This window comes from Haliotis rubra, unplaced genomic scaffold (assembly GCF_003918875.1).
Source record: "Haliotis rubra isolate DU_JTF1 unplaced genomic scaffold, ASM391887v1 Scf14, whole genome shotgun sequence".
NCBI lineage: Eukaryota > Metazoa > Mollusca > Gastropoda > Lepetellida > Haliotidae > Haliotis > Haliotis rubra.
Window position 1 is genome coordinate 3921004 of NW_025765336.1, and position 72089 is coordinate 3993092.

The following is a 72089-nucleotide window of genomic DNA, read 5'->3' on the forward strand; positions in this document are numbered from 1 at the left end:
TGTAGTGACAACATTCAAGGGTAAGGTTACACGGACAGAATTGTAAAGGATAAGGTTTCATGCTATAGGATAAGGTTTCATGCTATAGGATAAGGTTTCATGCTATAGGATATGGTTTCATGCGGCAGTGTTAAATATCGTGTTTGTACGTGACTATTTCGAGGGTATGTTTGAAGTGACAATATTTATGGATAAGGTTAGCACGGACAGAATTGTAAAAGGATAAGGTTTCATTTTATAGGATAAGGTTCTATTCGGTATTAAATATCGTGTTTGTACGTGACCATTTCGTAGGATATGGTTGTAGGGGGCTCTACTGTGAGGAAATGGTTGTATGGAATATCATATCTTTGCAATTTATATCCACAATGGCATAACTGTAAATTGTTTAAGATATACCTGTGTGAAAGTAAAAGTTCCACTTTCTGAAAGGTGTGAGTGCTGTTTCAAGAAATAATTGGTTATAAATCACTACGACACGTAAACACGTTTGGTAACTTAAAGGCTGCTACAAGTAAACGGGTAGATAGTCACGTGGGCCACTGTCTAGGCAGATCCGGCTACTCACTCCCTAGAGGGTCAAGTCCGTTTTTCCAAACACGTCTGCCTATGTTGCTAGCATGGACTGAATCACCAATTAGCAGGACATTCACGCCGCATCTAAACAAATGAATTAGTCACGTTGACGTCGGTGGCCGCCGCTGTAGAGGGCGTTAAAAGGCGCGCCTTACACACTTACGTCATGACTCGTTTCCAAAGACGTGTTAAATTATTTGTATATGATTTATTTGCAAGGGGTTGTTGATGACACGAGCGAGTGGTAGATCACAGTATGCATGTAAAAACGCCGTATAATGAGCGATGTTCTTTGGATGCCATGAATATATTGTTTTATTGTTTATCGTGACATGATTCACCATGGAAACCATGTGCATGTGTCGTATAATGCTTTGTTCTAAATGACACGAGGGGCGGTTGGGTAGCCTCGTGGTTAAAGTGTTCGCTCGTCACACCGAACACTGGGGTTTGATTCCACGTGGGTACAATGTGCGAAGCTCATTTATATGTCCCCCGCCGTGATATTGCTAGAATATTGCTAAAACCGGCGTAACACTTCTCTCACTCACTTTAAATGACATGAAAATGGTTTCAACTGTAATGATATACAGTTGGATATTTAGTGGTATGACTTTTAAAAGGTTTGTATGGGCGAAATTTGACTGTCACTTGTAAGGAAGTCTATTCCCGAAGATGCTATGATTCGCTTTGGCTTTAACCATAAGACGCCATAAGAGTTGTAATCTTTCCCTGAAAGCAAATGACTTATAATACATTTGAAATACTAACGTTGCATTATAAGCGCCAAGAGAATGCATCCTTGCAATGTAATCTAAATTATAGCAAGGTGTGTGTGGCTTTTAACTGATTGCACTGCGACCGGAGTAAAACCCGCATTATACAGGCAGGTTTGTAAAACGAGGAGCGGTTAAGGCAAACAACTGACGTCACTATCACTGACCATTCCTTTATCTCATAGTAACCATGAATAATATCTCAGACATTTATCTGATCATATATATGATTATACTCATGCGTCCAAACGATCCGTGGGTTCACGACGTTTGAGGCATGAGTCAAAAACGTCAGAGCCAATTCCCCATTTGAACTGTACCTGATGTGTCCATGGTTTCCTCCACTGATACATTGACTTGCCTTTGAATGTGTTTTTGACGCTTGCCACCAGGATACGCTCGCCTTTTAGCAAACACCTGGTGTCATCACTGTTTGATCGTGATGAACCTAATCATTAAGTTAGATACAATCGATTTTTATTTTAGTAGGGTTATCTTTATGGATAGGTTAATTGAAGTTATGCTTGCAAAAACTGAACGAAGGTCGTTAACCAAATGTCATTAATCTGTTAATCATGGGGCGTAAGTAAAGATAGTACTATGGCTTTGTTGAAGCCCCTTAGGTTCAATTCCCTTTTAAGGTACCAAATACTGACTCTTCTTCAATATTACCTTAAGTACATTTCTTAATGTAAAACTACAATCAGGAGATACCATTGGTTGGACCAACAAGTCCGCAGCACATTTCACACTACTGATTTTGCACAATAACTAGATGTAGGAAGAAAGCAACTTGGACGTTTAGGTTCCTGAGAGGCATATAGAAGTTGGTATTCAAGTATAAGACAAAATATTATGGATGTCAGCTTCTGTATAGTATACAATAACGAAGAAGTTGACATCCATAATATTTTGTCATATATTTGTCCGTTTAGATTTTCACTGGTCGCGGTCCAACGGACTACTGGTAATATCGTGTTTCGCTATAGTCACACCCGCTTACTCGTTAATGATAATGCATGCTATATAATGTTTCTCTTATTGATAAATGTTGACACAATTAGAAACATAAACAATACAAGGGAACGGTAACAATGCACGCACCTTGGATGTCATGTTGACCGCCAGGTGTATCACATTAACGCCAAATTCCGTGTCCATAAACAAGCCTCTGTTGTCCTTAGGAGTACACACTGGATGCGGTTTGTGTAAACGTTGCCACGTGTCGGCGACGTCGTTGGCACACAGTGGCTCGGGGGGACAAGTGTTCCCCCACATGTTTGGAATATGGCCCCGACAGTGTTACAGAAACCGTTATACATCATTACAAAGATATGTCAGGAATATGAGCTTCAAGTTGTTGATGCCTGTGAATACCAAAACGCTCATCATTTTTGTCTGGTGACGTTTTTGCTAAACACTGAATTTGATTACAGAGGATTCTGTTAGTTCGGAAACTCCGTCTGTTGCGAAACCTGTAATTGTTGCGAGCTTCTTTCTAACGCAGGTGGACATCACTCTGTGCTCGAGTAATACTTTAAACTGTTCCCGTTTAGCTGCACTTGCTGGTGCTGCCGCTGCTACTACTACTACTTTTGCAACTACAACTGCTACTTCTACTACTACTACTACTACTACTACTACTACTACTACTACTACTACTACTACTACTACTACTACTACTACCCGTGAAGGTCTGGGTTAGAATTGGTCTTCAGTAACCCATGCTTGTCGTAAGAGGAGACTAACGGGATCGGGTGATCAGATTCGCAGACTTGGTTGACACATGTCATCGGTTCCAAACAGCATAGATCGATGCCCATGTTGTTGATCACTGGATTGTCTGGTGCAGACTCGGTTATTTACAGACCGACGCCATATAGCTGGAATATTGCTGAGTGCGGCGTAAAACTAAACTCACTTCACTACTGCTACTACTACTACTACTACTACTACTACTACAGCGGCTGCTTCTGCTAAAGCACTATATACTACTATATACTAAACTCACTCACTCGTTCACTATAATTATACTACCACTACTTCCACTATAGTACTCCAAAAGACTTATTTGGAACAGACCATGGCTTTATGCAAATTAGTGTGCGACGATATTGTATTACAAAGGACACTTTTTGAAATTAAACGTAGATTCATTATAAACGATAGCTGACGTAAAAAATAATAACTTTTATGCCGAAACTATTAAGGATGTAGCTACCATGCAGTCTCACTGTCACTATAAAAAGAAACAGATAGGAGGGGTCGCCTCAAAAGCAAAACCTGGGGTCAGGCTTTGGGATAGAGATATCAGCTAAGATAAGATAATCCTTTAGGGCAATTATACTGGGGAGGTACACGGCACGTCATAACAATTTACAAATAATATCCAGTCCTGTCGATCTTCGGGTGGTCATGCCACCTATATACTACGATGCGTTTCTATGGTTTTCGGGTATCATATTCTCTTACATATCTCAACATAAACTTTATGAAAGAAAGACACGTAAGATGTTAATCAGTAGATGAGGCATAGTCAACACACATGAAAAAGCACATCGCATTACGCAATACTACCGACTATATGCTATTTACTGTCAATTTTAGGGATACTAACAGCCTAAAACTACTACCACTACTACTACTACTACTACTACTACTACTACTACTACTACTACTACTTCTGCTACTAATTGTACTACTACTTCTACTGCTAATACTAAAACTACAAGTACTGCTACCTCTTCTACTATTACTACTACTACTACTACTACTACTACTACTACTACTACCACTACGTCTGCTGCTACTTCTACTTCTAAAACTGCCACTCCGACCACTACCACCTCCACAACTGCTGCTGCTAGTACTTGTGGATTAACTTAAAGTATGTGAGCGGTCGTCAGTGAATCTATAATTTATCCGGACACCCCCACCCCCACCCCTGTCACAGGAGGGACGTTATTCTTCGTTTCCAACCAAAGCGCCTTCATTTGAAACAAGCTAGTTAAGGATTTGTCAACGAGGTCAGTGGGTCGTGCAGGTGTGGATCTCACAGAACCTACAGTTTCTTCCAGCCTTAGAAGTTTAATGTCTCACAATGACTTTGTAGTTGAATTTCTTTGAAGTCAGCAACGTTTGGTTTATCTTCCCGCTATCCTGCCTCTAACTTAACTTAATTGGTTACTGCCTTGAAGTAGGTTCGATTCCGGAAATTAGAATCTAACATCGTTTAGGTTATATTTTCACTTTTCAGTTGACTGTTGCCATAATTACACTTTTTCCGTAACAAGTACGTCAATGATTTTTTATCATACGTTTTGAAAGAAACTTGAAGTAAAAAGTAAACATAATATCGTTAAAATAATAGAATTAACGAGACAAAAAGTTTAGAGTTTTGGAAATAAACTTGAAATAAGAAAAATAAATGAACTTATGAAAATATAATCAAACTAAGGAAAGAAAAATTCAAATTTCGAAATTTATAAGCAAATAATTGAAGTACAAGAAATTTTAGTAATAATTATTGATGCTTCAATTACGTAAGCAAGGGAGAGCAAGTGTATAAAATAGTATTAAAATTTAGGTATTCGTGTAATCGTGTTGGTGCTGTTGTCATGGAAACAGTCCTTTCGCAGCTGAGAGTGAAATTCTTACCATGAGCGTGACCGCATAAAATTTCATGAAACCTTTCTCTTGTAACAAACTATTTAACACTTTCGACAGTCTCACTTCATGTTGCACAACATCCCCCTTTCAATTCCCCACACATTCATTACCTCGTTTCCGCATTCTCCCTTACAATTACTGATGTCGTATTGGGATGCGGGGTAGAAATCTAACAACCTACGCCAGAATTTGTCATTAATTGCAAGTGGGGGTGTCGACAGTCTCTTGGGTCTGTTTACCTAGCTTTCAAAACGAGGCTTTGATATGCGCAGTTGGACCCCTCTCCAACACGCCCGCCATTGTTGGTGGAAGTAACCAAGTGGCGACCATCATTGGAGAGGGTTAGACATGAAGAGTTGAAAGAAGTGAGGAGTGTCATTTGTGTCGACCGGTCATCCCTATACTGGATCGTGACAGGCGTTGTTGGTCGCCTGGTCTAGCGGTCAATATTTAACTACAAGGGGCGACAACTTTTGATTACCGTGTTTATTTAGAATCCCTTTGGTAAATCTACTTTTTGAAGTATCGGCTTACATCTGTTGGTATATTTTTTTCTGGAAATTGTAATTTTACCTCCCATTTCACGATCGTGTTAATGTCACGTGGGTGCACGACGGAGCTGCTGTGTAGGGTGTATCCTAAAGGTTTATCCGAAAACGCGGGTTCGAATCCCAGAATTCGCCCTGATCATGTATCCATATTTGTCAGCACCATATTCGACTGGTTGGTTTGACCAAACTCGTGATTCACGCTTTGCATCTTATATTAATTCCTTCCATGAAAATATTGTTCAAAGCGGCTGTAAAACAAATCCTCACTACCGGGACAACACTTTGAGAGTGACATTCTCAGAAGTATGCGATTGATGGGCTCGCTCGAACACCTGGTGTTTCTGAGGATAGTCAAAACTGGTTATTATTTTGCACCGACCTTTCATACATATTTGTGCATTATAGGAAATTGATTTGTAATTCTTAATGATTAAATTCTCCTGTGAATCATCCGAGGGCACACCGTCGTAAGACAAAGATTAAATATTAGCATGTGCTATCTTGGATTATCAGTGTTCAGCGTTCTCATATGAGCATTTATCATTAATAATTTGTTCCTGGTACAACCATGTGTATACATATCACATATCATTAATATATTGTTCTTGGTGCTATCACATATATACATATCATTAATATAATGTTCCTGGTACAACCATGCATATACATATCAATATATTGTTCTTGGTGCTATCACATATATACATATCATTAATATATTGTTCCTGGTACTTAGCAGACATATCGTTAATATATCACATGCTCACATACATATCATTAATATATTGTTCCTGGTACAATCACATGTCTATCATTGATATAATGTTCTGTCACTGCTACAATCAAATGCATATCATTAATATATTGTTCCTGGTACATTTACATCATCATATATATTCCTGGTACTCACATAAATATCATTAATGTAATGTTCTGGTACAATTCATAACATCATTGATATAATATTTCTGGACTAAATTCTACACTTCTCACATATTCGTTTAATTTTTAGAATAAATATGAAAGGTGTTTCAATATAATATTCCTGGTACACTGAAAATACATATATCATTAATATAATGTTCCTGGTACATCTTTCACATACTATCATTAAGAGGATATACCAAGGTGAAAGTTGTTGCAAGTAATAGTGATAGGTTTATAAATCAAATGCATATCATTAATATATTGTTCCTTGGAAATACAGGGCGTTGTTTGAGTGTTGCTAGTTATTCATCAACATCTTTATACACCTGTTATGAGGGGAACTACCATCATAAATGTTTCAGTGATAGTTTTATATAATAGTGTTCAGGTGTGTAACATATAATGTTGTGATTGATATCTAAAACTTCACATAAACGCTTTGTGACAGTTCTATCATTGATATAATGTTCCTGCTACAATCAAATGCATATCATTAAAATATTGTTCCTGGTACAATTGCATATCATCAATATAATGTTCCTGGTACTATCACAAACATATCATTGATATAATGTTCCTGGTACAATTATATGCATATGATTCATTCACTGTTCCTGGTACTATCAAGTATTGCCGTGATCACGACATTAATATATAATCCGTTGAGTAAACAACACAGAAATCACAATGGAGTACAATGGTGAATCATTATGTAAACCTACTTATTACACAATACGACGACATAATCATTATTTTTACCTTCTACATTCAACATAACATACACCTCCTATGTAGGTATCAGATTCCAATATACACAACCGGTAACCACCCGTGATCCTTCATCTTCACGCACACCTCTCAGTGTTGACAGTGTCCGCTGTTTGCAAAGCCAGTCATGACAACGACATGCGTCTACATGAAGTACTTTACCCAAGATGGTGTCGTTGTGTGCCAAAGGCCCTATTAGTAATATGGTATACAGATTAGGACAGTTTTCAAAGTAGATCAAGCTTTAAGGACACTGTGAACGTAGACTGTAGTGTCATTGTGATAAGGTGTCTTGACCAAATCTCTTGCCCACACATCACTGACCCTCAGAGGGTGTACCTCAATGGCCTTTCGGTAGGTGTCCGATGTCGGCCATTTGTACCCAAAGTGACGACTTGAGCGCTAGCGGTCGATGTATCTCATTTTGTTTGTTTATTTGTTGTTTAACGCTGCACTCAGCAATATTCCAGCTATATGGCAGCGGTCTGTAAATAATCGAGTCTGTACCAGACAATCCAGTGATCAACAGCATGAGCATCGATCTAAATTGGGAACCGATGGCATGTGTCAACCATGTCTGCGAGCCTGACCACCCGATCCCGTTAGTCGCTTCTTACAGCAAGCATGGGTTACCGAAGATCAATTCCAACCCGGTTTTTCACGGGTATTTAATAGTAATGAAGAACGCATTGGAATCGATACAATAATCACCAAAGACAAGGTAGATAGATATCAGGCTTCTTGCCATGATTTGTGATTTTTCTTTAAACACAGCGGTACAATAAAAACTGTGCTGTACCTTGTGTATACCCAGTGGGGGGCGGTGGGGTAGCCTAGTGGTTAAAGCGTTGGCTCGTCACGCCGAGGATCCGGGTTCGATTCCCCACATGGGCACAATGTGTTAAGCCCATTTCTGGTGTCCCCCGCCGTGATATTGCTGGAATATTGCTAAAAGCGGCGTAAAATTAAACTCAGTCAGTCAGTATACCCAGTGTGTCTGGTTTGTGGAACATTTATTCTTGTGACTTTTTATAAACATCTATTTTCTCCACATGCCACATGTCCGAAAAGATCAGTTGCAAAACATAACTATTGGTCGGTTACCCCTTTCATAAAAAAAAATGTCTTCAAACAATTTTCAAATTATCTTCAAGATGGTGACTTTAAGGCGATTCAAGGGATTATGATATTGTACCTGCATCTCCACCGACCTTTACCACATTAGGTAGACACATCGTGATATGCCGTTCAAAGATGATATCACCCAACGTGCCGAAATTCAATATACAGAGTTACATCCCCCAGCCGTGCCAGGATCCGATGGTCCTGGGTTTGAATCCGTAATTATGATCCCTGGTTTGTCACAACCTACCCCAGCTCTTGTGTCTCACCAATCTGGTACACGGCTTACACCTCCGTGCTTTCTGCGAATTTTAGTTACTCGCCGTGATGTAACTGAAATTCTGTTTGGAGCGGAGTTCACCCGAACCCATCACTGTACCATGTAATTATATTGTCCTTGGTATTGTGTGCGTTCACGAAAACTTCGGTTTTGCAATAAAATATTTTCAGTTCGCATCCCACATTATGTTAACACACTGTGTTGGAAGTTTAGTGCCATTAAAAGTGACGTTAAATTCAACTCACTCTTTCACCTTGTCACGCTTTCACTCACTCACTCACTCACATTGTGCACGTGTTGGCAAAACTTTGTTGCTGTTTTTTAAAATAACATGTTGATACGTTCAAACAAACAAATATAACTTTGTTGTTTCTATGTTTGTTTAACGCCGCACCCAGCATCATTCCAGCTATATGACGGTGGTCTGTAAGCATTCGAGTCTGGACCAGACAATCCAGTGATAAACGGGATAAGCATCTATCTACGCAATTGGGATCCGATGACTGTGTCAACCAAGTCAGCGAGCCTGATCACCCGATACCGTTAATCGCCTCTTACAAGATTCAATAATTTACAGACCACCCATGGCCAGCTGGAATATTGCTGAGTGAGTGAGGCGTTAAACAACAGACAAACAACACAAACCGACACCTACGTGGTATAAAGTTTCCGTGTTGCTTGACAGTTTCGTTAAACATGACCAGTGGAGGGCTGTTTGGTTGAGGTTTAAAGTGTATTACAGGAGATCAGTATCCCAGGGTTCATGTGTGGAATGAATCTGATACACTAGTGAAGGTGATTATCGACACTAGATGATAGTAGTTCGCAAACATATACACGTGATATGTTTGGAACCGTACCCAACATTTTGCTTCAGCATTTTTTATGATTATGTAAAGACATTGATCAGCAAACCGTTAAAGATATGTAGAAATGAATTAAGGGCGATGGGGTAGCCTAGTGGTTAAAGCGTCCGCTCGCCACGCCGAAGATCCGGGTTCGATTCCCCACATGGGTACAATGTGTGAAGCCCATTTCTGGTGTCCCCGCCGTGATATTGCTGGAATATTGCTCAAAGGGCGTAAAACTAAATTCACTCACTCACCCACTCACTCACTCATTCACTTGTAATGCCACGACCCGGCTTCCCTGACTAACATGGCTGCAACGGATTTAACACCTTTCTGTTGTTGCATCCATGTTTTTGCTTGAATAATTCTCAAAGCGATGCAAAGCTCAAAGCGATGCTCACTCATTGAAAAGATTCCAACAATCGATTTTTCAAACGCCACGGAAAAACCTGAACATAACCTGGCTTCTGACTCAAGATGAACTTTTCGCCATATTTGCACCGACTTTATCTACATCCTGTACAAAACATGCTTTTCCGCACTTCGTTTACCTACACTTCTACACAGACAATATGTCATGTCCCATTGTAAATAAGAGCGTCAGAACCTTGTAAACAGAATTTAGATCATAAACACAAACCTGTGCGCACTGCATTTCTCAAATTTTGACGCGATAAACATGTTTAGGGATGTGTTTAACAGCTAAACGTGTTTAGGGTATAATGTGGGGAAGACCCGTGCCACTCTCTACCCAGATGTTGACGTCAGAAATGTCAATTGTTGAGACAAGATTATTGTAGCCTATTTCATTTGTATATAAGTATATTCCTACCAGATTCGTTGTAAGTGCTAAAGAGGCGGTGGGGTAGCCTAGTGGTTAAAGCGTTCGCTCGGGTTCGATTCCCCACATGGGTACAATGTGTGAAGCCCATTTCTGGTGTCCCCAGCCGTGACATTGTTGGAATATTGCTAAAAGCGGCGTGAAACCAAACTCACTCACTCACTATACAGAACTTATCCTTCCTGAACTGTGGTATCAGTCACAGACACACGCAAGGACAAGGCACTATTTTTTTCATTTGAAAGAAGACAGGAACATGTGATACAAGTCAAATTAGAAAATTGCATTGGACTACAACCATGCCCCCCCCCCACACACACACACACACACACCCCAAATCAGTCTGATGAGCATCTTTCAATTTGTGTTGGTATCAGTCGAACATGTGACTGTGTCGAACATAACAGTACCTAGTTCGCTTTCATATCAATTCGTATGCTAATTGATTTCTAAGCGCACTCTGGGAGTGGTAGCCTCGCGGTGAACGCGCTTGCTCATTAATCGAAAGGCCCTGGTTCGGTTCTCTCTTGGATACTAGGTGTGACGCCCATTTCTTGTGTCCCCCACCGTGATATTGATAAAATATCCCCAAAAGCGGGGCAAAACCCCACTCACATACTTTCTTAACACATTGTACTAACCGAGATCTAGCTATCCAAATAGAGCCTTTTCCGTTCCTTTTGAGCAGACAAGAGATGCATAGCGTAAATGTAGACGGTCCGGTAAGTAAGTGTCCGCTATGAGGGGGTTCCGGACACACGGGGGTCTTGATTAAAATATTTTTGTTCTTCTGACATGTAAATGATCTGGTACACATTACTCCACTTTTGATAGATATATATTAAACTTATTTTTATTGTAAATTGAAACAAAGTATGTAAAGTGAAAATTTAATTGAAATGCCATATCCGATCATGCCTATCAAACGTTGAGCATTATATACCACAGGCCGAAACAAACTCATGGCGCCGTTTACAGAGACAAGAAAAGCAAACCAAGTATTTATAGTTCCATCAAACTTCCTAACGCCTCTTAACGCATGCGTTCCAACTGCCGTCGTGCGCATATTGACACGCCGGCATTGTATGCGCAGTCGCTGTGACGTCTGCGCTTTAATCTCCATGTACACGTGCCGGGCAGTGGGACGCGAGGTGCGCGGTGATCCACGAGGTGATCCTCACGGCTCGCGGGGCAGATCCCGGTCCGCGGGGGGAAGGCAGAGCGGTGATCGGGGGAGGGGACACAACAGGTGCTCGGGGCATGTTTAAGACGACCTTTAGGGCAAGGGTAACGTCTGACGTCTGACGCCACACTGAGAATGCACAACTTATACGCTGCTCAAACTATTTTTCAAAACGAAAGGATACAGTTTTCTTGGATGACTTCTTTCAGTGGCGTCGTAGTCAATAAGGTTGAAGCATTTAAAAGAATATAAAGGATTAACAAGGCATTAATACAAAGGATTAACGGGGCATGACTATAAAGCATTAACACTGCAAGAATACAAAGGATTAATAGGCATTCATATAAGATTAACAGGGCATGACTATGAAGGATTAACATGGCATAATACAAAGGATTAATATGCATTAATATATAGATTAACAGGACATGAATATAAAGGATTAACACTGCAAGAAAACAAAGGATAAATAGGCATTAATATAAGATTAACAGGCATGACTATAAAGGATTAACATGGCATAAATACAAAGAATTAATAGGCATTAACATAAAGATTAACAGGGCATGAATATAGATCATTAACATTGCATGAATACAAATGATTAATAGGCATTAATGCAAATGATTAATAGGCATTAATATAAAGATTAATAGGCATTAATATAAAGATTAACAGGACATGAATAAAAACGATTAACAGACATGCATATTTATAAAGGATTAACGTTATGAATAGAAAAGAGTAACAGGAATGGATATAAAGGATTCACAGAGACGAATATAAAGGATTAACAGGGAATGATGATTAAAACAAAACAGTGATCGATAGGGACAAATCAAGTCAGTATTACAATATACATAAAAGAGTTCAAATATTATGATATATAGTACTGATTAAATGGCACATTAACGTTTAACGTTTCCAAAATATTTGTAAAGGTTTGTGATTCCTTTTTCGTGTTTTGACAAGCACGAAAATGTTAACTCCATTTTATATACAGGATGGGTGTGACTTTTCACCAATGTTTAACAGCAAAAATATTACACAAGGAAGGGAGACAATTCTTATTATCTCTGTTACAGGATTATTTCCCCTTATCATAACCGGACAACAGACAGCGCAGGAATGTGAACAAAATGTGAACGTTTGCACGGTGCAGTTTTCAGTCGAACAAGATGCACAGCTTCGTTCACGGCTTCAACTCCACAGCCATATGCAGGTACAGTACATTCATAGAAATCTGGGGCGGTGGGGTGGCCTAATGGTTAAAGCGTCCGCTCGTCACGCTGTAGACCCGGGTTCGATTCCCCAAATGGGTACAATGTGTGAAGCCCATTTCTGGTGTCCCCAACCGTGATATTGCTGGAATATTGCTAAAAGTGTCGTAAAACTAATCTCCCTCACTGACGTTGGTTTTAGTCACTCTTCATGTCAATCTGTAATGTAGGCCGAGTCGAACCAAGTATAACTCGACGTTTTCGATTCAATTTTTAACACAACGGTCACAGACATGTATGTGTGATTTTCTTTTCAACAGCATCGTTGACGACTTTATGGTATGCGTCAACACAGCCCTAGCCCCCTGCGACGTCGTAACAAAGAACACGCTAAGAAGCGCCATTGACCAGTTGATAGGAATCTACTCGGATTTTCCCTATAACTGCGTCCTAGGTAGGTACTACCCAAGCTTTGCCCACGATGGTACTACCAATACCAGAAAGTATCAAGACACCTTTAAATGTACAGTTACTCTGATTACTGTACCAGATAACTAACTGTCATTTATTTAACTTGCTTAGCTTTATGCAATATTATCGTATTCGTTTTATGGAAAAAATTGATTTATGGTTGTAACTTTCACTGAAAGTTTGACCCGTTAAGATCCGGGTTAGAATTGATCTTCAGTAACCCATGCTTGTTGTAAGAGCAGACTAACGGGATCGGGTGGTCAGGTCCGCTGACTGGGTTGACACATGTCATCGTATCCCAATTGCGTAGATCGATGCTCATGATGTTGATCACTGGACTGTCTAGTCCAGACTCGATTATTTACAGACCGCCGCCATATAGCTGGAATTGCTGAGTGCGGCGTAAAACTAAACTCACTCACTCACTTTCCATCTCAAACCGATAAAGATGCGTCAGAGACGTCATATCATCCCTACATACATATAGAATTATATATAATTATCAGGATTACTGCTATTGCCATAGCATCAAAAAGAAACAGTGCATGCTAGCTAGTGAAGTAATTTTCTTCAGTTCACTGTTTGGTGTGTTTACAGGACGCCATCGCATGGCAGGAGAACTGCTGTGTGGCGCAAAGCGAAGACAAATTCCAGTTAACTTGACATGCTGACCCTTTTCGCGAACACCTGGTGTCATCACTGATATTCAGTGATCCATCAATATCATTTTCCTAGCTGTTCTCCATTTATGTCAAAACAAATTTGCCTCTTAGGATCGTCAACACTTACTATTCTTTCAAACTGACGTTTTATATTTGAATAAGACCGCCTCCGTGGTGTAGTGGTTAGAGCGTCCGCCCTGAGAGCGGAAGGTCGCGGGTTCGATACCCGGCCGCGTCATACCAAAAGACGTTAAAATATGGCACTTGTTGGTCCCTGCCCGCGCTCGGCATTAATGGGTACAACAAGGACTGGTCGGCTCTGAGTCAGTATAATGTGTCTGAGTGGGGTATTCATGCTTCCATGCGGCATGGTATCTCAGTGGGCTAGCACTATAAAACCAGCTTCAGTCTGGGTTAGTACAAGCAGCCGCACATACACATAAACCCGCATGCACGTCGTCATATGAGCGAAATATTCTCAAGCACAACGTTAAACCCAATTTCACCTCACCTATATTTGAATATTCCTCATTTGCTTGATATTCTGTAATTTCAAAAACAAAAGATTTCTCTGATACCCAATTCCTGTTTAGTTGAGGATTTAGAACCAAACAACCATCGTTTATCTCAAGTTTAGTCATTGCATGAATAGTTATGCTTTCATGTAAATGATATTTTAGAAGGTTTCTTGGTTCACCTGTGGTTTGTGGTCTTGTATTGCTCAAAGAAGGCCAGTTTGAATTATGTTTTGCTAGATTTCGCCAAGGATTTCGAGTACGGGAACTGCAGTCAGCAGGTCACGCAATGTGCCTTCTTCAAATATGCAGCGGAGGATCTGAGAGACAACGCAACAGAGGCCTGCAAGTGAGCTCATAGTATAACTTGGACATTTTACAGACGCTTCCAGTTATTTCTGATTTGGCGCTTACACATTCGTGCACCATCATAGTCATTCGTGACCAACTCGGGTTATTCCGGAACTAGCTTAATTGCAATGTGTGCCCCTCTGCCATTCTTATGACTGGGTTCTGTCTACGCGCAAACTGGCAAATCTCAATGGATTGTCTAATCGTGATAGACATGAACATCTTAAATCCAAAATTACAGCTTGGTAATGGTGTCATTCGTCACCAATCGCCCTTTCTGTAACCTCAATGAAAAGGTCTTCGGCTTGTCCGAAATAACACGCGTGGGTCACGAATTAGCTTCGTGTGGAAATGGAAGATTGATTTGATTAATAATTTAAAGTTTTGTAAGTAATCGGGCAACTAGGCCCATTTACACCTTGTCCATCATTAAAGGTTTGCTAAGTTTCTAAAATTGTATAATGGAGCAACGCTTTAACATAAGCAAAAATTACATTCTGAACTTCATGGCGAGCAATATTGCATGAACATGGTTTGTTCTTAAACACCACACTCAGCAATATTCCAGCTGTATCGCGGACCAATATTAAGAGCTGTAAGAGAGTCCACTATCAAGAGCTGTGTGAGAGTCCAATAATTAAGAGCTGTAAAAGAGTCCACTATTAAGAGCTGTAAGAGAGTCCACTATCAAGAGCTGTGTGAGAGTCCAATAATTAAGAGCTGTAAAAGAGTCCACTATTAAGAGCTGTAAGAGAGTCCACTAATTAAGAGCTGTAAGTGAGTCCACTATTAAGAGCTGTAAGAGAGTCCACTATTAAGAGCTGTAAGAGAGTCCACTAATTAAGAGCTGTAAGAGAGTCCACTATTAAGAGCTGTAAGAGAGTCCACTAATTAAGAGCTGTAAGAGAGTCCAATAATTAAGAGCTGTAAGAGAGTCCACTATCAAGAGCTGTGTGAGAGTCCAATAATTAAGAGCTGTAAAAGAGTCCACTATTAAGAGCTGTAAGAGAGTCCACTAATTAAGAGCTGTAAGAGAGTCCACTATTAAGAGCTGTAAGAGAGTCCACTATTAAGAGCTGTAAGAGAGTCCACTAATTAAGAGCTGTAAGAGAGTCCACTATTAAGAGCTGTAAGAGAGTCCACTAATTAAGAGCTGTAAGAGAGTCCACTAATTAAGAGCTGTAAGAGAGTCCACTATTAAGAGCTGTAAGAGAGTCCACTAATTAAGAGCTGTAAGTGAGTCCACTGTTAAGAGCTGTAAGAGAGTCCACTAATTAAGAGCTGTAAAAGAGTCCACTATTAAGAGCTGTAAGAGAGTCCACTAATTAAGAGCTGTAAGTGAGTCCAATAATTTAGAGCTGTAAAAGAGTCCACTATTAAGAGCTGTGTGGGAGGCAACTATTAAGAGCTGTATGGGAGTCCACTATCAAGAGCTGTAACAGAGTTCACTATCAAGAGCTGTAAGAGAGTCCACTATTAAGAGCTGTAAGAGAGTCCACTATTAAGAGCCGTAAGAGAGTCCCCTAATTAAGAGCTGTAAGAGAGTCCAATATTAAGAGCTGTAGGAGAGTCCACTATTAAGAGCGGTAAAAGAGTCCACTAATTAAGAGCTGTATGGGAGTCCACTATCAATAGATGTAAGAGAGTCCAATATTAAAAGATGTAAGAGAGTCCACTACTAAGAGCTGTATTGGAGTCCACTCTTAAGAGCTGTAAGAGAGTCCACTATTAAGAGCTGTAAGAGAGTCCACTAATTAAGAGCTGTAAGAGTGTCCACTAATTAAGAGCTGTAAGAGAGTCCACTAATTAAGAGCTGTAAGAGAGTCCACTATTAAGAGCTGTAAGAGTGTCCCCTAATTAAGAGCTGTAAGAGAGTCCTCTATTAAGAGCTGTATGGGATTCCACCATTAATAGATGTAAGAGAGTCCACTAATAATAGATGTAAGATAGTCCACTATTAAGAGCTGTAAGAGAGTCAACTAGTAAGAGCTGTAAGAGAGTCCCCTAATTAAGAGCTGTAAGAGAGTCCACTATTAAGAGCTGTAAGAGAGTCCACTAATTAAGAGCTGTAAGAGAGTCCACTAATTAAGAGCTGTAAGAGAGTCCACTATTAAGAGCTGTAAGAGAGTCCACTAATTAAGAGCTGTAAGTGAGTCCACTGTTAAGAGCTGTAAGAGAGTCCACTAATTAAGAGCTGTAAAAGAGTCCACTATTAAGAGCTGTAAGAGAGTCCACTAATTAAGAGCTGTAAGTGAGTCCAATAATTAAGAGCTGTAAAAGAGTCCACTATTAAGAGCTGTGTGGGAGGCAACTATTAAGAGCTGTATGGGAGTCCACTATTAAGAGCTGTAACAGAGTTCACTATCAAGAGCTGTAAGAGAGTCCACTATTAAGAGCTGTAAGAGAGTCCACTATTAAGAGCCGTAAGAGAGTCCCCTAATTAAGAGCTGTAAGAGAGTCCAATATTAAGAGCTGTAAGAGAGTCCACTATTAAGAGCGGTAAAAAAGTCCACTAATTAAGAGCTGTATGGGAGTCCACTATCAATAGATGTAAGAGAGTCCAATATTAATAGATGTAAGAGAGTCCACTATTAAGAGCTGTATTGGAGTCCACTCTTAAGAGCTGTAAGAGAGTCCACTATTAAGAGCTGTAAGAGAGTCCACTAATTAAGAGCTGTAAGAGTGTCCACTAATTAAGAGCTGTAAGAGAGTCCACTAATTAAGAGCTGTAAGAGAGTCCACTATTAAGAGCTGTAAGAGTGTCCCCTAATTAAGAGCTGTAAGAGAGTCCTCTATTAAGAGCTGTATGGGATTCCACCATTAATAGATGTAAGAGAGTCCACTAATAATAGATGTAAGAGAGTCCACTATTAAGAGCTGTAAGAGAGTCAACTAGTAAGAGCTGTAAGAGAGTCCACTAATTAAGAGCTGTAAGAGAGTCCACTATTAAGAGCTGTATTGGAGTCCACTCTTAAGAGCTGTAAGAGAGTCCACTATTAAGAGCTGTAAGAGAGTCCACTAATTAAGAGCTGTAAGAGAGTCCACTAATTAAGAGCTGTAAGAGAGTCCACTATTAAGAGCTGTAAGAGAGTCCACTAATTAAGAGCTGTAAGTGAGTCCACTGTTAAGAGCTGTAAGAGAGTCCACTAATTAAGAGCTGTAAAAGAGTCCACTATTAAGAGCTGTAAGAGAGTCCACTAATTAAGAGCTGTAAGTGAGTCCAATAATTAAGAGCTGTAAAAGAGTCCACTATTAAGAGCTGTGTGGGAGGCAACTATTAAGAGCTGTATGGGAGTCCACTATTAAGAGCTGTAACAGAGTTCACTATTAAGAGCTGTAAGAGAGTCCACTATTAAGAGCTGTAAGAGAGTCCACTATTAAGAGCCGTAAGAGAGTCCCCTAATTAAGAGCTGTAAGAGTGTCCACTAATTAAGAGCTGTAAGAGAAACCACTAATTAAGAGCTGTATGAGAGTCCACTAATTAAGAGCTGTAAGAGAGTCCACTATTAAGAGCTGTAAGAGTGTCCCCTAATTAAGAGCTGTAAGAGAGTCCTCTATTAAGAGCTGTATGGGATTCCACCATTAATAGATGTAAGAGAGTCCACTAATAATAGATGTAAGAGAGTCCACTATTAAGAGCTGTAAGAGAGTCAACTAGTAAGAGCTGTATGAGAGTCCACTAATTAAGAGCTGTAAGAGAGTCCACTATTTAAGAGCTGTAAGAGAGTCAACTATTAAAAGCTGTATGGGATTCCACTATTAATAGATGTAAGAGAGTCCACTATTAAGAGCTGTAAGTGAGTCCACTATTAAGAGCTGTAAGAGAGTCCACCATTGCCTCACGCTGATTTTCATATTTTTTGGCAATGTAGTAACAAATGCGCATTATCTGGCTGATTACACACTGTACAATTCTCAGAAATATCTTTATTAATAGTGCTGTGACATGCAGCAAGACCATAATGCCTAAGACGAAGTCTGGTTAAAAAAACCTCTTCTCTACGATTGTTTCGAGATATGTGTAATTTAGTAACAAAAAGGCTCGATGCCATGGAAATGGCGCCCTTTTAAGGATGAGGCCCATCTCTGTTGCCATTTCGAGCATGGATCTTACAAACGGCGCACAATTCAGGGGAGGTAATCATGTCTCATCCTGTCCTGATTCATCAAAGTCTAATGCAGCTTTTGCCAATTTATCAGCTTTCTCATTTCCAAGTAGTCAAATAAGAGCACTAGAAACTGGTAGGTAGGTAGGTAGGTAAGGTTTTAGGGCGACCTTGGGCCTTAAAGGCCTATATGCGCCCAACACTTAACAAACTGTTATATTTGTTTTTTCAGTTACATTACGTCGTACTTACCCGTTTTAACGAGGAAGTCTAATACAGCTCTTTGTATGCAACCATACATTAAATTATCGCCAAGTTTTGCGTTCATTGTAAAAGTATTTTGGGTTTTGTTAAGCACAGTTTCTTTAAGAGCCTTACGTGGGTTTTCATGAGCTGGACGTTCAATGAGTTAGTGCTGAACTGTTTCTGGGCAGTGTAAGTTACAGCTTTCACACAGAGGAGATAGGTCTTTATCTAAAATACTTTATATGCCATTAATCCACAATGTCCCAGCCTGAGGCGAGTTAAAACAATTTCATCCATGCGACAACGCCGACGAATATTAAAATGTTTGTTTACTACAGGACAAGAAGAGTACATGTGTCTACCTGTAGTTTCATTATCCCATTATTTTGCCAAGATGCAGTTATTGAAGATGAAATGACAAACCAGTAATCTCTTGGAATGGGCTTAATTGAATGAATATCTGGCTGTGGTCTGTTGCAAGCCATCTTAGCAAGTGTGTCAACTACTTCGTTTCCAGCTACACCAACATGTGCAGGAATCCAAACAATATCACAGCTGATTTACATGGAGTTTAAAACAGTATCAAGATACAATATGTCGTATATTATGTCACTGCGTGGACCTTGTACACCTGATTGAATTGTTTGTACAGCTGACAACGAATCAGTAAAAACTATTGTTTCGTGGTATTATCTTTTACCCATTTTAAAGCTTGAAGTATGGCTGTCCACTAGAAACTGGGCTTATATAGTCAATTAACTCCCTTGTCCCGAAAAGACAACGAACAGTGGCCAAAGCACTTGGTTTGTGAGTTCACGTGTGTGATTTTACTGCTACTTCTAGAGAGTTTGACGGCTTCGTGGAGTGTATGCAGCAGAACACCACGGGGTGTGAGGGAACGGAACAGACCGAGATCCTCCAGTCCATCCAGAACACCACCAATACCTTCACCAAGTGCCCGTTTGCCTGTAACAGACGTGAGTAGTGGTGTAGCAGACGTGAGTAATGCTGTAACAGACGCGAGTAATGCTGTAACAGACGTGAGTAATGCTGTAACAGACGTGCGTAATGCTGTAACAGACGCGAGTGATGCTGTAACAGACGTGCGTAATGCTGTAACAGACGCGAGTGATGCTGTAGCAGACGTGCATAATGCTGTAACAGACGTCCGTAATGCTGTAACAGACGCGAGTAATGCTGTAACAGACGTGAGTAATGCTGTAACAGACGCGAGTGATGCTGTACCAGACGTCCGTAATGCTGTAACAGACGTGAGTAATGACCTACGTGCGTAATGCTGTAACAGACGCGAGTGATGTTGTAGCAGACGTGAGTAATGCTGTAACAGACGCGAGTGATGCTGTAGCAGACGTGAGTAATGCTGTAACAGACATGAGTGATGCTGTAGCAGACGCGAGTGATGCTGTAACAGACGTGAGTAATGCTGTAACAGACATGAGTAATGCTGTAGCAGACATGAGTAATGCTGTAACAGACGCGAGTGATTCTGTACCAGACGTCCGTAATGCTGTAACAGACGTGAGTAATGACAGACGTGCGTAATGCTGTAACAGACGTGCGTAATGCTGTAACAGACGCGAGTGATGTTGTAGCAGACGTGAGTAATGCTGTAACAGACGCGAGTGATGCTGTAGCAGACGTGAGTAATGCTGTAACAGACGCGAGTGATGCTGTAGCAGACGCGAGTGATGCTGTAACAGACGTGAGTAATGCTGTAACAGACATGAGTAATGCTGTAGCAGACATGAGTAATGCTGTAACAGACGCGAGTGATTCTGTACCAGACGTCCGTAATGCTGTAACAGACGTGAGTAATGACCTACGTGCGTAATGCTGTAACAGACGTGCGTAATGCTGTAACAGACGCGAGTGATGTTGTAGCAGACGTGAGTAATGCTGTAACAGACGTGCGTAATGCTGTAACAGACGCGAGTAATGCTGTAACAGACGTGCGTAATGCTGTAACAGACGCGAGTGATGCTGTAGCAGACGTGAGTAATGCTGTAACAGACGTGAGTAATACTGTAACCGATGTGCGTAATGCTGTAACAGACGCGAGTAATGCTGTTACAGACATGAATAATGCTGTAACAGACGTGCGTAATGCTGTAACAGACGCTAGTGATGCTGTAGCAGACGTGAGTAATGCTGTAATCGACGTGCGTAATGCTGTAGCAGACGTGAGTAATGCTGTAACAGACGTGCGTAATGCTGTAACAGACACGAGTGATGCTGTAACAGACGTGCGTAATGCTGTAACAGACGTGAGTAATGCTGTAACAGACACGAGTGATGCTGTAGCAGATGTGAGTAATGCTGTAACAGACGTGCGTAATGCTGTAACAGACGTGAGTAATGCTGTAACAGACGTAATTAATGCTGTAACAGGCACGAGTAATGCTGTTACAGACGTGAGTAATGCTGTAAGAGACGTGCGTGATGCTGTAACAGGTGCGAGTAATGCTGTAACAGACGCGAGTAATACTGTAACAGACGTGAGTAATGCTGTAACGGACGTAAGTAATGCTGTAACAGACGCGAGTAATGCTGTAACAGAAGCGAGTAATGCTGTAACAGACGCGAGTGATGTTTTAACAGACGTGAGTAATGCTGTAACAGACGCGAGTGATGCTGTAGCAGACGCGAGTGATGCTGTAACAGACGTGCGTAATGCTGTAACAGACGCGAGTGATGCTGTAACATACGTGAGTTATGCTGTAGCAGACGTGAGTAATGCTGTAGCAGAAGTGACTAATGCTGCAACAGACGCTAGTAATGCTGTAACAGACGCGAGTGATGCCGTAACAGACGCGAATAATACTGTAGCAGACGCAAGTAATGCTGTAACAGACGCGAGTGATGTTTTAACAGACGTGAGTAATGCTGTAGCAGACGTTAGTAATGCTGTAACTGACGTGAGTAATGCTGTAACTGACGTGAGTAATGCTGTAACAGGTGCGAGTATTGTATTATTAGAAACTAGTCATGTATAAAAGAAGCGGGGTATATTTGTAACAGATCGAGAAATGTATTAACAGAAGCTGGGTATATCTGTAACAGGTGTAAGTACTGTTGTAACAGATGCGAGTTAAATATTTTACAGAAGAGAGCTATATAACTCACACTGGTGATTAAAGTCTGTAACTAAAATGAGTAATGGGTGTACCTGTAGCCAGTAATGTCTGTAATAGATGAGTAATGTAGGCAACATGCAATTATACAACAAATACAACTAATATTACATTAGTTCTCTGAGTAATGTTAGTAACAGAAGCGAGTAATGTAACAGATGCAAGTTATGTAACAGATATGTTATATCTGCAACATATGAGAGTAATGGATGTGGCGGATGAGGGTAATCCGCTTTGTGAATAATAGCAGTTACAGTACGTGTTTTGTAGCTTGTGAATAACATCATACAGTATGTATACATGGTTAGCCAAATCTCGAGAACGCTAACTTTGTGTTAAACTTCTTCTTTCTGTATTACAGCTGACTTAGTATGCGTCACGGAACCAGCCACCACGACAAGTAAGCTGAGTTTTTAGAAAATATCATCTACTCTTTGAATGTGAAGTGATACACACAACAGATGTCAGTTTCTTTACCCGTGAAGGTCCGGGTTAGAACTGGTCTTCAGCAACCCATGCTTGTCGTAACAGGCGACTTACGGGATCGGGTGGTCAGACTCGCTGATTTGATTGACACATGTTATTGTATCCCAATTTCGTAGATCGATGCTCATGATGTTGATCAGTTATTTACAGACCGCGGCCATAAAGCTGAAATATTGCTGATTGCGGCGTAAAACAACAATATACTTGTTTCGTCATCAGGGGCATAGAGTCAAGGATGCAATGAGCATACATAGTTGATATGGACATACTACGCTCTCCGCAACTTCTTCTTTCACCCTCTGACTTAATAAGCATAGACTCCGAAATGTTGTATTCCCCAAAACAACCAGAAATTCCGTCCCTATTGATTAGTTTGATTATATGTATACGTTTTGATAAAAATATCATTTTAATCGATTTGTTTTAAAAAGAATAAACAAAAAAATTATAATAATTCAGGCTTTATATACCTAGAGTCACGATTACAACCATTCAATTATTAAAAGAATGTCATTATGGTTTTCTTTCATGCAATGTGTTGTTTGAAGTATTTTGAGCATCAGCTACGAAATGTAAACTATGTGAATTATATTAAATATTAAGAACCTATTTTTATTACAGCGACAACTGCAGGTATTGCGTTCACTCCGCACACTAGCATAGTGGCATGCCCTCTTAATGTTGTAGACACCTATTGTAGCATCTAGACTCTAGTCCTCTGAGTCTGAAGTAGCATAGCCTCTCTGCTTCAGCAGACACTATCGTGCATGATTGTTGTATTTCTGTCAACTAGAGCAACTTCTGTTTACACACATACACTCGAATGACACAAAACACAGAGAGCGTTCACTGAAAATACGTTTAGAATTTCGAAAATCCGATGCCACTAATTCAGAGGAAATAATGTCAGTATCGAAAGTGCGAACGGGGATTGGATGGTTATCGAATGAGGATTGGTTGGATATCGAATGTGGATTGGATGGATATGGAATGTTGGATATCGAATGAGGATTGGATGGTTATCGACGAGGATTGGATGGCTGAGGGCTCGACCAATGGGGTGCCATCGCACCATTTGTTTCTACGGTAGCTAGGCGACTTGGCTGCTTACATTTTTTGCCCGAATGCGGTGGCCCGTGCTCATGACATCAACCATTCGCTGACTCAGCCCAGGGCGGTTGTAATGATATAGCTGCGATAGTGCTAATAGTGTCGACGCCAAAGTGGAACATGTGGTTGACAAATTCTATAATCGATCACGAGGCACGATGTTTGAAAGAAATGTCGATTTTGTACCATAATGTTTTGTTTAAGACACTATTTCACACCACACTTCTCTAAAATTAAATAATGCATTTCTCTCAATAATACTAACTATCAGCCCTCAGGGAAGCTACCATATAATGGATTCCGACAAAATTACGTATTTAGATTCCATTATTAAATTAAAAAGTTCCAATGCAACGTTGCATTAAATCGGCCGAACATTTTTTCAAGTGGACACCATAGAGTTATGTCCCTTGGAATGCTCTTTACAAATAGCCTATAACTCCTTGGAGGACAGAACTCTGTCCTAGACAAAATAACGCTAATGTAAGGTGCAAAGACATACGCGCAACTTCTGACTGAAACCAGTTAGGCAAAAACCGCCAACACCGCGTGCGACAGTTTTTGATGTACGGGGCAATTGCTTCCATTCCATATATGGCAAGTGTTCTCTGTTTGGAAGCTGTTCGCCTCGAAGTTTCAGTTATCGATTTCAGGCAAGTCGTGTGGGATAATAAGTCTTTTATTGCATCAGTAGGAAGCTACAGTGAGTGCATTTGCCCCAATATATATGATATAGGCCAAAATATTGTCGAAAATGTGTGAAATTGTGCCTTTAAACTATGCAAAAATTGGTTGGGCCAGAAATTCCAGCACAGTGCGGCAAGGACGGGAACTGGGGGTTTATAGGTAGTATACTCTCTACTCTGAACAATGTTATGTTTGAAGATTTATACATGTACCTGGTTTAGAAATTATTTCAACATAATATTATCAAATTAGTGTGTATTATATATATTTAACCATTATAAGACTATACCGTACATACCATACCGTAAAACTTGTATTACAGGTGTTTAAAAAAGCATGTTTGTAATCATATATACAAAAATGTATCATGATTGAATATATCATCCGTCCAGTTTGGATATATTATTATTGATCTAACTCGGCATTTTAAGACAACACGAACTAACACACGGAACACTGTGATGAAATACTAACATCGGTATATCGTATTATAGCATTGTTTACAAAACTATTAACCCGAATAAGTTGCAGGATAATGATTTTGTCAAGACGCTCAATTTTAAATAAAACACCTAGGTAACACTGCATGACCCCTGGTCAAGCTGTATGACCCGTAGCAACTGTCTCGGGGTAGTCTGGTGGTTCAAGTGATGTCTAGACTCACTGGTGATCCGGGTTTGATTCCCGATAAGGTCACAATGTGTGGAAACCATTCCCTTGGCCCCCACACTGATTTTCCTGGGATGTGGTTAAAAGCGGCGTAAACTTATTCACTTACTCACTTTTCAGCTGTTTTCACAGTAAGCATCTTAGCAACTCCAGTTATGTCGAGTATGGCTCTTTCGGACATGGACTTGTCCGAGTATTACGAGTATACCATCACGCCATCTGAAGTCTTCTACGACCCTTCCGATGGCCTCTCAATGTACACGGCCGATTTGTCGGAGTTCTACAACCTTGACCCTTCTTCCGCCATCTTGGAATCCGAATTTCCATCCGAATCGGACTATGCAGGAACGTCTGATCCGGCAGTGGTTGCTACAGAAACACAAAATTCAGTGACGTCATCGCAACTCTCAACAGACGAGTCATCAACATCTTCTCAAACAACGTTAACATCTCGTACAACGCCACCGTCGACATCAAACAGTCCTGAGGGCACCACGACCACACCGCCACCCTCAACGTCTTCAACGACGGCTAAACCAACATCAGCAAAGGCAAATAATTCGGACAAAACATCTTCAGGTAAATGACCAGATCCCGTGTACCTGCAGAGGCCAAGATCAGGTTGTTGGGTATCCTCCCATTACCCCTACATCCCATTACCCCTATAGCTTATAACAACAAAGTTCACGGTTGTTGTTGAGGTGAAGCTAAGTGTGATGGGCCAGGTACTAAAACTCATCTCATACGGGATCTGGTTACCAGTTATTATATGGTGGAATATGGTATGGTGAAGATCTGAATCCGTGTTTATGTATTCCAACTGACAGACAAAGTGTTCAGTGTTCCATGAAGGTATGAATTTTAGAGCATTGTGTTTGGTGGTCCAATAATCAGAATCGCTGCTGGTGGGGTGGTAGCCTAGTGGTTAAAGCGTTCGCTGGTCACGTCGAAGACCCGGGTTCGATTCCCCACATGCGTACAATGGAAAGCCCATTTCTGGTATCCCCCGCCGTGATATTGCTGGAATATTGCTAAAAGCGGCGTAAAACTAAACTACAACTTGTGAAGAGGTGTTTCAGACGTATCTGGAGCCAATGGTCGTGGGTTCGAATCCCGATTCTCCCAGATTATGATCCATGGTCGACTTCAAAGTCGCTCTGACGCTTACTGAACATCAGAAATAATCTGACATAACTGAAATACTGTTCAAAGATACATGAACCTCACTCACTCATCCGGGGCGCCCAGTGGTTAAGGCTCTCGCTCGTCACGCCTAAGATCCGGGTTTGATTCCCCACATTGGCACAGTGTGTGAAACCAATTTCTGGTGTCACCCGCCTCGATATCGCGGGAGTATTGCTAAAAGCGGCGTAAAACCATACTCACTCACTCACTCATCCACTCAGATTGTGTTATGTCAGTAATATATTCCGAGTTGAACTAACCACTCTCCCAAACAGCGTCGGTATCAATGTGTCATATGTATGCGTTTATTTGTCTTCTTGTTTTAATGCCTATCTCAACACAATACACACAGGCGGTTTAAGGTTATACGCTTAGCATGAACATAGAAAAACAGTATATTTATGCATGAAGTAGATATTTCTGTATCTTTGGCATGATTCTATATTTCCTTCTATAGCCCTGGTTCTGTGTTAGTCTGGTGTTTGGTAATATGTGAGAAACATAAATAATGATGATAATAATAATAATAATCACCATCATCATGTAAGGATATATGTCCAGTAGTACTGCGTGCAATTCAACATCATTTGATATTATTCAGTGCTTATCTGAGGTTTGATTAAATGAAAGAAAATGTTTCTTTTCAACTGAGAAAAATGTACAATTGATAATGATTAATTCATAATAATCTATAACATATTTTCTAACGTTTCACAAATTCATGGCCTCGCCCTCGTTTATTCAGTGTGATATCTCAAAGCTATATTACATTAAAGTTTCAAACCAGTCCGTTTTCAGACAAGTCGAGTGACATAAATCTTAAATGAGGCATCCAATGAAATTGCACTACTGTGCGAAAGAAATTCTTTGTCAACTTACTTACGAAAGAGCTGGAGATTATATCACATTCCCATGGTGACGAATGGATCCGGTGTCTATATCATGATAGAATCGAGATATTATACCCTGGATACTCGAAGATGCACCGTTTTTATTATAAATGTATATTGCATACCCTCTGATAACACATCTTTTAGCAACGACCACAACATCTACCACGACGACAGTTAAACCGACAACATCGAAGACAACAAAGCAGCAAAAGACGTCGACAACGGAGGGTACTGTTGCCAAAACAACGACCGATTTCCCCGCCGAACTACGACAGTAAGGCCCGCTTCTTCACATCAGCATATCACACGTGAAGATCCGGGTTAGAACTGATCTTCAGCAAACCATGCTTGTCATAAGAGGCGACTAACGGGATCGGGTGGTTATGTTCGCTGACTTTGTTGACACATGTCATCCTATCTCAATTGCGTAGATCAAAGCTCATGCTGTTGATCACTGGATTGTCTCCAGAATCGATTATTTACAGACCGCTACCATGGATGGAATATTGCTGAGTGCGGCATATCTTTTGCTCACAAACAAATTTAAGCCAAAATCTATGCTTGTGTTCCGCCTCGGTCTCTTAGAACCCTCTCACCCTGAAAGCTAGACTAAACATGTTCCCTAGGGTGGGGCAGTGGGGTAGCCTAGTGGTTAAAGTGTTGGCTCGTCACGCCGAAGACCCTGGTTCGATGGGTACATTGTGTGAAGCCCATTTCTGGTGTCCCCCGCCGTGATGTTGCTGGAATATTGCTAAAAGCGGCGTAAAACTAAACTCAGTCAGTCAGTGTTCCCAAGGGTATAATAAATCATACAGAGTTTGATCTAAGTTTGAGCTAAGTTGTCATACCAATTGCAACCTCTTATATTTGAATATCGGACCCTGCTTAGTGGGTGTTCTGTTGTCATACAGTAGGATATACTGTAATAATTTAATATACAGCTTGAGGGGGTTTGTGTTTCATTATTAAAAATAGATTACTGAAAACAAACCCTCTGCGAACCTCAGACTACCACTGCATATGTACAGAGCATAGCTTATTATTATTATTATCTGTTTCACCAGACGCGGCTGTGGTTCAACAAATGTCTGCCATCACCATCCTGACGTCCCTGGTCCTTGCGATGATGTCATAAGCTGATGTAGAGGCAATCTGACGTCACTGACGTCCCATGTGACGTGACACCATTGTATTCTCCGATGACTGTTTGACGTCTTGTATTTTTGAGAGAGAAACATGTTATGATTACGTTTTGAACATTTGTACTTTATAACTGTGATATTTGTCATATATGTTATCTACTGACACAATAGTTTATCATGTTCAAGTTCGACTACGACGTCTCTCGAACAAATGTTATAGCGTTATAACCGTTATCAATAACATTGCATTTCCCAAAGTCATTACGATCTGCCTGTGTAGATTTGTTCGTAGTAAAATTCCTCATCATAAAAGTGGGATCTATTGAATATTATCATATCTTCGTTTGAATTCTGACAGTTTTCAGTTTTCTTATAATCGCCATACACAATACATCCCATCGAAACAAAGTTACTTGAAACTATAGTAACTGCACTCATTTTGGGTCGAGGCTTTGTTTTAATCAATGATTTGTTTAAAGGAACAACAGATAACACATTTAAATAAATATTTTAACTTAATGAATAAACAAAGTCACAAATTATATGTACGAATGATGATGGTATTAACAATTACGTATGCGTATTGTTGTAATAATATATATCATGCTGAAAATTCGCCTTAGGTATTCATGTTTATATCGACAGAGATATGATATAAGTAGGTTGAATACATGTTAGAAATGTTTAGTCAGTCCGTAACTGTGTCGATTCTTTTTACAAATAGATGAATTATATATATGAGGTAACTTAAATTTGACCTATTTGTATATCATACTATGTGTGTAACATAATTTTTATTTGAAATTACACAGCGCACGAGGAGTCAATATTGTTTTACGCCGTTTTGGCAGTATATCAACAATAATCGCCACAAATTATACCCTTGATGGGAATCGATCCCGAACCTTCGGCGCGATGAGCAAACGGTTTAACCACAGCCCCAAGCGGAACATAGAATACAGCACAGGTACAACAGGTACCAGTCCCAAGTGATAAGCCCTGGGCCCGGTTGTTCAAAGCACCGTTATTTTAACATACCGTTAAACACTAAAGACCCTTTAAATAGCTAACGAAAACTTAGTTAACAGTACGTTAAAATTTGGTTGCTGGAAGGGGTTTATAACAGGCCGTTAGCTAATGGTATGATTAGAGGTTAACAGCCTGTTAAGGACCTAACCATTACCCACAATTCCTTGCACACTGTCCCATGATTCCCTGTCAAAATGGGATCGCAAATGATCACCTCAGTAAAATCTGACTGTAAGAAAAGTAAAAGAAGAAAATATTTCAGCACCGATGAAGAAAATGTAATTCAGTCAATGTATCAAGAAAATGCTGAAATTTTAAGTCTGAATTCCTTAAGTTTTCTTTGTGGTCTAATGTTCATGAATGCTGCATTACGCTGAACAATAAACGCCATGTTGTCACCATGCAGCTAGGTCTAGAACTAATGCTAATGGTAACGTTAGTGAGCTAATGTACCCCCTCCCCTTACGTTAAGGTAACGTGGTCTTAACGGGCCGTTAAACGTTAACGGAGCTTTGAGCAACAGGCTTTCGCTCTCTAAACTTAACGGTCCGTTAAAGACTAGATAACGGGCCGTTAAAAGTTAACGGAGCTTTGAGCAACAGGCTTTCGCTCTCTAAACTTTAACGGTCCGTTAAAGACTAGCTAACGGTCCGTTAAATTTTAACAGGCTTTTGAACAACTGGGCCCTGGTCATCATCGTGTGAAGGATGGGTAGAGCTGGGGTTAGTCTAGTGGTTAAAGCGTTCGCTTAATACGCGGAAGGACGGGGGTCGATTCCCGTCATGAATACGATATGGGGCGACCTCGGGTTCGATTCCCCACATGGGCCCATTTCTGGTATGCCCCGCCTTGATATTGCTGTTATGTTGCTAAAAGCGACGTAAAACTAAATTCACTCACTCACTATTCCTAGAACATCGCTGAATCGGCGTTAAACAACAATCACTTATCCTACTTTAACCTAGCTTTAAATCGGCGGTGTTCTCTCACTGCACAATGGTAAGTCCAGGCGAGTATGGATATATAATACAATAATTGTAACGAACGAAATTCAAATTCCCGGGATTAGCTTAAGGTCACTATTATGGTGAATATCGAATATCGCATGTCTCGAACTGATCTGACAGGAGTTTGTAATATCCAGAGTGGTCTGTACTTGTTCAATTTGTGTCTCGAACAGTGGACAGGGCAATGACAAGTTCTACTGTACTCGAGTTTGCTGTCCGCTGGTCGATGACATACCAGAACAGAGCACTAAATATATTTCAATATTGCGCTAAATCTTCAATATTCGGCTCTGGCTTAAATTAAATAGTTTCCATGGTTATCACGCTACCGCTGAGCTTTTTAAAAATATTTCAATGCCTAGTACTTAACCTAATATTAGCGTATAGTGTATGCTATATGTGGTATCACACAAATTAACCAGTTGAATACGATGAACATCACAAAAACAGCTACGGATAACGCGAAGTCGAAAAACGTCGAGTACAGTGGATCCCAGCCTAATCCCTCGGGCGAGGCTATCTGTTTATCGTTCGTATGAATGGTGAAATATGGAATCTTACAGGGTCCCCAAGAGTTCGTAATGTCCCTATATGACAAGAATAACATATTTTCTCTTGAGAACTAACCCTAACCCTATTCCAATAATAAACCTTGTTTTGATCAATAAATGTTGAAGTTCCCCATAAATGTAAATACTCGTTTCCAGGTCTGTGGGGTGTTTGCAGGCAAACATACCTGTGAATCAGGCACTATATGTCAAGGTCTTTTCCTTTCGTTGAATTCTTAAGCATTTCCAAAACAATACATTGAGTCAAAATATATTTTAATCATGAACTATTGAGAATGACATTACGTCATGACAGAGATACGTCTCTCCGGTTTATAAATGTCAAATCTTACGAATAGTATACATTTTCAGTCTTAACATGTATTTCCATTACCCGCCACTAAGATCAATAACGTTTGAGGTCGATCCGATGTAACATGGGATTTGTCTAGGGAGTAGGGTAGCCTAATGGTTAAAGTGTTTGTTTGTGACGCACAAGAGCCAGGTTCGATTCCCCGTGAGACATGAGTGGGATGTAAAATCGCTGAAAGCGATCTAAATGCTCAGTCATTATATCATTTTTACAATATTCTTCGAACCCCGAACTAAATAAATCAAAAAGGTTTGTATAGCTTTGGTTGAAGGAAACCCGTTTTGTGTGTTTAATGTTGTTTATGTCTCAAGTATTGTGCATCTTCATCCCGAGCAAAAGCCTGCACCGTTACTTAACTATGTACATTTTATACATACGAGTGTATACAATCACCAATGTATATATAATCAGAAACTATAACTGTTTTGTATTTTGGGGTGTGGGAGTCATTTGCTTTTTAAAAAAATAAAGTTGCGGTTATGACAAGCTTGTATGTGTTTGTTTGTTTATTGTTTGGTATTTAAATTTATTTCAGCTTAATTATTTGGAATTAGTTTTTATCTGAGATTATGAGGGCTATGCTTTCATATATACTTTGGGTACTCAATAATCGCAATCTCTCTATTAATGCCCTTTTGAGTAGTGGGCGGTGGGGTAGCCTAGTGGTGAAAGCGTTCGCTCGTCACGCCGAAGACCCGGGTTCGAGTCCCCTCATGTCTCAACCATTTCTGGTGTTCCTTGTCGTAATCTTGCATGACAGACCGCCGCCACACAGCTGTAATAGTGCTGAGTGAGATGTGACACATACAACCATGTTTATCTGGGCGGTGGGGTAGCCAAGTGGTTAAAGCGTTCGCTCGTCACGCCCAAGACCCGGGTTCGATTCCCATCAAGGGTACAATGAGTGAAGCCCATTTCTGGTGTCCACGGCCTTGATATTGATGGAATATTGCTAAAAGCGGCGTAAAACTACACTCACTCCTGTGCATAGAGCTCAGGTTACAATCAGTTGAAGTTTAGCAACGTTGGGCAAGGAGAGTTCTTGGATGGCAGCTTGACTCCTGAGAGTTTCTAGGACGTCAGTCCTGCTCGACAACGAAGCACATGTGATACATGTGGTCTCACCTTAGGTAAGTGAGTTTGTTCAAAATTGTTCAAAATTGCTTCTGTTCACCCCACTAAAATCCGTACCTGGTGAAATAAGTCGTGAGACTATAACCTTGTAGCGCCTAACAGGCAGCTTGGGTTATTCGGGGTATTATTGATCAGATTGTGCGCTTTGAGCTGGATATCTAGCCTGGAAAAGGCGCGTTATAAATATACTCATGCCAATAATGGTTGTCACCCCCTTCAATTTTTTTAATTGGAGAGGTGGTGGGGATGGGATGTGTGTGGGGGTTGGGATGGGGAGGGGGGTGACAAACCATTATTGGCATGAGTATATTATCATTAGTATTGTTATAACCACACGCGTCACTTTAGATTTTGGAGGTGAGCTGAGATTAACTGGGATTTAAAATCGCGTGCAAGAGCGACGTGCATCAACACGTGATAGCTGCTAGTACTAGCCACACAACCACACGAACCCTCAAGCGCACGCACGCACGCACACACACATATGCGTTCACATCGACGGCGGTTACCGGTTTGATCTTAAGTTGATAGTTCGGCCTTTGTATGTGTGATTGCAAGAGGGTAGGCTTCAAGATTTCGTCAATATTTCGCAACTTCTCTGGTACAATCAAACACTCTCTACCAAATACTTCAAAGAGCGCCATACGACCCGTGTTCAATTGAGAAGTGATCAGTGTTTCGCTGAAGATTTTAAATTGCTTGTATGTGAATTATATATGCAAACTTGACACACCAGTGACAAACATTATGTTCGATGAGTGAGGGAGTTTAGTTTTACGCCGCACTCAGCAATACTCCAGCTATATGGTGGCGGTCGGTAAATAATCGAGTCTGGACCAGACAATCCAGTGATCAACAGCATGAGCATCGATCTACGCAATTGGGATACGATGACATGTGTCAACCCAGTCAGCGTACCTGACCACCCGATCCCGTTAGTCGGCTCTTACAACAAGCATGGATTGCTGAAGATCAATTCTAACCCGGATCTTCACGGGTTTATGTCCGATGACATTCAATATTTTGATTTATAGCTCATGTTCCCGTGTTTTCATTCAGGTGAACTATTGACTTGCCTTAGCATGTGTTTAGGACTAGGCGGGTTAGGCTCACATTTTTAACCTAGAATTATCTCTGCTTAAAAGTGATTAATAAACACATGATATGTGTATGATACAGTCATGGTCGACTCATCAATACTAATGAATGATTAATAGCACGAACATCGTTTTCTTCCGAAGAAACAGAGGTCTGTAAATAATCGAGTCTGGACCAGACAATCCAGTGACTGACATCATGAGCATCGATCTACGCAACTGGGATCCGATTAAATGCAGTAACCAAATCAGCGAGCCTAACCACCCGATCCCGTTAGCCGCCTCTTACGACAATCATGGGTTGCTGAAGATCAGTATTCTAACCCGGTTCTTCCACGGGTGGGGCGGTGGGGTAGCCTAATGGTTAAAGCGTTGGCTCGTCACGCCGAAGTCCTGGGTTCGAATCCCCACATGGGTTCAATGTGTGAAGCCCATTTCTGGTGTCCCCCGTCGTGATGTTGCTGGAATATTGCTAAAAGCGTCGTAAAACCAAACTCAGTCAGTCAGTCAGTCTTCCACGGGTACTTTTGGTGGTACTTCTGATATCTCAAATGGAAATTGTTGCTTATAAATTATTGAAATAAAAAATCGATGGATCTATGTTATTTATTTAAATTGGATGTCTCTGATCCGTATAAAGCAATACTTGTAAGTACCAATAGTAAGATACTTATATAACCCAGTTCATTAAATCGACAGGGTTACATGCACCTGAACAGGAACATAACAATAATATCACCAGGTCGTATATATAAGCATCAGAGTACATATGTTATAGGTCATAAACAGATCGATCAATATAATAATATCGATTATTTCAGAATCAATAATATTTCTTTACATCTACGTGTACATATTTACTCACACTTCGTAATGTTCGACAGAATGTTGATCTATGGCCTCTCGCAACACTTCGGGAACTTTTCAAAGCATCAAGAAAAGAAAAGACCAACCAAAAGAATCACATTTTGAAACTCATGGACTTTATACATACTATTAATGCAATAACGTCACCTAATGGTAATTAAGTTGAGAATATTTTAACGTACACGTGTGATCAGGGGAGAAGAGACTTTGGCCATTTCTCACGCTTTGGTTGAGGTAATGAATACGGTAATGTTGACACAGGTTGATGTCGTCGCTTTCTCGGCTGAATCAGCCTGTATCAACGCATTGCCACGCCGTGTTTGCTAGTATTTGCCAAACGTGGTGTTCCATTCTTTTACAATTATTTCAGTTAAAACGTCTTTGGAATCACAGCGCAAGCAAATACAAGGTCAAACAATAATGGAGTGCAAGGTCACGTCAACGCCGACGTCGGTGTCACTGGTTAACACATACTGCGGTGATGGCGATGATCTCATGTAACATATAGCGTTGGTGCATACGTATTCGAAACTTGCCTTTTATCCCACTTAAGCTTTGTATCTCAACCAAGCCTTGTATCTCACCCTTCCTGTGTATCTCAACAAAGCCTTGTTTCTCACCTCAGTCTTGTTTCTCACCCTGGCCTTGTATGTCACCACCCTTTGTATCCCAGCCGAGCCTTGTATCTCACCCTAGCCTTGTATCTTACCAAGGTGAGTATGGTTTACGCCGCTTTTAGCAATATTCCAGCAATATCACGGCGGGGACTCCAGACATGGGCTATTTCACCAAAGCCTTGTAACCCACCCGAATTGTATTTCACCCAAGTCTTGTATCTCACTCAATAATCGGATCTCACCCAACCCTAAGGGCTTGTATTTCACCTTAGCCTTATATCTCACCCAAGTGTTGTATCTCACCCCAGCCTTGTATCTCACACAATAATCGTATCTCATCAAACCGTTGTATCTCACCCAAACTTCGAAATTCCTTGTTGTTACTCAAATATATTACACAAATGAACTCCTAAAGCATTGCACATTTAATAGAATTATAATTATGTCTCAGAAATCCATAGCCAGAAAATAGTATGGCTTAAAGAACATTAATACATAGCGCTCGATAGTTCAGTGAGTAAGTACTATTTTACGCCGCTTTTAGCAATGTTCCAGCAATATCATGCCGGGGGACACCAGAATTGGGCTTACACATTGTATCCATGTGTTGAATCGAACCCGGGTCTTCTACGTGATGAGTGAACGCTTTAACCAGTAGAGTACCCACCACCACCCGACCAGTAACTACGACCACAACACGGCTCAGTCTCGTGTACAGGTGCCCGGAGAAACGCCGGGGGGTAATCACTCACCCAGGGTATTCGATAAAGAATCATACGATAATCGTTTGGTAATCAGATAAGCTGATGGATAACATCATCGGACCCGAGGGTGGTGGGATGGTCAGTTCGTTGACACATCATGTCTGTATAAGAACATGTGTGTAGATATAACCAGACATACTTCGTTGAAACATTCTTGTTGCAAGTTGCAGTTGTACTTGTTAAGAAGTTCCCTTGCTTGTTTGTTATTTATAATCAGAAACATACACTCATGTGAAAATAATAGAACCGAAGAAGAAATAAAAGAAACTGTCTTGTTAAAGGGTAGAGTCTTGAAGAAAATGTATGTTCACCGCCGAAACACTTAGCATTAAGCTGTGAAATATAATTCATGTAGTAGTAAAGAAATTGACATGGACTTAATGTGTTTATCATGCAAAAGTGTGTTCCACAGGAGATATCGCTTGTTTGAGATCATATGATATCTCCTAGGAGATACCGTTTTGACAGTAGATTTTGTACAATGCCCTGACAATGCTATGACGTCATGAACTTGGTGACGTCACAATGCTATGACATCGCTGAACTGCAAGTCTAATGGAAGTTCAATGTGGAGAGATGTGCATTTTTCATTGGAAACTACACAAAGAATGATTTTTTATGATAAATAGAATCTCACCCTCGTGTCCACTGATATCAATTATATCAATACTCGTTGAGAACGGTATAAAAAAATCCTCGGCAGGCCTCGGATATTTGTAACTTTATCAACTCATGTTGATATAATTGATATCAGTAGACGCTTGGGTGAGATTCTCTATATATCAACGATTTCCAATAAATATTCAACTAAGTATTTATTCAACTTGCTTACAATATCATGTGTAATTTCAAAATCAACTTGATCAGCTCCACGAATTCATATGTAACATCCCTTATAGGACCAATCATTGATTTTATATTTTGAAAAAAAAATCTGATCATGCTCGTCCATGATCTCCTTCAAATCTCCTCCACTTTTCGCTCTAACTACACTGGTTTTTAATCCCTTTTGACCTATATTGACATGCACTGAAGAACACCGGACAGTACGGAGTTCTGTATATCACCGTGACATCCTTACATCTATGGCATGTCGCGGAACAAACCCCACCGTTTGTCTCCTGTGTGTGCTCTGATGGCCCCGTTGTATCCAGACCAGTCAACTGCAATGAATTAGACCGGCATTCACAAACATCCATGTCAGTGGAGGTGCTCGTTATAAAGGGAATCTCGGCAAAGTGTTTACCTGCCCCTCCCTATTAATTACTGACCATTGGAAGATATCAGCCTGTTCGTGAGGCAGTGGTGTTTGGATTTCGTGATTGGTCTGAGCTCGGGCGACGTTCTTTGTCCGTTTGTATCTATACTGTTTTGTAGACTGTTGGGTTCACGCTCAATTTGCACCTGCGAATTACCGTGGCCTCCTTGAAAGAGGTTTCTTCCGGTATATCAGGGCAGACCTAATCTTGTCAAATATCTCATCGAGCTGCCTGCTGAAATATACATGCATTCATTCAAGCCATGAGATTAGTTGTCCATGTTATCCGTCACAAGCAACAAACAATTCCATAGAGTATTCCTGCTTCTATACATCTTCTGTATTGTTTTAGTGTCTGCTCAATGCATTCTGTCTGTCGGCAACTGAATGGCAACCACCGCAAAAAATCAGTCGCAAAATATCGATTTCCTTTGTATTTTTTCACAAAATACAGGCGACATTAAACAAATTGTGAGAATAGCAACAACTTTACCTTATAACAGCTCTGTCAACTAGACTACGGATGCTGCCTAAAGAATATAACTTTTTCCCCCGAGAGACATTATTTCCCCCTCTAAATATCTGGTTAAGACGAAATTATACCAAACTAAATATACCCTGTGCCAATCTTGGTGAAAACCCGTGAAGATCTGGGTTAGAAATGATCTTCAGCAGTCCTTGCTTGTCGTAAAAGGCGACAAAAGGGATCGGGTGGTCAGGCTCGCAAACCTGGTTGACTGTCATTTTATCCCAGTTGCGTAGGTCGATGTTCATCACTGTTGATCACTGGAATGCCTTATTCTAACTCGATTATTTACAGACCGCCGCCATATAGCTGTAATATTGCTGAGTGGGGCGTTAAACAACAAACAAAACAATGGTAAAACATATACCATATCTTCACTTCATTTTTTTTTATCAGATAATTTATTGTTTTTTAAATACATTATAAATAATAGATATGAATATTGTGCTACATGTTGGTTAATTCACAATATTTTACCTAAATATTCAAATGAGTATTGAACAATCTTCAACGGCCTTCACACGTCCATACAGTGAGTCCGGGAGAAAACTCAGTCATGACACCAGGTGTTCGCGAGGATCGTCAGCGTAGTAGGGGTAAGAACCGATTACGATGAGAATCGGTTGGACACATTGTGTATTCGGCCTCATTTATCTTTCATTGGGGCACGAATATTGTAGCGGTTGCTCTTGCTATCAACCACAGGCGCGGAAAAACAGCTCCTCACCATCCGCCCACCCACCCACTCACTCACTCACTCTGTCAATTCAGAATCTAAAATTGTGTTACCTTCAATTTCATTAATTTCTTTCTTCTTCAATTTTGTTTGTATTAATGAATTACTTTCATGGTATAGGAATATTTTCCGCTGTTTAAACAATGATTTATGCATTTAATTTCTTTTGAAGATAATCTTTATATATATTTTAAATAAGTCGTAACAGAAAAGAAACAGTGGCTGTCAATAGGAAAACATCAAACATCACTTCTTCAAAAACCACAAGCCAGTAATCGCCCAGCCACGTACATAACACAGAGGTCGTAATTGCTTCAACACGTGTACGTTGGGGCACAAAAACGTTACAGTAACGACACTGGTGTTGGGGGACCATGACTAAACCCACACTGGCGCAACGCCACGGCGTCTGTAACGCTGCTTGATCACGTAGCTGACGACGTTCCCGTCACTCCCATCATCAGCTTTCCAGCGATGTACGTCTCCACTTTGATGTCGCCGTGATTAGGTGGGCTATTGTTGCATAAGCTGGTACAGGTAGTGCTATCTATAGTGCCGCCAGGTGGACGCGGTGATGGCAGTTTGCTGACAGGGCAGTGCGGTGTGGGGGTGATGGGGTAGAGGTGAGGTGGGGGGTGAGGGAAGAAAGCGGGGTTACGGTGAGGTTGCACATATTTACATGTCATCATGTTGAGGGAGGGCTTAATTTTTCCTCTCTCTCTTTTGTTTTGTTTGCTTGTTGTCGTTTTGGGGTTGTTGTCTCTTGGGGTGTTGTTGTTGTTTTTGTTCTTATTTTGTGGGGTATTTTGGTTGCTTTGAAATTTCGGGGCTTTTTGTTACGTTTGCTTTGTTGTTTTTGGTTTTGCTTTTTGTTGTTGTTTTGTTTTCTTGTCGTTTTGTTGTGTTGTTTTGGTTTGGGTTTTGGAATTGTTGGGGTTTTTTTTTTTGGGGGTTGGGGGTTAGAGGGCACATCAGTGTATGCTACTTATACGTCAATTAATTTTCAAATCACATATCTGGATAGCAGGTTGGTTGGTTGTTTTTTATTCCACTTTCTCAACTCTTTACGGATCTTCTTTCATTGGTCCATCTCATTTGGTTTCCCAAGTGATTGTAAACAGGAACATAAGAAGCTCGTCAAACGTTTTGTTCTTCTATTATAATGTTTTGTCATTTGTGGTTTCTTTTGTTTTGTTGTTGTTTTGGTTTGGGGTTTTTGGTGGGTTTTTTTAGTACCGTTTTTTTTGTGTGTGTGTGTTTTTCTGTGTGTGTTTTTGTTGTTTTTTATTTTGTTTTGTTTTTGGGGTTTATTTTGTGCGGGGGGTTGTTTATCTATCCTTTATTTAAATCAACTCAAGTTCCATGCTCTAGTTCCACGGGTTTTATTGTCGTCCCAACAAAAGATTTGAGTGGTATTTTTCACCATTAACATTTCGTATTTTTTTAATCTTTTTAAAATCAACATATATTTTCACCTTCGAAAAATCATATTTCCAGCAAAATGGCAGTACATTTGTCCTAGACAACAAGAGACTGGAATCGATGACCGCGACATTTAGATATACACTATGTTTTAGAATGTGAATACCCGGTTCACCGAGATGTTCTAGATATTTTCGAAATCACTCAATATCTTCACATTAATGCCTCACATCCACGCTCACCTACAAAGACTAAACAAGTCAATTTCCCCCAGAAATACGTGACCCTAAAACAAGTAGCTGTAAATATCCCATCGACCAAACTTCTCGAATTTAATCGGTAAACAACAGTCGAAATATGCATCATAGTTCAAAGCCTATCTACGGCATAAGTTCGAGGTGATTAGATATATACATATCTCCTAATATGCGTCATCAGGAGGCGAATGAAACAAGAAGGCCCAGTGTTTTTAGCACGCATGAGCGTCCCCGGGTCGAATGCGTGACACCAGTCCCGCGAACTGGGAGCCGCGGGCATGATCGTACAAAGAGACAGCGTATGCCCCGAGAGCATCACTGTTCGCTCTCTATAGTGGAAGAAACGATCCCGATTGTCGCACGGGAACTCTAGTATTTGTTGTCATATTGGCTGGGTACTAAGATACGCTGCAGATGCCGGCTTATATTTAACAGTGGGCGAGAGTTTTGTCAATCAGAGTCACGGTACAGTTTAAGCGAAAAGCTGGATTGCACGTTGGGTGATTCGACTCATAATGTTTCCAAACACATTCTATGGAAATGTTCTACCGATTTCAAGAAAATTGGCGGTTGTTTTGTTTCTTTTTCAAGGTAAGAATACAATTATTATGTTTATCTTTATTATTTATATGTGTATTTGTGAATATATATATGTAACTTGATTCAACAATATACATAGTTTTGTTACTTTAGCGTGCCTATAATATTTTTGCGTCTTTACTGGTATGGTTGTATAAATTGAGCTATTTCTGTGATTTTTGTTTAATAAAACATATTTAAAAAACATTGGTATTCTTTACCAAAATGATTAATTGGTATTTATTAACTTTTCTGTTTCACAGTTATCCGCTGGAAGACTATTTCGTTGGATAATCGTGTTAGTCTCTGGTTTTGGAGTTAGATAGTAGCCATATATTGCTAATTGTTTGATTGTTTGAGTAAACAGCTTCAGTGTTCTCCTTTGTAATTCACACATTTTTAAAAAAAATATTGGAATATTTTCTTTAAATTACCTTAGAAAATGAGAAAATAGTTCCAAACTAGAACAAAGAATCTAAATGATATTTCGCAAAGTAATGTTTAAAAATTCATTTATTTGTAATATGAATTATGAAAAAATGAAATAATAATGAACATATTTTCAAAAATCATATGTAACTATTATTCATAAATTTGCGTCCGATACAGTATTTACCTGCATTAACCAAATTAGAATCAATACAAATAATTTATATTACAACATTTTTCAACCGCTTTTTAAATTGATCTGATTATTTACATTCCATGGTACATATTGGTATTATCTTATTCTCAAAATTAACGGGGCTTGCATGTCTCTCTATATCGTTCCATAAACAGATATCTTATATTCATGCAGTGTTCATGAAAACTTGAACATATACACTGCTAAACAGCACATAATTCATGCCTCAAATGATGGTCAAACAGTCGATCTAGACAAAATCTTAAACAAATCGAAACATTAACACTGATAAAATTTCTTGAGTTGTTTCTTATTCAAAAGTTCAACTGACATCGCTTGCTACTAAACCAAGTGCTGAAAGTTCCGTTTTCAGAATATGCAGTATATTGTTCTCCGGGCGTTGGGCCGCGGAACGGTAGCGGAATGTCAGGAATGCTGCCGTTGTGCTGTCGATCGTTTCCATGCATTTTGAAACTCTTTCAAGCATTATGCTGCGCAACGACTTGTCATTGTTCTGTTGGGATTTCAGGAAGCAATAACCATGTAATATAGTTAAGTGAGTGAGTGAATTTTGTTTTACGCCGCTTTTAGCAATATTCCAGCAACATCACGGCAGGGAACACCAGAAATGGGCTGCACACATTGTACCCACGTGGGGAATCGAACGGCGCTTTAACCACTTGGCTACCCTTAATATGGTTAAGAAATTAACCCAGTCCCGTTAGAATCGAAAACGACGTATATTCAAAACGGTTACGTTTTGTGTCCGCTATTAATCCTTTGGAACTTTGGCAAATGTATTTAGTCTTGACATTTTAATGGGGATTTTGTGGGGATCGATCGTGAGACTCTTCAGTAGCTTAGATGTCCTTATCCATGCCTGTTAATAATGGGTATCGGATGGTTACAATGGTGTGATTCTTAACAGAAATGTCCTTTGACAGACCAATGTTCGTAATCGGATTCCATTATATTCAGATTCCAAATCAGGTGTTTACCGTATATGAAATTGGCGTGGCTTCGTTTTTGTTTGTTGTTTAACGCCGCCCTCAGAAATGTTCCAGCTATATGGCGGCGGTCTCAATAATCGAGTCTGGACCAGACACTCCAATGCTCAACAGCACGAGCATTGGTGTACATAATTGGGATACGATGACATGTGTCAACCAAGTCAGCGAGCCTGACCACCCCATCCCGTTAGTCGCCTCTTTACGACAAGCTTTTGTTGCTGAAGACCAATTCTAACCCGGGTCTTCTAACGCTGTGGTCTGGCAGTGGAAAAAACTCATCATTCACTCACTAACCCATCTCGTAATCGTTCGGCGATGAACGTTCGTATCTTGAAAGCATTACGCTCTGTGGGTGGTTGCATTAGTGCCCTTCACACTCAATCTACAGTCTACACTTTGCTAAGTATAGGGTAGGTGATCTCTTCAAGATTATCACCGATACCATCGTAATTATGACGTCGCATATATATATCCCCAGCCGTTCAGGGGACGGAGGGGCAGCCTAGTGGTTAATGCGTTCGCTTGTCACGCCGAAGACCAGGGCCAATATTTTCGAAGCTCTCTTAGCGCTAAGATAGTAGTAACTGCCATACATTAGCATTAACTTACAACTATCTTAGCGCTAAGAGAACTTCGAAAATCTAGGCCCTGGGTTTGATTCCCTACATGGGCATCCCATCCCCGTCGTGATATTGCGGGAATATTTCTAAAAGCGGCGTAAAACTAAACTCACTCATCCCCCAGCCATCCACCTCGACTCGGGGCGTATACTCTGAGAATACAAACAGAGGCTGGACTAAGGACCTGGCCAGCTATTCTCGAAACTTTCGAAGCCCTATTAACTTCTTTAGCCCATTCTTTACACATTAGCTACGATTAAAGTTAAGAATTCTTAGAGCTACGAACGTTTCGAGAATAAGGGCCCTGGCCCCCGATCCAGAAAGCGTTCGTAACGTTACGGCCTGTAGTAACTCTATAGTTTATCCTAGCTTTCGTAGCTTTTCCTAGAATGTCGTAGCGCTACGAAGGTTTTGTGGATCAGGACACAAAACGTAACGTTACGACCTGTAGTAACTCTATAATTTATCCTTGCTTTACGAATGTCGTAGGGCTACGAAGGTTTTAAGGATCGGGACCCAGGATTACTTACAAAATTATGTCCCAACACCCCCCAACACCCAAGACCGGGTTTTGGATTTTTCACCATCAGCTGAGCCAAAATAAATTATGACCAGTAAAAACTAAAACATTTGTTGTTTTAGGCATTTAAAAGTTGGTTCCTCATTATTTTATAATTGTATTTAGGGTCAGTTTGATATAACCACATGTATACTCCATTATAATTAAATAGATATATGTACAATATGATACATATATATTTATAAAGTATAAAAATAAAATTATCGTGAAATAAGAAAAATATTCCAACAGCTATTAAACCTATTGCTCCTCTGGGTGAGTGAGTGAGTTGGGTTTTACGAAGCATGTAGCAATATCCCAGCAATCTCACGGCGGGGGACACCAGAAATGGGCTTGCTCATTTGATGTGACGGTCTGTAGGTGAATGAGCGAGTATGATTTTACGCCGCTTTCAGTGTTGTTACAGCAATATGAGGACACCATAAATTGACTTCACACATTTGTACCCAGTCGGGGACGCAAACCTGTTCTACCGCGCGTTAGAAGCCAGTGTACATGATAATTATTGGTCGTCGAGTAGTTGAGACATGTGGTCGAGATCTGTTAGGAAACACAAAACACCAACCCGAAATTTCAAGCAAAATGCCTTTGCGATAACAATTTGACACGAAATACTTTGAATACGAATGACAGCGGTATTTATATTTGTATAACAATGATAATGTTTTGTTTTTCAGCCTCGTCCCTTCTCCTCGCTCAGGGTGTGTCGGGAGCATGTGAAGATACCGTGAATGTATGTGGAAACACGATGTTTGCCGAGATCGACGCCGCTTCCGGTGACAACCCCGCTATCTGCGCGTAAGTATTTCTCGCAATGAATGGGGTCCCCTGGATTCTGGATTCTACCGTGTCTTGGTGTTTTCTTTGATCTGCCTAATGTGGTGCTTTCCTCGCTGTTAATTTAAACTACTAAGCTAAAATATAATTATAGTCGAAACTCGCTTATCCGGACTCTTGCGTTTACGGTATGCACGCAACCATGTTGATGGTTGTTAAAATATTCCAGACAAAAGATGAAGGAAAACCTAGTTCTATGGATAGTCAATTTCTATATTGCAATGAGTGCGGCGTTTCGGTGTAGGTACTAATACCGTTATCAAGCAAGTTAGTACCTATACCGAAACGTCGCAATCATTGCAATACAGAGCTTGACTATCCATAAAACTTGTTTTTCCTTCATCTTTCTAAACTGCCCCTCAAAGAAATCACACAAAAGATGTTTATAAAATGGCAGTGTATTTCATACAGCTGCGTTTTGAACTTTGAAATTGCGTTGTGTATCGTAACGTATTGAGTCCTGTTTCATTATCTGGTTAAATCCAATATTCAAGAGTATGGTCTGTTTCTGATCTGCGGTTGTTATGCGTGTGAATTGTCTTTCGTGATTTAGCTATACTTTTTACATGTAAACTTCCGACCAAAAGAGAGTATACACCTATGTCTGATTATAGCTCAAAGTGGTACAACCAAAAAGACCAGGGATAGAATTTATGTTCAGCAACCAATGCTTGTCGTAAGAGGCGACTAATGGGATTGGGTGGTCAGGTTCGCTGACTTGATTGACACATGTCATCGTATCCCAATTGCGTAAATCGATACCCATGATGTTAATCACTGGATTGTCTGGTCCAGACTCGATTATTTACAGACCGCCGCCATATAGTTGGAAAATTGCTGGGTGCGGCGTTAAACTAAACTCACTCACTCACTCATAGTGTAGGTAGTATACGTGGCGTAGGTTGTATACGTAACCTAGGTTGTATTCGTAGACTATAGTGTTGTCAGTTTGGTAGCGTAGGTTGTATACGTAGTATAGGTTGTATACGTAGCGTAGGTTGTGGGCGTAACCTAGGTTGTATTCGTAGTGTTGTCAGTTTGGTAGCGTAGGTTGTATACGTAGTATAGGTTGTATACGTAGCGTAGGTTGTGTGTGTAACGTAGGTTTTATTCGTAGTGTAGGCAGTATACATTGAGTAGCCAGTATCCGTTGAGTTGGCAGTATACGTAGAGTAAGTAGTACACGCAACGTAAGATGTATACATATCGTACGTAATATGCGTAATGTGTGAAGCCGTAATGCTAGAATCACAAATGGGATGACTAGTGTGCTTCAACATTACGTGTCCGAACTAGGATCACAATATAAAGAAGGAACCATCAAATTGTTTGCATTTTCTATTTGCCCCAGTCAGTAAAAAATGCCTTCGCCATGGAGAATGTGTTAGGCACGCAGGTATTCAGCCATATTCTCACTATACGGGACATGGCACATGTGCTAGATTCTACCGAAGTGAGCGTAAGTTAAGGCAGCGCATCTCTACCCCCAGAGCTGTGGACAAGGCACTCGAGTGTGTGGCAACGGAGACAGCCAGCTGCGCCCTCATGGAAAAAGCAGACATCATCGCTGCCATGGACGACATCATCGGCGTCTACAAAGCTGCTCCGTATAACTGCACATTGCGTAAGTCACGTTCTGCTGCTTACTAGACATGGTCGAGATAATAAACGTATGTTTATCCATGTTTCTGCAAATCATTTCTATTTCGGTGTAAGGAGCGGTGAGGTAGCATAATGGTTAAAGCATTCGCTCGTCACGCTGAAGACCCCGGTTCGATTCCAATCATGGGTACAATGTGTGGAGCCCATTTTCTGGTGCCCCCCGCTGTCTTTTTGCTGGAATATTGCTAAAAGCGACGTAAAACCATAATCACTCACTATTTCGGTGTAAAGGTACTTTAGTTCATTTCTTATTACCCAGGGGCGGTGGGGTAGTCTAGTGGTTAAAGCGTTGGCTCGTCACGCCGAAGACCCGGGTTCGAATCCCCACATGGGTACAATGAGTGAGCCCATTTCTGGTGTCCCCCGCCGTGATATTTGATATTGCTGGAATATTGCTAAAAGCGGCGTAAAACCAAACTCAGTCAGTCAGTCAGTCTTATTACCCAGTCTGTCTTACATAAGGCAGTATAAGTACATACTTGTACACGTTGTTAATCCGGGTTAGAATTGATCTTCAACAATCATGGTTGTTGTAAGGCGCTGCTGACGGAATCGGGTGATCAGGCTTGCTAACTCTTTCTATGCATGTCAGCGTATCCAAATTACGTATAGACAGATGCTCATGATGTCAATCACTTGATTGCCTGGCCCAGATTCTATCATTTACAGACAACCGTCACATAGCAGGAATAAAGAGTTGGTGTTAAACAAACAAAAAATATACTTACACAAATCGGTGTGACAATTTCAGCCAACTCTAACAACGCCGCCTTCAACGACCCTTGTGGCGACGCCCTGTCCTACTGTCTCAACATCTACTACGAAGCGCAGTTCACGCCGACAACAACGGGGTCTTGTCAGTAAGTGTACACAAGGCAATATGCAAGTGCACCAATATAAGATACAGCGAGCAGCAGTTACACTGAAAGATGGAAACAAAATATGCGAAAATCCCTAGTATCATAAACGATGTAAAGTGTTTGGATGAGAATCGAACTCAGACCTAAGGCGTTACAAGTGCACGCACTGCCCACTGGCCTAACGTGTCGGTACCTTATTCTGCTTCAAGCAATGGGGGTAGTGGGGTAGCCTAGTAGTTAAAGCGTTCGCTCGTCACGCAGAAAAATCGGGTTCGATTACTCACATGGGTACAATGTGTGAAGCCCATTACTGGTGTCCCCCTCCGTGATATTGCTGGAATATTGCTAAGAGCGGCATAAAACGGAACTCACTCACTTCAAGCAAGGAGTTTCAGTTACTCAAGCTGCAAAGTTAACGGAAAATAATCTGGGACAACGAAGGATCATAAAACATATGATCTCGAGTTCGAACTCAGTACCAGTGAATCCTTGCGCCTGTGTCCATTGACCCACTGAAACCCTTTAGTGCTTATATATTGATAATGATTACAGTGCAGAGAGGCCAACTCATACGATTTTATCGTATTCTTTACGAAACAACAACACAACATCCGTGACTACGATAGCAGTAAAAACATACGAATTTTAAAAAAAACACATTAAATTATCAAATAGCATACGTACCATACACAATAAATTTCAACCACATTTTATTCAGTATCAAGCTATATGTGGATACTGACTACTGATCTAGGTGACTACACTGTTGATAACAAGCTCTTAGAATATCTATATATTTTTTATTAAATATGAAAATTACTTGGAAAGTTAATACTAAGTGTGGCATAAAAATGCAAATTTTTTGCATCTGTTTTTGATTAAAATACTAATTGGGCAGGCTCGGTGACTTGGTTGACATATGTCATCGGTTCCCAATTGCGAAGATTGATGCTCATGTTGTTGACCACTGGATTGTCTGGTCCAGACTCGATTATTTACAGACCGCCGCCATACAGCTGGAATATTGCTGAAAGCGGCGTAAAACTAAACTCACTCACTAATTGGGCTATATTAGGGTTGGCATCTCTGTAACAGTGTAACTCTTATTGTACTTCTACTTGTACTTGTACTCTTATTGTATTTGTTTGTAGGGAGTTTGACCGGTACCTGCTCTGCCTTCAAGCCAACACAACGGCATGCGACGCCACCGCTCAAACGTTGATCACGCAGACGAAGTCCGATACCGTCACGACGATGAACGCAGACCCCCTACTACTGCTCGGAGAGTGAGTCAACAAGTCATCACTTAGTATCCGTGAAGATCCGGGTTCTGCAAACCGTGCTTGTTGTAAGGGGCGAATAACGGGATCGGGTGGTCAGGCTCGCTATGCTCTGGGTATAGATCACTCTCGGTATAGAACCACTGCCGATTACGGTGTCGAGGACGTGGCTGTGATGTTGCTGAAGACAGTTTAACATATCGTAGCTCATAAATGTATATATTAGCCCCACAGACAGGCGCAATTATATTCAATCAGACTACCTGATGGCACTTAATCTTCATTATAACGCCGATATGTCATGTACATATGCCAGTGTTTGGCAAGACAAATGGTGGGGCTTTTTTACAAAATCTGACTGCATTACAAGATTTAACTTTTTTTTGTTCCAGGAGACACATACGACATCGCTGGGTGTGAATCTGGATTCAATGACTGTGTTAACCCTTTGAGCGCTATCAGCCAAAGCATCACCGCGACTTCCAACCAAGTCTGTAGGTAGGTTCAATAATGGTAAAACACAAATCTAGTCAACCATACGACATAAAAGATCCTGTGACCAAAATAGATTACTCAACACTGTTCATCCAGCAGAGAATAGGGCCCGTAAGTAGGTCACGGCACCTCGCGAGACCTTAGTACTTCCGGTGACAAAGAACGTTTCATATCTTCTCGAATGGTCTCGTGGTTGTCAGTTGACAGTAAGGAACCGGAACCGGAACAACAAATTTCCGATCCAACCATCCCTAAATTAGCCAACTATTACGAGTGAGTGAGTGTGGTTTTACCCCGCTTTTAGCAATATTCAAGCAAGGATTCACTGGTACTAAGTTCGAATTCGAGATCATATGTTTCATGATCCTTCGTCGTCCAGAATATTTTCCTTTACCTTTGCAGCTTGAGTAACTGAAACTCCTTGCTTGAAGTGAGTGAGTGAGTTTTACGCCGCTTTTAGCAATATTCCAGCAATATCACGGCGGGGGACACCATAATTGGTCTTCACACATTATACCCATGTGTGGTATTGAACCCGGGTCTTCGGTGTGACGAGCGAACGTTTTAAACACTAGGCTACCCCTTGGTGACAGCCAAGCGTGGTTGTACACTTGGTCATATTTGGCGGTCGCGCAATTTCAAAACAGAAATGGTTCTTGAATATACGCTTGTCACCGGAAATCTAGTACCGGAAGTAAGCTGGGCCCCGTCTCGCTTGTTGCAAGTTGACGCGCGCAAGGAGAGCCGGGAACCAGCTTAGTACGGGAAGTAGCGTCTCTCCAGACTTACAGGCCCTATCAATACTTCGGAAGATGAGATGGTAAAGTAGCGTTGTGCACCACGAAGTACAAGGAAGCCAATAACCCACGTTCCACATACTCTCCTGACAATTTAGTGTCGTTGCTAGAAATGATTTTACAGGTGAATTGAGGTGGCATGGTAAACTTCGTTAAGGGCATTATCTGTATGTAAACTGAGGTACTGAGAAAATAGACGCCTTTTGCTTTGGGACATAACGTGCACATACATTTCATCATCACAATTATCATCATCATCATCATCATCATCATCATCATCATCATCGTCGTCGTCATAAAGTTCCATCATCCACTGAAACTCCGCTAATATCCATACTCTATTAGTGTAATCGTCCGATTATCAAATATATTTCCCAATTGCGTAGATCGATGCTCATGATGTGTATCACTGGATTGTCTAGTCCAGACTCAATTATTTACAGACCGCCGACTTATAGCTGGAAAAGTACTGAGTGAGCTGTTAAACAACTAACCAACCAACAAATATATTTACGAAGAATACTCAATTTGACATGTAGGCCCTCTTCACAGTAAGCGTCCTGAAATCTCTATGGTAAAAGTAAATCACATTTTTAAATTAAAAAACCCATTATATTTTCCGTATCGTATGTTAAGCAATTAAAACAGATATCGAATCTATATGGTTACACGGGATGGTGTTTTCGTCTTCCCCCACGTCGACCAAGAGCCTAATTCATTACTTATATTCAGGTTGTTGTTTTTTCCAAACCGCAAATAGTCCTGAACTTTACAGTAAAGCCTTCACACGCCTCACACAACATACGTAGATACTCACACACACATGATGAATCCGGCGTTGTTGAGCTTCTTCGTCGGTCCACTCTATTCAATGAAGTATTTACAGTGAGTCACGTGTACATGCGGTGACCTTGGTCACGCACTAAATTACGAAAAAACACATGCTACGTGTAAACACCAACGTTGTCATGTCAACGTAGTTTTCATGATGGAATGTGAGGTGGGAGATGTATGAAGGAAGGTCAAGGACACTGAATGCAGTTGAATAATTATAATAATAATCATCATACTTAAGAATATTTCTAACGCGCCCTTCCAGGCTTCATACCCCCTCAAAGAGCACAAAGGATGCTCAAAGCGCACAATCTGGTTATTATTACCCCGGATAACCCAAGTTTCGAACCCCCCATTGGCTCCGCCAGCGCAATGTGGTCTTAAGTCATTTTCAGAAAAAAAGGGGGGTTGGTGGGGGTGTAGAACCCTCCTCTCTCTCTCTCTCTCTCTCTCTCTCTCTCTCTCTCTCTCTCTCTCTCTCTCTCTCTCTCTCTCTCTCTCTCTCTCTCTCTCTCTCTCTCTCTCTCTCTCTCTCTCTCTCTCTCTCTCTCTCTCTCTGGATCCGCCAGTAAAGATGTTTAAATTACTGGCTTAGAATTCTTAACATGCCTAGCCATCGCATTCCAAAACTGTTCTATAATATGGTGGTTCACTTCGGTAGTATTGGCAAAGTAACTTAGGCATCAAGCATAAGATATTTATTATTTTCTCACGGTTATGGGTATGTCTGGTTAAACCAAACTGTTGGTCATATTGATTTTTTTATTAATGATTTTCGCAATCGAGCTATTGATATGTTTCACCAGGAATGGCATTCGTAACCACTCGCCTCTTTCCGTGACCTACAAGAAGACTCGTACCCCTATCGTACGCCATTATTGCCAAGAATCGTGGCAAACCAATCAAATCGCGCGTAGTAAAACGCATTTCGAACCATGAAAATGGCGGCACCGTTGTACTTTGAAACTTTGCTAAATCATGCAAAGCACAATTTAAACATAAACATTTAGCTAAAGGGCCGGAAACTTTAAACACTGAAACATATTTACAAAGGGAATGACTGTATTGCCGTTTTGCCCACGGGAAAGAGGTATTCGAGGAGTTATGTTTGGAAATTCAGAGTTATCTTTCCTTGGTAATAGTATTATACTATTTTCAGCTGCATGCCCGTTTAATTTGTACTTTGACAGAGCCCAGTCGTAAACATGGCCACGAGAGGGGTACGAGACGCCATCCGGCTTGCCGGAATGACACGAGTAGTTACGAATGCAGGAATGGCAATCAAGTTTGAATAATAGCACACGCTATGATTGTTATACGACATTTAAAACTTTACTACAACCAGAAAAATATTTATCTGTACAGATCGAACCATGTACGTTGTTTGCCTTAGGAAGGACTCATACAGACACTTCATTTACAAAATATATTTCTCATTACATCAAGATCACAAACTAATTGGAAGTAAACCCGGTTCACAGATGAAAATGTGACCGCTGGCCAACGTGTTCGGCAGACTCGTCAGCTAAAGCCCCTGACGTCATGCGTACATACGTGTGCATTATTTATAACCTTGAGTAGACTTTCCCAGACAGGCTGGAGGGCAAATATTTTCAAATTCTAATTTTCAAGGGCGAATTTTAGAAACGCCTCTTAATTGTAATTCTATGCGCGTACAGAACTACGGCCATAGGGTCAGTGCTATTTGTACTGGGAAACTGTATCAACATCACTGAAATGTACAACACGACACGCAGCTGTCACTCACTGGCGAAACCGCATTAACATGGGGAGAACTATTACTGCCCCTTGAAAAGGGGGATGCGAGTAAAACATCGCGGGGTAATTGCGATTCCGTTGCATGCGTAGTTTTAACAGTATTTGTATTCTGTGCGATTTAAATATGGCACATCACACGTGGGGGTGTTTTACATGAATACACGTGTCATTGTTCGAGTTACGGCCCTTGTTGTGCCAGGAGCCAGTGGTCCAAGATTTCCCTCAAACTGGGTTTATTGAAATACCGTGACATAACTAAAAGACTCAGACATACCACGGCATAACTAGATTACTGTGACCTATTCAAACATATCTGAAATACTTCACTTGAAGTATGTATGCCATAGGCCCATGGTACACTGTGGCTGAGTACAGTGACTTATTCTGACATAAATGAAATACTGTGACATATCACATCAGTGAAATACTTTGACATACCCTGACATAACTGAGATACCGTGACACATCGTGTCATCCTTAACATACAGTGACATACCTTACGTGCCGTAACATACTGTGACACACCGTGACATACCTTTACATACCGTGACAATAACGTGACACACCTTAACATACCGTGACATACCTTACCTTAACATATCGTGACATACCTTACCTTAACATACCGTGACATACCTTAACATACCGTGACATACTTTAGCACACCGTGACATACCTTAACATACCGTGACATACTTTAACACACCGTGACATACCTAACATACCGTGACATACTTTAACACACCGTGACATACCTTAACATGCCGTGACATACCTTAATATACCGTAATATACCGTAACATACCTTAACATACCGTGACATACCGTAACATACCTTAACATACCGTGACATACCTTAATATACCGTGACATACCTTAATATACCGTAACATACCGTGACATACCAAAAACGTCGGTCGTAACCTGGAAACTGAAGTCAATTCTGATATCAAGATCGTATATGAAGTTTTCTGCTGAAATGTGACAGCTACAGCAACATGAACACAGCTGACAACGTCATGGAACCAAGACTACACCAGTGGCTGGTAGTCACAATGTGATCAGTGTCACTGCAGGCTCGCTCAATTAAATGACCAGGCATCGTTAAGGATCAAAACAGCAGTCATTCTGAACACAATATTAAAGAACCACTAAACTTTGTGTTTTGTTACTCTTTTAACCATTACATATGAAAGATTTGTGGTTAGTCTTATGCGGAACACCAAATTTATTCTTTAAAAACTTGTGGTTAATTAATACCGAGCGATTAAAAGTGGCCAAAAAGTCGCCTGCTTCCCTTCTCGCCCGCCAACGAAACCACAGACAGGTTACGTAACTCTGTCGCCAGAGCACTGCAGTGACGTCATATGAGGAACGATTTTCAGTTAGTTGTATAGAAAATGTGTAGCACGCTCATCATTTTGATGATTTCTCGACATCAACGACAACATGCCGAATCGTTGCTTTGTCGTCAGTTGCTCCTAGGGGTCGGGCGATGGTGTCCCCATGCACAGATTTCCACAGGACCCCGCAGTTCGTGCTAAATGGGTTATGTTTGTGAGTGCGAAGCGAGCGTTGTGGAAGCCTGAAACGATATATTACTTGTGTTCAGATCGCTTCACGGAAGTTAAAGAATCAAAACTACTTACTAGTTGTAGTAAAATATGCATATGATTGATGACCATAAAGATTTTCTATGACACAACTTGTAACGTAACGATTTCTTCCTCGGAAGTGAGGTTGTGGTCGAAGTAACAATAATATTGTAAGTAGTATTATATTGACACCCACCTCGCTGCCACGAGAGAAATTGTTATGATATACGCTATGTCATGCAAAATCCTATTGGCCATCAATAAAATACATATTTTACTACCAGTAGAAAGCAGTTTTGATTTGTAACTCGGTGAAAACAAACCTAAATACCATTTATCCTCAGACTGGCGGATGTTCCCGACAGGGCGCCGCCATTTTTAAAACTAAAAACATCTGTTAGAATTAATGAAATTATAGTTTGTTTTCTTCAAGTTAGAAAATCAAGACTACTTTCTACTCGTTGTTAAATATGTATTGGAATCATAACCAAACGGATTTTGCATGACACAACTTATAACATAACGATTTCTTCCACGGAAGCGAGGTGGGGGTCGAAGTCACAATACTGCGCGATAAATTTCTTGCTACATTCACATGGTTAATGTCCACTCACCAGTATGTAGATACTAGTCAATGTGCGTCTTTATATTTGGTCTTATAATCCTAATTAGTTTATTATCACACTTGTATGCATTTTGAAACTAAATGAAACTAAAAAGCTGACGATCTGCTGATACTTATAGTGAATTTATAACAGAACTGTAATATCTAGACATTTTATAATTTGCCAATGTGAATCATAATTCGCACACACACCCTAGTGCATGTTGTCTGTCTCATTACACTACACGGCGAAAACAATGATTCTGTTGAATGCTACGACAAATGAATAAAAACAAAATGCAAATATTAAAATTAAAACAGATTAAAGTTATAGGAACAATATCAGGCCATTACCTTGTTCGAGGAATGTATCCATCAATATCCACAAAACTGTTCCAAATGATGTGTCTTTTAACAGTTTAATATACGAAAAAGTGATAAATCTTTTCAGGTATTGGTGTATACATGTAGTCTCATTGGTCACCCAAGATAGCACACCTGGCAACTAATTGCATAATGTCCGCCTTTCTTTAAAAACAGTAATTTAGTTAGCCAATAATGGGCAATCAATCAATGTATTGCCGGTTAATCCTTTGAAAGAAGGACGTTGTTTTTTACGCAGACACCGACACGACAGAGTGTATTCAGTATAGATTAGTAAATCTACATACATAAACACTACCTTTTGACAATTCCGCTGTGTAAGATAAAAGTAATTAATCAATCAGCGTGTTATCGGTTAATCCTTTGATCGATGTTTATAATGTTGAATATTTACTCCAGACACAAGAAATGCCAAATGGGAACCTTTGTCGGGTAATCTAAGTGTGTTACCACTAATTATACCTGTTATAAATTCATTAACTGACCATCAAGTGAATTATGACAAATAACATGTGTAGGTTTATACCACCTAACACGGGTTACAACGAGGGGAGTATTAATTGCTGTATTGCATGTGAAAACTTATGGGCCGACACTGTTTTGAGAATACAAACAGATTTTTACATGACATGATTAAATATCGAGGTAAAACAACACAGAAACGGGATCAATTTGGATCAGGCATTATACAAATAGGGCCTAACGACACCAATCGATTTTGACAGAATCGTCTATGAAAACAAGTTGTAACTCGGAAACTAGGCAAAGCAGGAGACAAAATTAAATGACAGTAGATTGTGAGAACATATAGCTTTCATTTTCCACAACAATTGTCACGATTTCAGGTTTATACAAGCCTGTAAACACGATAATTTAACCCCTAAAATGTAGATGAATTCTGCATCGGCTCTCAAAGCTATTCCTCATATGACGTCACAGAGGCGCGCCGCTCTGATTGGTTGAAATTTCGTTCGCGGGTGAGAATTGTGCACTGTTGTCAAAAAGGTCGATTTAAGTCAATTAAAGGTCGAAATGAGTAGTTTTAATGACGGGGTTTCATTTATAACGATGCCAGTTAGTGATTTATGTATTTGTACCCCCTAGGGTTTATGTGACCTTTAAGGTACACGCGTTCTCGGTCTCAAAGAAATAAGAAGCGGTAGGGTATCCGAATGGTTAAAGCGTTCGCGCGTCTCGCCGAAGGTCTGGGATCGATTCTCCACATAAGTACAATGCGTGAAGCTCATTTCTTGTGTATCACACAGTGACAAAATGCTAAAAACCGGCGTAAAATCCAACCCATTTACTTACTCATGTAACAGCATGATTTATTCTCAACCCGTTCATTTATAAGTAATTTGGTAAAGATTTACGTTGTCAATAGCTTATACCACCCCATTTATTCTTCATACATGTAATCAAGAGTGAGTGAGTTTAGTTTTACGCAGCTTTTAGCAATATTCCAGCAATATCACGGCGGGGGACACCAGAAATGGGCTTCACATATTGCACCCATGTGGGAAATCGAACCCGGGTCTTCGGTGTGACGAGCGAACACTTTGACAACTAGGCTACCCCACCGCCCCTTGTAGTCAAGAATGTATATGGCAATATTTATTTTTATTCAGTGAGATCACAGTGTTCACCAACTGCGTAACGACCAACAACGCCAAGTGCAGTCCACGACTACAACAACAGTACAGCGGCAACGCTGTCAACCTCACCGTCACCTTCCAAGGAGACCCATACTACTGCGGTGCTGGTTAGTACGACTTAATGGATGACCGGGTGGGGTTATGCCACGAGATTATGATAAACACTGATATCTTTGAAATGTTTATGCCGGTTTTCTCAGTTAATGTGGACAGTTGTATTGAAGAGAGTTTAAAATATATGACACTGGTTCATCTGCCGAAAGGGGCGTTGAGATAGCTTAGTCGTTAAAGCATTCGCTCGTCACGCCGAAGACCCGGGTTCGATTCCCCACATGGCTACAATGTGTGAAGCCTATGTCTGATGTCCCCAGCCGTGATATTGCTGGAATATTGCTAAAGCGGCATAGAACTAAACTCACTCACTCACTCACCTGACGAGGATAGTAGTACTTTAACCCGCTGTTCGCAGGGATAACAAGTGAGTGAATGGGTTTAGTTTTAAGCCGCTTTTAGCAGTATTCCCGCATTATCACGGCGGGGGACACCAGAAATAGGCTTCACACATTGTACCCATGTGGGGAATCGAACCCGAGTCTTCGGCATGACGAGCGAACGCTTTAACCACTAGGCTACCCCACCGCCCCGCAGGGATAACGAAAATCACTTTAACAAAGTCATCTACTACTAATGCGGACCCTCTTAATTGCAGCCAACCCCTGTCTGGAGGCGTTTAAGGGCTGTAACGCATCGGAAAATTTGAGACTGCCGGCTGCTGGGTGCAGGTGAGTTGATGTCAAACTGATAAATACAATTGTCATTGAAGTATGTCGTCGTCGCTGTCGTTGTTGTTGATGTTGTCATTGTCGTTGTCGTCTTTGCTGATGTATTCGAGACCAGCAATAAAATGTTAGTATCGGTTGGAAGTGTAGACTGATGCTCACTCACAGAGCAGATTGATATGTGCTCGCGTGCGTGCGTTCGTGCGTGTGCGTGATTTCTCACAGAGGGTTGTTGCATGTGCATGTATGTGTGTATGCGTGAATGTGTTTGTGAACAGAAAGCATTTTCATCGTTACATATATTATGAACAGTCACCTAATTTAGACCCGTGAAGATCCGGGTTAGAATTGCTTGTCGTAAGAGGTGACTAACGGGATCGGGTGGTAGGGTCGCTGACTTGATTGACACATGTCACCGTATCCCAACTGCATTGATCGATGCTCGTGATGTTGATAACTGGATTGTCTGGTCCAGACTCCATTATTTACAGACCGCCGCCATGTAGCTGGAATATTGCTTAGAGCAGCGTTAAACAACAAACAAACACACAAACAAAACATGCTTATTTATTTTAACGCTGCCTCCTGTTTTCAGCCTACTGGAGGTGTATGACGCCTGTTTTACTACTGTAAGCCCCATCTGTGACAGCGACAAACTGACGGAGACTACTACCGAGGTGAACACCCTCAAACAGCAGCTCACGTCGGACTTTGGATGTGAGTAGATCTGGTAGCGGTCATTGTTCGCCGTCGTCGACGTAAGGGTTATGCGGATGTTGTAACCGAATAACATCCTGACATAACGCTAATTTTAACAGAATTCCAGTTTCTCTGCTTAATTGGGGAGAAAGACCCGAAGTAATGCAAGTCTTAGCTTGTTACCGCTTGGGTGAAACACGAGTACGGGTATGGTGCTGACGAGCCTAGAATGACATTCAGGGTGACTCTGGGATTCGAACTCGCGATCATGAGTTCCTGGCACGCTTTATAGACAATCTGCGGTGCCACCACTTGTACAGTTTCTTAAGTGATATGGGATTTTTGTAATTATGCCATTAAGGACCACCAAAAGAAACCTAAAACACATAATCAGAATCAGAATCGAACACAGTTCTATTTCGAGCTAATGGGACGCACCACCATGGTGTCAGCCATCCTTCCTCCCTAGTCTCAGAAATGGCCTGGAAAATAAGTAAATTAAAAGAGAAATATGTAAGATTGGCTCAGGACAGAGGGCAAATATGTAGAATGCGCTTAAGACCAAAGGAAAATATGAAAGATGGGCACAGGGTAGAACGGAAATATGTAATACGTGCTTAGGAGAGAAGGGAAATATGTAAGACGTGCTTAGTATAGAAGGAATTATGTAAGACGTGCTTAGGAGAGAAGGAATTATGTAAGACGTGCTTAGGATAGAAGGAATTATGTAAGACGTGCTTAGGAGAGAAGGAATTATGTAAGACTTGCTTAGGAGAGAAGGGAATTATGTAAGACGTGCTTAGGAGAGAAGGGAATTATGTAAGACGTGCTTAGGAAAGAAGGGAAAGGAAATATGTAAGACGTGCTTAGGAGAAGACGTGCTTAGGAGAGAAGGAATTATGTAAGACGTGCTTAGGATAGAAGGAATTATGTAAGGCGTGCTTAGGAGAGAAGGGAATTATGTAAGACGTGCTTAGGAGAGAAGGGAATTATGTAAGGCGTGCTTAGGAAAGAAGGGAATTATGTAAGACGTGCTTAGGAGAGAAGGGAATTATGTAAGACGTGCTTAGGAGAGAAGGGAATTATGTAAGACGTGCAGTGCTTACGAGACGAGACGAGAAATATGTAAGATGAGTTAAAGATAGAAGGGACATATGTAAGATTAGAAGACCCAAGCTCCTTCGTGGAGCCAATTCAATTTGCATTTATGAGTTTAAGGTCTATATTTAGTGATGTGAACGCGACAACTACAAAAGATGTTGACATAGCCAGTGTTTTCATGATGACAACTAACGGTATTTGCTACCTCAATGTACACATAGGTGGTACAACTGCAACAACTACTGCAGCTACAACAACAACTGCTACTCCAACAACCACTGGTACAACGTCTACAGCACCAGCAACTACTACTACTACTACTGCTACAGCAAACGGAGCTAACACCAGCCCGACTACCAACACTCTGAGTCAAGGGGACACCACCACGCCCAACTATAACTATGGTACTGGTTCCTTGTTATCTTGCCAAAATATCAACATCATTACAATGCACGCTTACATAGAATTATCACATGCGAAGATGAGATAAAAGGTATTCAGTGAAAAGAGGTGAATCTCTCTTTTACATTTCCCTTTCGGAATCTTCCGGATTAGCAGGTTTCCGGATTGCCGAATTATTGCCATAAATCGTTTTGTAAATATACGTTGAGTTTCCAGAGTGCGGGGTTGCTGGACCAACGGTATAACTCAGGATGTTGTTTTGAACTTGTCATGAAATCGTGGTGAGTGAGTGAGTTACGTTTTACGCCGATTTTAGCAATATTCCAGCAATATCACGGCGGGGGACGCCAGAAATTGGGGGTGAGTGAGTGAATGGGAGAATGACTGAGGGGGCCGGACTTAATGGTATGTCTGTTATAACATTGCATGGTTAACTCTTTGTTCGATCTCGGTCAAACTTTGTCTGTGAGTCGGTCCATCTGTCTATTACTTTGTCTAATGTCAGACTACGGTACTTGTTTGTTTGTAACGCCGCGTTCAGCAATATTCCAACTTTTTAAGGGTGATTTGTTAATAACTAGTGAGTTTAGTTTTACGCCGCACTCAGCAATATTCCAGCTATATGGCGGCGGTCTGGAAATAATCGAATCTGGACAAGACAATCCACTGATCAACATCATGAGCATCGATCTACGCAAATGGGATACGATGACCTGTGTCAACCAAGTCAGCGAGCCTGACCACCCGATCCCGTTTGTGGCCTCTTACGACAAGTATGGGTTACTAAAAATTAATTCTAACCCGGATCTTCACGGGTTGTTAATAACTTCGCTGAGCCTCGACTAGACAGTCCAGTGATCGATATCATGAACAAAATGTCACCGATCCTGACCACCCAGTCGCCTCATGTCAAAGGAAGGAGAGGCGGTGTGGTAGCCTCGTGGATAAAGCGTTCGCTCATCTCCCCGAAGACCCGGGTTCAATTCCCCACATGGCTACAATGTGTGAAGCCCACTTCTGGTGTCCTCCGCCGGGATATTGCTGGAATATTGCTAAAAGCGGCGTAAGACTAAACTCACTCACTGAGTCACTCACTCAAACGAAGGTGTTTTAGTCATCGTAGGGCTTACGGCGGATGAAGTTTATAAAGTTATTCAATAAACTGTTCGGTCGTCACTCCGAAGACCCGGGTTCGTTTTCCCCACATGGGTACAATGCGTGAAACCGATTTCTGGTGTCCTTCGCCGTGATATTGCTGGAATATTGCTAAAAGCGGCTTAAAACCATACTCACTCACTCACTAAAAATTGTTCTTTTTTATTTTCAGACGGAGCAGCTTCTACAACAGTCTCGTTCTTCCTGGGTACTGTCACGCTATCAATCTCAGTGCTCCTCTCGTGAATCACGTGCTGCACGTGAATGACGTAGTTGACGATCAGCCTTACAGCTTGTTCAGCTTGGCCTGATCAAGTGAATACTATTGAATTGCGTGACCGTGTCACAACTGGTTGGGTCTATTATTGTGAAGGGGTGCACCTATGTCAGATGATTGGTGTAAACGAGTGGACTGATTGTTGTGCCCATGTTGAAAATTTGGAAAGCGACTACTGGGACAGAAATATTGCAGTTGAACATGAAATAGAAAAAGTGATAATTGAACTGGGTGTAGAGAGTGATAACGGATTGTGAAAGTAACTGACGTCTGTAAGTTGTAAAGTTAGCAAACCAAACAAGATAGCATATATGACTGTATAAACAATTTATTTAAAACATGACATGATTGTTGTTGTTTTCAAAAGTGTTGTTTTCCGGGACAAGTTCTGTAACAAATCTATGTATGCATGCTTCGCACGAACGCAACATTAATAACATTCTTTGCACCCCTATTTAATGAAGATAACCCGATCTGCCGTTTGTGTCATTTGACCTCCCGGGTCATGCATATGTAGAGTAGCTCAGGTCAAGCTAAACAAGCTGAACGTATGCTGTGATTTGCACGTCACTTTAACAATGAGAAGTATTCGCACTACCGATGAAGTGTGTCCGATCCGAAGCTTAGTACGACGCACATCCATGACTCCGGATCTCTTGAAAAGGACTTGGGCCCCAAACGAGGCATTCTCTTCCCACAGAGGTTACTTGTCATATCTTCCTACGAACCTCTGTCCTAATACGGCCCTTTCATGGTGCGAGTGTTCAGGATTCGTCATTGGTTGCAATCAGATTTAGTTGTGCAATCAGCGACATTGTTTCAAAAGTGAGCATTCGCAAGGCCTCGGTAATTTCCGTATGATTCGGGAAAACTAGAACCTCTTCCTCTGCGCGATGCCCAAACGTTTCTTCTAGACAGAACTCAGTTATGTAATGGCGGATCAATGGCATCTCCATCGCCCTCGTTGACAACGGACAAGCTAGCCATAAAATGTCTTGTGTGTCACATCAACACAATTCCCTGCTGATGAGGGACATTTGTGGCCCCACATTTGTTTGTATTAGTCAAGCTGGATCTAAGTCGACGTAACACGTGTTCTGATTGGATAAAAAGCAGGGAGATAATTCGTGTTGCGACTTTTTGCCGCTAGGGGATTTTACGGGAACCGAGAAATATGGCCGTATTAGAACAGAGGTTCGCAGGAAGATATGACAAGTAACCTCTGTGGGAAGAGAATGCAAACGAGGATGTTTTACGTGTTTTAGGTCGTCAGTGAGGTGAAAGTTTGTAGTTGCATATTAGTTAGTTACGAGTTGCCGGACACTCCCTCGCCTTTTTGAGACTCTTTCTCACAGGTTTTAAAACAAAACAGTGCATTAAATAACATAAGATAGTCCAAATATAAATAGTTTCAAGACAAAGAATTTAAACATAATGGAAAATATTGGGAAAAATTTCCGCCCGTAGCCCCCGTTTTTTTTATCTTTAGTATTAGTGAGTTCGTATCCGCTCTGATGCATACTAACCCTAACCCTAACCCTAACCCTAACCCTAACCCTAACCCTAACCCTAACCCAACCCTTTTATTTTTATTTTCACTAACAACACCAAGTTACACTTTGACACTGGGGCGGTGGGGATAGCCTAGTGGTCCAAGCGTTGTGCACTCGCCACGCCGAAGACCCGGGTTCGATTCCCCACACGGGTACAATGTGAAGCCCATTTCTGGTGTCCCCCGCCGTGATATTGCTGAAATATTGCTAAAAGCGGCGTAAAACCATACCCACTCACTCACTTTGACATTTCAAGCGGGGGCATACGGGCGGAACGCTTACCAAATTTTGCCCATGAGCTCTGACCATGCACTGCATTCTTTACTTTATGATCCACGGAGCAGTTATGTCCCTTGTTTGCAAAGTTATGTCCCTTGTTTGATATATCGATATACGAGAAGTGATTCTCGTTTACTGTGGATAGCCACTTTAATATTGAAAGATCTCACTTTAAATGTACCGTGATTGAATAATGACAACATTCTTTATATCATTTGAAACTGCAAGGCAAAAGAAAGTATACAATTGAATACTGCATATATAAAAAAGCTACAAGGCTGAAAAAAGGCGCCGAAACGCAGCAACACATTTTTAGTAACTGTTTAACGCGTTTAAAGAACTTCCCCGTCGAGTAAACATATCTTGTTTGGTTCAGCCTCCATCAAACTTGGCGTATACGTTCTTATAATTCAGGGTAATTCAGGATAAATTCAGGACAGCGCGTTTCTAACTAAGCTGAACATTTCACAGCAAGACAAATAAAATAAGTATATTGTCTCACAATATATCTACTGATTATGATTTGATAATGGATCATGCCTCTTCAAAGACAATATTAAAATTTTGGAATAGTTTTCAATATTATGCTTCAGCTTCCTCGTATCCTCACGACAATAAAATATTGTATTTACGATATGCGAGTGTATGTGAATACAAACGTGTTATTTTGTACATAATTTATTTGTGAATTATTTCGTCGTGCGATTACGCTGAATAAATTAAATCCTATCCTGAGAAAATTCCGGTATGTAGGTTCAAATTATGTCATGCTGCTCTGTATTTGTAAATATTCAACATATGAAATACTAGGGAAGGAACTTTAACTTTCTGCAAAATGTTCTATATTTTCCCCAAATAGTTTGTATTTTTATAGATATGTGTACATAGTTGTTGATGCTGTAATAAAATCACTGGAATTGTGATGGTGTGTTTGTTTTATACATACGTAAAAAGACATAAACTACGTTTATAACGAACTTCCTTATAACGAACTGTATATTTTGCTTAAGATAGACTACGGTTATATTGAAGTGTTATTAGTGGTCCCTTTGAGGTGAGGTGAGGTGAGGTGAAATTGGGTTTAACGTCGTGCTTGAGAATATTTCGCTCATATGACGACGTGCATGCGTGTGTATGTGTGGCTGCTTGTACTAGCCCAGACTTAAGCTGGTTTTATAGTGCTAGCTCACTGAGATACCATGCCGCAGTTAAGCATGAATGCCCCACTCAGATACATTATACTGACTCGAGCCGACTAGTCCTTGTTGTACCCATTAATGCCGAGCGCCAGGCAGGGATCAACAAGTACCATATTTTAACGTCTTTTTGGTATGACGCGGCCGGGGATCGAACCTTCCGCTTTCAGGGCGGACGCTCGAACCACTACACCACGGAGGCCCTCTGGTTCTTTTGAGTTCGTATAACCGTAATTTACTGCAATAGACAACAAAAGTTGTTAAGAGTGACGTCCCTTGGTCGTGACAACAAGTTTAGTCACTATTCCAGCTATATGGCGGCTGTCTGTAAATAATCGAGTCTGGACCAGATAAGCCAGTGATCAACAGCATGAGCATCAATCTACGCAAATGGGATACGATGACATGTGTCAACCAGGTCAACCTGCCTGACCACCCGATCCTGTTAGTCACCTCAAATGACAAGCTTGGGCCAGTTTTGTCATCATGATGATGATGATGATGATGATGATGATGATGATGATGATGATGATGATGATTGACTCGTATTTCGCTCGTTTGCCCACAGGCTCTCTCTCATTCACCGACACCCTCACTCACTCAATCGCTCGTTCGCTGACACATCTCACTCACGCATTCATCCAACCTCACTCAGTAGCTCACTCTGGGAGGGGCGGTGGGGTAGCCTAGTGGTTAAAGCGTTCGCTCGTCATGCCGAAGGCCCGGGTTGGATTCCCCACATGGGTACAATGTGTGAAGCCCACTTCTGGTGTCCTCCGCCGGGATATTGCTGGAATATTGCTGAAAGCGGCGTGGAACTATTCTCATTCACTGTGAATCTTAAGAAAATTCGCACTAACGTATTTATTCAGCAAGAATGATCTAAGGAAAATCTTTTCAAATTACACGTAGTACAAACCCATTTCAATTTTTATCACTTGTGCAATTTTATTGATACTGCTGTAACGAAAACTGCATAGGTCCGGGGACCAAGAACAATATACAGGCCTTCATATCAAGTCTAGTGATCTGCACAGTAATGTGCTTCATATCACCTTCTACCATCAACCCATGGACACATGATCCAGATGACTCTTTTACAGGCACAGATGCAGAACACTCATCAGCTCAGAAATAACAAAGCATACGGTCAAACTAATAAGAATCCATAACATCTTGTAGCTGAAGCCTTCCGCCGAGTTGTTCCAGTTGGGATTGAAAGTGGAATTCCCAGTTTGGTTTGCCAGTGGTTCCGCTTCCAGGTTAGCTCCGAGATCAGCACCTGAAGATCTATTTCTCATACTGCCTTCATTTCCAACGGCTTCCTGGTCTACATTGTGTTTGTCAGAGTCATCATCCTCTGCATCATCTGCACCAGTTTTCAAAACCGCATCTTCCTCATTTTCCCAAACCCCATCTTCCTCATCTGTACCAAACTCATCTAGAGGCGCCGTGTCTTCATCACCATTCAGCTTACTCTCCTCATCTGGCGGCAAACCCATATTCTCCCCCTTTCCGTCTTTCCTGAATCCATCAGTTCCTCGCCGCGCTATACCTAGCCCCAAACCCATATTCTCCCCCTTTCCGTCTTTCCTGGATCCACCTGTTCCTCGCCGCGCTATACCTAGCCCCAAACCCATATTCTCCCCCCTTCCGTCTTTCCTGGATCCACCTGTTCCTTGCCGGTCTGTACCTCCTCCCAAACCCACGTCCTTCCCCCTTCCTTCTTTCCTGGATCTATCTGTTCCTTGCCGCATTGTACCTCCTCCCAAACCCATATTCTCCCCCCTTCCGTCTTTCCTGGATCCACCTGTTCCTTGCCGGTCTGTACCTCCTCCCAAACCCATATTCTCCCCCTTCCTTCTTTCCTGGATCTATCTGTTCCTTGCCGCATTGTACCTCCTCCCAAACCCATATTCTCCCCCCTTCCGTCTTTCCTGAATCCACCTGTTCCTTGCCGGTCTGTACCTCCTCCCAAACCCATATTCTCCCCCCTTCCTTCTTTCCTGGATCTATCTGTTCCTTGCCGCATTGTACCTCCTCCCAAACCCATATTCTCCCCTTCCTCTTCTTTCCTGGATCTATCTGTTCCTTGCCGCATTGTACCTCCTCCCAAACCCATATTCTCCCCTTCCTTCTTTCCTGGATCTATCTGTTCCTTGCCGCATTGTACCTCCTCCCAAACCCATATTCTCCCCCCTTCCGTCTTTCCTGGATCCACCTGTTCCTTGCCGCATTGTACCTCCTCCCAAACCCATATTCTCCCCCCTTCCGTCTTTCCTGGATCCATCTGTTCCTTGCCGCATCTGTACCTCCTCCCAAACCCATATTCTCCCCCTTCCTTCTTTCCTGGATCCACCTGTTCCTTGCCGGTCTGTACCTCCTCCCAAACCCATTGTCCTCCTCCCCCCTTCCTTCTTTCCTGGATCCACCTTCTCCTTGCCGGTCTGTACCTCCTCCCAAACCCATATTCTCCCCCCTTCCGTCTTTCCTGGATCCACCTTCCTCTTGCCATGAGGGATTCTTACTGTCCACAGTATTGTCATTGCCTGTCTCTGCCTGGTAATTACGAGTTCTAGTTGCTTCACCATTTATTATATCCTTGACTTCATTTATCGTCTTTACTAATCTGTTGAGTTTCTTATTCATTGGAGGTCTCCCAGTTGATAATACAGATCCCCCTGAAGTTCCTCGAAAACGAGAGTGTCCCTCCCATGGAGCACCTGCGGCTATTCCAGCACCGCCAGTCGTGCTTGTCTTGTTCGCTTCAGATGATTGATCCGTTCTACTATCGGGACGCCTTGATTCTTCATAATTGTCGAAATTATCAACGGCGGCCTTTCTTTCACTTTTATTTTCACACACTTCTAAAAACAGACGGATATCAAATATTATTTTCACATGTAATTTCCAAACATTTCCTCAATGGCTTATTTTTGTCCATGGTTTAATGTTTTGGTGGTATTTATGAACATGATATCATTGCCTGTGCGCTTAAGGAGAATCCACTGAAGGGTTTAACCTGAATAATTGAACTTTAAGGGATATTTTCACGTTAACCTTTAACGAAGCGTGACAAAGAGACAATATGCTTTCAGGGATTCCATAGATCAACGTTATCTGGAGCTTATATCAAGTTCAAAATCATGGAACAATGGGACAAGTGTATCGAGTAAAGTGCTTATCTTACCTCGTGACCCATTTTATATATAACAACCCAAAATATAGAAAACAGCAAACTGAGTAATATTCGAGTGCAACATGTTCGTCAGAGATACCTGGAGGACATTTTTGCATGCATGCGTGTCTACCAGCAGGCAGTGGTGTGTTGAGAGTGTTGGTAACCGAGAGGCGACATGTTGCGGCGGCACTGGCGAGGCAAGGGAGGTACGTCCCATAGGAACTGGAATTAAACACGAGCTGTAGATACATACTGCTCACACTATACTTCTGGGGTGGCCACACACACACACACACACACACACACACACACACACACACACACACACACACACACACACACACACACACACACACACACACACACTACTCTCTTTATCTCTCACTCTCTCTCTCTCACTCGCTTCCCTCCCTCTCTCTCTCTATCTCTCGGGAAATAAGGAAGTGATTGTCATGTGTAGAATATGTAGTTGTGTTATTGGTCCCATCTGACAGGGACACAGTCTCCTACCTACTTACCTACAGATTGATCCAGGATCTTCTGAATTTGCCTTTCGTGAAAACTCGTCTCTACATTGCGCCATCATCGGGCATATGTTTTCTGTTTGGTCGATGCACAGGATGGCAGGCAACCCTGAAGCAGTCGTTAAATAATTTTATGAATGTATCACTATCAGTGCCAAACCCTCAACACCTGACGTGATCGGTGATCACTGACATACTCAACTAGATAGTGAACACCTGAAGTCATCGGTGATCACTGACATACTCACCTGGATGGTGAACACCTGACGTCATCGGTGATCACTGACATACTCACCTTGATGGTGAACACCTGACGTCATCGGTGATCACTGACATACTCACCTAGATGGTGAACACCTGACGTCATCGGTGATCACTGACATACTCACCTTGATGGTGAACACCTGACGTCATCGGTGATCACTGACATACTCACCTAGATTGTGAACACCTGACGTCATCGGTGAACACCTGACATACTCAACTGGATAGTGAACACCTGACGTCATCGGTGATCACTGACATACTCACCCGGATGGTAAATAACTGACGCGATCGGTGATCACTGACATACCCAACTGGATGGTGAACACCTGACGTCAACGGTGATCACTGACAAACTCAACTGGATGGTGAATAACTAACGTCATCGGTGATCACTGACATACTCAACTGGATGGTGAATAACTGACGTCATCGGTGATCACCGACATACTCAACTGGATGGTGAACACCTGACGTCATGGGTGATCATTGACATACTCAACTGGATAGTGAACACCTGACGTCATCGGTGATCACTGACATACTCACCTGGATGGTAGTGAATAACTACGCGTCATCGGTGATCACGACGATCGGTGATCTGACGTCATCGGTGATCAATGACATACCCAACTGGATGGTGAACACCTGACGTCATCGGTGATCATTGACATACTCACCTGGATGGTAAATAACTGACGCGATCGGTGATCACTGACATACCTTACTGGATGGTGAACACCTGACGTCATCGGTGATCACTGACATACTCAACTGGACGGTGAACAAGTGACGTCATCGGTGATCACTGACATATTCAACTGTATAGTGAATAACTAACGTCATCGGTGATCACTGACATACTCAAGTGGATGGTGAATAACTGACGTCATCGGTGATCACTGACATACTCAACTGGATGGTGAACACCTGACGTCATCGGTGATCACTGACATACTCAACTGGATGGTGAATAACTGACGCGATCGATGATCACTGACATATTCAACTGTATAGTGAATAACTAACGTCATCGGTGATCACTGACATACTCAACTGGATGGTGAATAACTGACGTCATCGGTGATCACTGACATACTCAACTGGATGGTGAACACCTGACGTCATCAGTGATCACTGACATACTCAACTGTATAGTGAATAACTGACGCGATCAATGATCACTGACATATTCAACTGTATAGTGAATAACTAACGTCATCGGTGATCACTGACATACTCAACTGGACGGTGAATACCTGACGTCATCGGTGATCACTGACATACTCAACTGGATAGTGAACACCTGACGTCATCGGTGATCACTGACATACTCAACTGGACGGTGAACACCTGACGTCATCGGTGATCACTGACATACTCAACTGCATAGTGAATAACTATCGTCATCGGTGATCACTGACATACTCAAGTGGATGGTGAATAACTAACGTCATCGGTGATCACTGACATACTCAACTGGACGGTGAACACCTGACGTCATCGGTGATCACTGACATACCCAACTGGATGGTGAACACCTGACGTCAACGGTGATCACTGACAAACTCAAGTGGATGGTGAATAACTAACGTCATCGGTGATCACTGACATATTCAACTGTATAGTGAATAACTAACGTCATCGGTGATCACTGACATACTCAACTGGATGGTGAATAACTGACGTCATCGGTGATCACTGACATACTCAACTGGATAGTGAACACCTGACGTCATCGGTGATCACTGACATACTCAACTGTATAGTGAATAACTGACGCGATCGGTGATCACTGACATACTCAACTGGACGGTGAACACCTAACGTCATCGGTGATCACTGACATACTCAACTGGATAGTGAACACCTGACGTCATCGGTGATCACTGACATACTCAACTGGACGGTGAACAAGTGACGTCATCGGTGATCACTGACATATTTTACTGTATAGTGAATAACTAACATCATCGGTGATCACTGACATACTCAAGTGGATGGTGAACACCTGACGTCATCGGTGATCACTGACATACTCAACTGGATGGTGAACACCTGACGTCATCGGTGATCACTGACATACTCAACTGCATAGTGAATAACTATCGTCATCGGTGATCACTGACATACTCAAGTGGATGGTGAATAACTAACGTCATCGGTGATCACCGACATACTCAACTGGATAGTGAACACCTGACGTCATCGGTGATCACTGACATACTCACCGGATGGTAAATAACTGACGCGATCGGTGATCACTGACATACCCAACTGGATGGTGAACACCTGACGTCAACGGTGATCACTGACAAACTCAACTGGATGGTGAATAACTAACGTCATCGGTGATCACTGACATACTCAACTGGATGGTGAATAACTGACGTCATCGGTGATCACTGACATACTCAACTGGATAGTGAACACCTGACGTCATCGGTGATCACTGACATACTCAACTGGATAGCGAATAACTATCGTCATCGGTGATCACTGACATACTCAAGTGGATGGTGAATAACTAACGTCATCGGTGATCACTGACATACTCAACTGGACGGTGAATACCTGACGTCATCGGTGATCACTGACATACTCAACTGGATAGTGAACACCTGACGTCATCGGTGATCACTGACATACTCAACTGGACGGTGAACACCTGACGTCATCGGTGATCACTGACATACTCAACTGCATAGTGAATAACTAACGTCATCGGTGATCACTGACATACTCAACTGGATGGTGAAAACTGACGTCATCGGTGATCACTGACATACACTACGATGGTGAATAACTAACGTCATCGGTGATCACTGACATACTCCAACTGGATGGTGAATAACTAACGTCATCGGTGATCACTGACATACTCAACTGGATGGTGAATACCTGACGTCATCGGTGATCACTGACATACTCAACTGGATGGTGAACAACTGACGTCATCGGTGATCACTGATATACTCAACGGTGAACACCTGACGTCATCGGTGATCACTGACATACTCAACTGGATGGTGAATAACTGACGTCATCGGTGATCACGACATACTCAACTGGATGGTGAATAACTGACGTCATCGGTGATCACTGACATACTCAACTGGATGGTGAACAACTGACGTCATCGTCATGATCACTGACATACTCAACTGATGGTGAATAACTGACGTCATCGGTGATCACTGACATACTCAACTGGATGGTGAATAACTGACGTCATCGGTGATCACTGACATACTCAACTGGATGGTGAATAACTGACGTCATCGGTGATCACTGACATACTCAACTGGATAGTGAACACCTGACGTCATCGGTGATCACTGACATACTCACCTGGATGGTAAATAACTGACGCGATCGGTGATCACTGACATACCCAACTGGATGGTGAACACCTGACGGTGAACACCTATCATCGGTGATCACTGACACTCAACAACGTCATCGGTGATCACTGACATACTCAACTGGATGGTGAATAACTGACGTCATCGGTGATCACTGACATACTCAACTGGATGGTGAATAACTAACGTCATCGGTGATCACTGACATACTCAACTGGATGGTGAACACCTGACGTCATCGGTGATCACTGACATACTCAACTGGACGGTGAATAACTGACGTCATCGGTGATCACTGACATACTCAACTGGATGGTGAACAACTGACGTCATCGGTGATCACTGACATACTCAACTGGATGGTGAACAACTGACGTCATCGGTGATCACTGACATACTCAACTGGACGGTGAACACCTGATCATCGGTGATCACTGAACTCAACTGGATGGTGAATAACTGACGTCATCGGTGATCACTGACATACTCAACTGGATGGTGAATAACTGACGTCATCGGTGATCACTGACATACTCAACTGATCGGTGTGAACACCTGACGTCATCGGTGATCACTGACATACTCAACTGTATAGTGAATAACTGACGCGATCAATGATCACTGACATATTCAACTGTATAGTGAATAACTAACGTCATCGGTGATCACTGACGTACTCAACTGGATGGTGAATAAGTAACGTCATCGGTGATCACTGACATACTCAACTGTATAGTGAATAACTAACGTCATCGGTGATCACTGACATACTCAACTGGATGGTGAATAACTAACGTCATCGGTGATCACTGACGTACTCAACTGGATGGTGAATAAGTAACGTCATCGTTGATCACTGACGTACTCAACTGGATGGTGAGCACCTGACGTCATCGGTGATCACTGACATACTCAACTGGATGGTGAACATTTGAGCGGGCTAGGCGGCTGACTTTGTGTGCTAGCGATTAGGTGCCTGACTCTGAGGGTGTGCGACCGCCTCCGTGGTGTAGTGGTTAGAGCGTCGCGGGTTCGATCCCCGAC

At 41.4% G+C, this 72089-nt stretch overlaps 1 protein-coding gene across 1 annotated transcript; it reads left to right on the forward strand.

The window, feature by feature from the left end:
• Positions 1-25383: 25383 nt before the first annotated feature.
• On the forward strand, positions 25384-57774 carry LOC124268802 (cell wall integrity and stress response component 4-like). The gene is made up of 8 exons (XM_046703824.1): positions 25384-25798; positions 44166-44286; positions 45816-45949; positions 46739-46847; positions 47999-48133; positions 56244-56377; positions 56980-57052; positions 57645-57774. The coding sequence occupies exons 1-8, from the start codon at positions 25384-25386 to the stop codon at positions 57772-57774; spliced, it is 1251 nt and encodes a 416-aa protein (XP_046559780.1).
• Positions 57775-72089: the final 14315 nt, after the last annotated feature.

Bases quoted from the DNA above. Each gene is read 5' to 3' on its own strand.
- LOC124268802 (XM_046703824.1), top strand. From the start codon at position 25,384: ATGGCTCTTTCGGACATGGACTTGTCCGAGTATTACGAGTATACCATC. The intron at 44,287-45,815 runs GTAAGTATTTCT...CTCTACCCCCAG, and splicing joins GACAACCCCGCTATCTGCGC to AGCTGTGGACAAGGCACTCG. The intron at 46,848-47,998 runs GTAAGTGTACAC...ATTTGTTTGTAG, and splicing joins ACAACAACGGGGTCTTGTCA to GGAGTTTGACCGGTACCTGC.